This window comes from Uloborus diversus, chromosome 5, assembly GCF_026930045.1.
Source record: "Uloborus diversus isolate 005 chromosome 5, Udiv.v.3.1, whole genome shotgun sequence".
Taxonomy (NCBI): domain Eukaryota; kingdom Metazoa; phylum Arthropoda; class Arachnida; order Araneae; family Uloboridae; genus Uloborus; species Uloborus diversus.
Window position 1 is genome coordinate 80,564,673 of NC_072735.1, and position 72,089 is coordinate 80,636,761.

The 72,089-nt window shown below is 33.4% G+C and overlaps 1 protein-coding gene across 1 annotated transcript; it reads right to left on the reverse strand.

Moving 5' to 3' along the window:
* Positions 1-839: 839 nt before the first annotated feature.
* On the reverse strand, positions 840-24,720 carry LOC129221891 (malignant T-cell-amplified sequence 1-like). Its single transcript, XM_054856263.1, has 6 exons — positions 24,583-24,720; positions 18,150-18,302; positions 11,231-11,331; positions 8,455-8,588; positions 6,689-6,756; positions 840-3,191 (listed from the first exon to the last, which is right to left on the reverse strand). Exons 1-6 carry the CDS (start codon positions 24,591-24,593, stop codon positions 3,110-3,112), a joined length of 549 nt encoding a protein of 182 aa, XP_054712238.1. The 5' UTR covers positions 24,594-24,720; the 3' UTR covers positions 840-3,109.
* Positions 24,721-72,089: the final 47,369 nt, after the last annotated feature.

The window sequence follows — 72,089 nt, forward strand, 5'->3', positions numbered from 1 at the left end:
TAAAATCTACTGAAGTGTTTTAATATTCAACGTTTTATTAAAGTCAAAAAATATAAACTAGAAATCTGAGTTTGTTTAGCAAGGACTGTTTAAATAAGCAAGTATATCTGGTATTTGAGTAGGTACGTATACGTTATTGCATTAAACCTCTATCAAATGTATGTAGGTCATTTTGTTTGATACATATTTAAGTTATATCTTTTTTAAAGCAACATATATACATAAAGGCATTTATTTTCATTTTTGTATGTAAGAAAATAAAATTTTCTTTTTATTTTCAAGTTACATTTAGTTCATTTATTTTAAATTTATGCCAAGTGTCTACACGGTATTTATTTATGTTTTAAAACAAAATATATTATTCACTTTGCAATAAATATACTTCGTAATAACGTATCTACTCCGTATTATGTCGAATCTGTAATTATAGGTCATTCAATAGCATATTATGCAGTTACTACTAACTACCAGTCAAAAGTGGATGAAAATTACTAGTGCGAAGAGCAGGTAAACAGCAGTATCTGCATTAATTAAAATTTTGGTTAAAAAATCAAAATGAAACAGATTACCCAAAAAAATATTTCGATATAAACATATAGAATCACCTAAAATTAAACTTTAATATTTTATTAATGTTTGTGGGAAATCAAAAACGTGTTTCTTCAAATATCTCAAAAACTCATTTTTGTAGATACTGCCGTTTACCTGCACACGGCAGTAATCTCCTTTTTATGTTAGTTTTCCTAGTTATTTTTATTTCTTTCAATTGATTGATGATAAGTAAAGTTGCTACAAAAATTAACTGAGTACACAGCAAAATAAAACAATAGCAAATGAAGTGTTCAGAGCCATAACTTTATTTACAAATATAAATTTTACTTTTTTTTTACATTAAAGAAATGAAAGAAAACCCATAGTTTCATCAATGTAAACAACTACAACATGTTTCATTTAAAAAAAATAGTTCAAGTGAGTTCCAAGATCCTAGCGAAAACATTTTTTTTCCTTTTATCAGAATGGTAGAACTTTGAAGTAGAAAAACAAAAATAGCTTTGCTTTTTGGCTCCTAATATGCTTTGTGCTTTTTTATGAAATCACGAGAAATGTTTAAAACCATAAGCAGGTAAAATATTTCTGAAGAATAGCACACAAGGCAGCAGAAAGGAGATAAAATTAAGTATGCTTTCCTACATGCAAACAGGCCGTGTGCTACAAGCAAAAGTTTTTTTTTTCTTTTCTTTTCAATAAGCAAACATTATCTGGGATAATTTGAACCACACTTATGTGTTTAATATTTTATCCTTGTGTTTATAAATTGAATTTTAATAACAATAAATTTCTAATTCAGCACATTTCAAATTGAAGAAGGGAATTGAGAAATAAGGCCATGTATTCTGGGTCAATATGCATTATACCGTTTACTTTTTAGAAAATAAAAATGTTCTAAAAAGTAGAACTACCATTAATATGGTAGCCCCAAGCGATTGTTAAAAAACAAAAAAAGCTTTTAAGATTTTTTTTCTGAACCTTCTAATAGTTATATCTATTTTATTGAATGAAATTACAACATACTTACCTGAAGTATCAAACAATTAGTTAAACATAACACCATAAATATAAAAATTGCATAATATTATTTCATTTAATTAAACGTTTTCTCGATTTTCTTTTATTTTTTTAATCCACTAGATTGATGTGATAGGAACTGTTTTCACTTCTTTTGCTTTAATAAATGGTCGTTTAAATGGTTCAGTAACTTTTTATGCCCAATATAGTGTCTATATTTCAGAATAAAGTTTATGCTTCTTAATATTTTAATATAAAAAGAACTTTCATTTGTTTAATTCGTAATGAAACTTGATAAACAGTTGCAAAGATAATCTTCTTGTAAAGGATGAAGAAGTGCAAGGAGCATAAGCGTTCTTTCGCTTGCACATGAAAAAGTAAAAAAAGTAGACTCCTATAATTTTACAACGCTGATGTGATTGAGTAGCAAACTTTAAACATCTACTATTGCCTTCCCATATTACTTAATGCTTATAGCAGTATTGACAGAATATAGTGCAAATCTCACAGAGCGAAAGTTCCAAGTTATTATTATTACTTTTTACATATGCAACCGTTTTTCCCCCAATAAAATTACATACTTCCATTCCTAACTACAAAAAAAAAAATAATAATAATAATTGCCGAAATCAACAAATCTAAAGATTTTAGTTCCAGCAGTTCCATTAGTTAGCCAAAAATGCCACCTATGAGCCCTATAAATCAGATATTAAGATTTTTACTTAATTACATGTAACAGGGTCCAATTGTCTCTCCATTTCTTACAAGCAAACCAAGAAATGCATACAAACAATGAGTTATACATAATGCACTTTTAGCACATAAAAACTTAATATGTGGTGCAAATTGCAAAATTAAAATTGAAATAATACTGAATTTCTTGCCTTGAAATATTCAACAAATATAAAACTTCTGTTAAGTGGCACCGAGTTATTGTTTAATTTCATTACTATTATTATTTTCTAATGGTAGCTGAACCTTGAACAATTATTACCGTTTGGCACAAAAAAAAAGCTAAAGAAGTATTAGAATACAGCAATTTTTCACCATTTTTCTTAAGTCAGTACAAAAGATTACACACTAAATTCGCATGTCACACAAACTTTATCATTTATATTTTCAGGGGGAAGAGGTTGGGAGATATGTCAATTTCTCAACAATAACAAGATTTAAAGCTTGAGTATGAACAAATAAAAGGTCTATCAAAATCAATCCACCTCCCCTCCCCCCTTTCAAAAAAAAAAAAAAAACACGCACACACACACAAAGAAGTGTTAAGTTTCCAAAGTTAAAAAAGGTTCTGCTTTTATTTGACTTGACAGCATAAATAAAAGTTGGCATTAATATCACAATTTCAATATTTCAACATAGCAAATGCAAACTTGTAATATCAAGTCCAGACCAGGAAAAAGAAATTTATGTCAGAGTTTTCCACATTTTCTGTTCACAAAAGGAGTTGTGAATAGAAACAAGCTCGCTTATTCAAATTCTTCACTGAAATATCAATTGAGAAATATAAAATGCACACTATTTGCTGTTCTAATTATTTCACAGGTTTCATCTGCCACAAGCCATCATTTAGATAATGAATATTATCAACGCCAATGCCCTTGTTTACTTTAGCTCTGCAATAAAAAAAGATATAAACATCATCATTTTACAACTTGACAACTGTCTGTGCTAGAAGGGCTGTTTGAAAAGTTTCCAACCTAACAAAAAAAGGGGAAAAAAATATATTTTCTTTAGTTCAAACTAACTGTTACTTTTTAATATAGTTTCCTTTGAAGTTCACAAACTTCATTGCGTGATGCTCCCAACTAATAATCCATCCAAATAGGAGGGCAAACCTTTCTCTTCAAAATAGCTTACAAAGTTCATTACCTCAATAAATTTACCCTTTTTTGAAGGACAACTCACAAAAATAGTAGTCAACCAAAAAATGTTGAGCTATTTGTTTTGAGTTATCAAAAGACACCTAAGCAAGTAATCCCACTTTGGTTGATGACTGCTATCTTCATACCACGGTTGGAAACTTTTCAGATAGCTCTCATTAATAAAATTATACATAACAATACAATGGACACACGAAACTGCAGTCATCGGCTGGAATGACCGAGCTGTCAGTGTATTTCATGTATTTCTGCCATAGTCCTGGCTGTAGGGCGATAACTTACTGAAAATACTATGCCTTGCTTTCAATCTTAGAGTTGAAACGAACCATTGCTTCGGTCACTCTTCTGGTCTGTACTAGTTCTGTATTAGCTACCAGTTTGTTTGGCACTCTTGGCTTCCTTAAGAGGTTTTTCACTTACAGCTCAGTCGTTTCCTATGCCGGGCTGATGAGCGTTAATAAGCATGAAACTGCAGTCCCCGGCTGGATTGACCAGCTGTTGGTGAATTTCATGCAATACAATGGATTTTAACTCATTCACTTTGTTTTAAAAGAAATGTTTGCTGAAAATTATTGTTTAATGATCTTACATTTTACCCTCCAGCAGATCTATAAATGCAAAGTAACGGACTTCAACTGGTTTTATTAGACATGAAGTTTACTAAAAACATTTAGTTATGAATTTCAATTTACCAGCTATTTTTTGATGTGAAATTCAGGTGTTTCCATTATCCCCATAAATTTTGTACTTTGTGGTAAGTGGAAACAGCTAAAATTTTTAATTTTCCTATGATAGCTTTATGTCTTTTAAAAGAACGCAGCACATAATCAACTTTTTTTTTTTTTTTTTGTATGGTTTTTCTTTTTAAATGATGTCAGAATGCATTTAGTAAATTCAGTGGGTTGCACAACTCACATGTGATTTGAATTTATAATACAGTATGGGACGCTAAATACAGTCAGGACTGTGACCTTTCCGTATTTTGGATCCCGACTCAAAAAATAGGTGTGCGGCATTTGTCACGTAATGTTGGGACTAAATTTCTTTTATTTTTTGATCAATCTGAATGAAAGTGTACTTCATTATGCTAAAACAAAAGTCAAAGATAATATGCAAGGCGGTACAGTCCGCGGATGTTGGTTTTTATTATTATACAATGTACCAATTGATACAATAAATAATTATCATTAACTGACAGTGGATGTTAAAAGATTGCTGCACAATTGCAGCATAATGACTATTTGCGTATAAGACTATTTACACCTTGTCTAATGGTCAGAGAAGTCTGACTGTGATAGGGAGGTTCTGGATTCAAATCCCGGCTTGGGCGTGGATGTACTTTCTCTCTCCTGTCCTTTCTTTATGTGAATGTCTTATTGTACTGTGAATGGTTGTCCACCCTATAAACGGGTCCTTATGGCATGTGAGTACTATGGAAGTCGGACTTCACAACAAATTACAGTACAATTGGAAAAGTGAAGCACACCTCAAATTGCCAGTCTTGCTGGCACAAGACAATAACAACAACAACGTGGCATCCAAAAAAGTTTGCAAAAAAGCTGAACTGAAAGTACTACGTTTAAAACAAGTAATTGCCGAACATGAACAATTTTGAACTTTTAAAACTGAAAACAAAATTGTACAAAATGTTTTTAAAATATATTTGAGGAAAAAGTTCTGGATTTCAGGAGTTTGAAATTGGGGTCCCTTACTGTATAATCTTAAAAGTAATGGAGAAATAAATTCAAACTGAGAAACAAATTTACAATAGCATTGATTCAAAAGCCATAGAAGATTTTTTTCACCTAAGATGTTCTAGTTCTTTAACCCCAAAAGTGTGTTTCTAATTCTTTTATTTCATATTTTACTAATAAATCATTTTACCTTTACAACAAAGCATCCACAGACAGTTTTCACTTCAAACTAGAAGTAAATTTTATAATTGCAACCAAAAGAAGGGACAGAAGAAAATAATTTTAATTTTAAACTAAACTGAAAGCTTTGTGCTGAATTTAGAGGATGTCAATCCCCCCCTCCTAGCTACAGTGCTATTCACATTTCACTTCAATTTCTTCTCCATTTAATAATTTTAATTATAAAAAATGTTTTTTTACCACTTCAATTCCACCTACAGTAAACCAAGACTGGCTCATTAAGTTTCCTCCAACTAATTCGATAAAATGCCACAATCCGTGAAGGATTAATTTTAAAAAGAACAATAATAAATTTATTATTTAATAACTTGAAACATTGTTACTAGTTGTTTTTTTTTTTTTTTTTTGAGGGGGCCTGATTTACATATAGGCCCATGAAGCCCGGCTTAGGGGCACCCTAGCTCCAGGGGGCCCCCAAAAACAAGACTATATACACATGTATATTAAAATATGGCTCTAATTTGTCTGTTATCATGTTTACATCAACAGTGATTTAAAAAATGCATAGCAGCGTGACTTTTAACATTAAAACAGCTATTTTTTGCCATGTGTACCCTAGCCTGCAGCATATGCAATTAGAAAAAAGGTGTGTATTAGCATCTTTACAGAACTTTTGTCGAATGCACTGCTCAGAGGGGCCCCTGCAGGTGCCCTTGGCTTACTGTCCTAAAATTTCTAAATCAAGCTCAGAATTTTTCACAAAAAAGCAAATAACATCCATATTTTCAAAACACCAATGTTGGATTTTTTTTTCTAGTTAAACTTATACACTATGACAAGAAAGTAATTTCATGTAAGGGAAACTTTTATGCAATTTCAAACTATTTCCTTACAAAAGAGAAAATGGTCTAGTCAAACCGCACCATGCTGTGGACACTTCATGGTGAGATAAATCTACTTTATCTACCAGTTTGTTGGCACGCTCAGCTTCAATGAGATGACATCTGCCTCCAGCTCAGTTATTCATTAATCTAGACTGATGAGTTCTAATAATAAGGAAACTGCAGTCTCTGGATATGATAATCAGGCTGTTTGGAAAATTGCATGTAGATGTGCCTTAGCCCTGGCTTAGGGGTGGTAACTTACTGCTAAAGTAAACTATTATTTGAATATATACCTATAACTTCAATTAGATGTTAAAACAAAACAGAGACTTTCAGAAAATCAAATTTTTAAAATTCCAAATATTTTGCTTCCAATTTCAATATTTCATGATACACTAAACTTTTATTTCTATACATTAAGCTTAATAGCTTAACTTAAATTTCAAAATGAACTAGTTTCTTATATACTAACATCTCATCTGTAGACATGGTGGTCAATCCCACGGCAAGTGCATGTTCTTTTCCTTCAGCCATAATAGCCTGCAACATAGAAAATTTGCATTAAAAATCTTGGAAGAAAATTGAGAAGCTGAAAGTCATTTACCTACTGTCTGACCAACGATTGTATGGAAAGACAAACATCCGTTTTACAGCCGGAAATGGACGAATTTATTATTTTTTACCAATGTCAGCTTTTGCAGAAGCAGAGTCTATGCGCATCAAATTTTTACTTTTCCCCCTTATTCAAATAGATTCATCTTATCTGGATGTTTGAAAATTCCATGCGATCCGTAGTTGGACAGTAAGCGGTGACCCACAAATGGTGCCACGCTTTAAGGGGGAGTGGGTTCATAAGATTGTGAGTTTCTGACAAGTGAGAGGAAGGAAGAAAATACAGAAGACTATTACCTTGCTTACCTTTTGGCAGATGACATTTGCCTCCAGCTCAGTCATTCAGTAATCCAGACTGATGAGTTCTAATCAGGGACGTGCACGGGAGGGGGGGGGGCACACACTTGTTGGCTTGTACACAAGCCTGAAAGGGGTCAATATTTTAAAAACTTGGTTCGAAATATAGGGGTAAACAATATGGGGGGGGGGGAGATCCGGTAAAGTCATTTGTTGATGGGCCCCAAAATGTATGTGCACGCCCCTGGTTATTATGAGAACAAAACTGCAGTATCTGGATGTGATAATCAAGTTGTCTGGTACATTGCATGTACTTCTGGCCTTAGCCCTCTGTCTTAGGGGCGATAACTTACTGAAAAATACCCAAGCTTTGCCTTCAATTCACGAGTCCAACCGCACCATGCTGCGGACACTCACAGGTGAGATAATTTTACTTTATCTACCAATTTGTTGACACTTTCAGCTTTAATGAGATGACATCTGCCTCCAGCTCAATTATTCACTAATCCAAACTGATGAGTTCTAATAAGAACAAAACTGCAGTCTCTGGATGTAATAATGGTATATTTCTTGAGAGACTCCCATCTGGTTAGTCCCCAAGTGAATGAACAGGGGGCCCTAGGGGGTGATGTCTGGTGTATTGCATCTAATCTAAGGACTTTTGACATGTTTTTTGGTAAAAATTGGTTAATATTTGGGAAATATGGTAACCATTTTTCTACACACTGATCAACTAATGGCATGTTTATGCTTACTTTGCTGGATCAGTTGCTGTCATTTTTGCCACAAATGTGATTAACTTGATCGCCATTCTATATTCTCAAGTTTCTAACACTTTTTCTCCCCTCCTCCTAATTTGCTAGAGTAGGTTGCTAATTTTCAGAAAAGAGGACATTTCTGCGTCTTGATGGGACAGGCTGCCTGAAAACTGGCCATATGGTCACCTTAAGCATGAGCTAGATTTTGGTTAATGTAAGTACGCCTAGTATGGAACAGTAAATTCTCATTACCACGAATACCAATATAAGGAAATAAGCATTTCAATGAAACAAATGTGCAGTCTAGTTTTAATTGCCAAAACATTGCTAGAATTGCATTACAATACAATTGCCACTACAATGAACAAAATCTGCGCCCCTTTAAGTTTGTTGTAAGAAGTTTTCACTGTACTTGTATTCTTTATAAAAAGACCCTAAATAACATTAGTTGTACACTACCTTTAAGGACAAACTGTCCTTAAATGATACAGAACTATAGATTAAGACATTTAATGATAAGAATAATGAACACAATTTTAATCCATAAAAGAAAGCAACAATTAGTACTCACCACAACTGTACCTTTTGGAACAGATGTCATTTTAGCTCCAGGGGAAGTAAGACCAGGGCACATGATATTGGCACCACTCAAAACAAAACGGATAGCCCCTCTATCTACTTGCTCCCAAGGGCAGATAAATGGATCTAGAGTCAAAATAATAGAATTTCACATAATAATCATAATGTAATTTGTAACACAAACAGATGATACTAAATTTTATGAAACAGTAATTTACATACACCCGTGATTTTACTATAAAATACTACTTCAAAACACTAGTTGTACTAATTTTTTTAAGAATTGAAAACAGAAAAATATATTGTTAACTTAATGTCAAGGCCAAAATGCTCTTAATTAAGAATGCCTGCATCACGGACTGGAAACCAAGGGAGGAAGATAATACCTTTCACTTCTACAGCAATTTCAACATCCTACATTACAAATGTATGAATAAAATTTTTAAAAAACTGACATCTTCTCTAACGTCTTATTATGTAAAATAAGTCTTTTGATATATTAGATAATCCTTTTTATTTAGTACCTGCACAGCGATGCCTGTGCTAAAAAGTTAATGAAAGTCGGTTGAATAAAAAAATTGACGCCCCCTCCCCCTCTGATGTGAAATGATCATTTTTCTTTGTATAAAATGCGTACACACCTTTTTTAAAAAAAAGAAAATTATTAAAGTTTCTTTAGAATTTAAAACTTTTCCTCAAATCATTAAACTAGATTTACAGTTGCTTTAAAACTCTATTTAGCTAGTGAAGCAGTTTTTACTGCAATTTAAAATATTTTGCCAAATAAACAAAAAAAGACATCAAATAATATCTTTCAAATGTAAAAGTAGTTCCACAACTCTTGTTTTTCACCAAACTCGCCCAGAAACCACGCTATTATAATCCATCCAAAAAAAAAAAAAAACGTCCAGTGAAACATTCAAGAATCATCCTCAGAAAAAAAGAAGAAAATGTCGTACATTTCACTCGGATAAAAACAAATCAAAAGTTTCTTTTCTTTTAAAACAAATCGACAAAACAATGAATTACATTACCGGTTGCCTTAAAACAATAATCCTAGACTGAACTGCTACGCGCCAAGCGACCACACAATCGGAACCCAGCCCTTTTGCAAGTGAAGCGGATGTTTTTTCTTTGGCAATAATAAATGTTTCGCCAAAAAAACAAAAAGTATAAAATCACATTAACAGGAGCTTTCAAATCTTTATATATTAAGAGCTGCATTGCCCGGATTTTCCCAGTCAACTTGAGAATAAAAATTGTGTTAATTGACATATATTCAACAATCAGGCTTAAATAAAAGAAAAAAAAAACACCATGCAAAATTATCCTTCCAAACAATGACGACAGATATTAAAATACTTTTTAGAAATTAAAATGCAAAAAATGGGTTTTAAAAGTGCAACCATGGAAACACGACATAAAATAAGTTTGAGAAATTAAATGCAAAATAAGGAAAGAAACAATGAATTCAAAAAGCGTAACCGTGGAAAGGCAAAAATAAAATGGTTGACAACCTGAATCAAAATGACATTTTTTTCAACTTGAGTTAAAACGCTTTTAACTATTTCTCCTTTAGAATAGAAGCTAAGATTAATAGATAGAAACTAAGTTTTTTGACCATAGGTCGAGAGAGATCTGGAGTAAAAAATGTCGCTTTTTCCAACGGTGTCAAAAAAAAAAAAAAAAAAAAAAAAAACTGTGGGACAATTGCTTCACTTTTTATTGATAGATTTAATGAAGAAAGTAGTACCTAAATTTCAGCTAAGTCTAAGAAAGTTCGAGCTAAAAACGCAAATTACTCCCACCGTAATTAAGTTAGAGCATTGAATTAAATTGTTTTTCAACAATACATAACATTAATATGTACAAGTATTTGTTACTCCCATATTCGGGAATTTATGTGAAATTTGGGCCTAAATTGGAATAAAAAAAGAACTATTTATCGGATTTTTTCGAATTATAGCCTATGTCACTCAGTAAGAAAGCACCTTTCATATAGTGGAGGAATTTTTCAAATAGGTGCAGTGGTTCCGGAGATTTCCTTGAACATATAAACACACAAAAATCTGCCCTCTCTCTTTATAATATTAGTGTAGTTATTGAAATCGTCTGTCACTTTTACATTAATAACATTATAATTCAATTCCAATGCCGTAGTCATGAATTGTCAACTACAGTTCATTTTTTATCAACATACAACAATAACAAATGGCAAAAACCAATCAACAGTGTTCAAGAATCAAATATTTCAAAAAATGCTACAATATTTTTTCTGCTGAAAAAAATCTATGTCATTGATGCTACTAATCCACTTTTTTTTTAATGAAAAATATGTAACACTTTTTTTTTTTATTATTATTGCAAATAGGCTGTGCTGTTACAACTTTAAAATATGTCCTCAGTTATTTTGGAATAGAAGTTAATAATTTTACAATTGAGCATTTGGTGTAAAATAAAAAAGAAAAAAGATCATCATTCTTAAGAGAATTTCAAATATTTGACCCTCATCTTGAAATAAATGAATGCTTTTAATAGTGACTGGTTCCCTTTTGCTTCTCTTTCTTTTTATGACACTTTTTATTTCTTATTAAAATTGTGTGTGCGAGAAATACTTTACTTTCTCTACTAAGAGATAAAACAATGGCGACAAATCAGCTACTTGTACTTGGTGCCAATAATAGAAGCAAATTAATATACAGTTTAAAGAAGCATCCTTACATCAAATAATACACCACTGTTATAAATGGACATTATAGAAATCTTACATTTATGCAGCAATCTAAGTGTTGGAAAATATGGTCCTTCTCGTTGGCGAAAAAACAAGAGTTCACCATTAGCTCCAACAATTATTTCAATGTGATCATGACTAAAATAAAGAAAACACAACAATAATTGCTGTAACAAAAAAAAAATGAACAAAATTTAAAACATTAATTGGTTTAGCATAGCCTAGCAAGATTCTTATACGGGAAAAATTAAAAACATTGAACATATTTTTCGTATGAAAACAAACAACATAAAAGATTTGCTTTGTAATGTTTAATTTTAAGTATGCTTCAGAAATTCATTTTTCATATGAATTTCAAATTAATAGTTAAATAATAAGTCTACAAAACAATATGTCTAAGCATTAATTCATTCATGAACTGTAAAAGTACCAGAAAAGGTGTTAAAACTGGAATTTTTTTTATTTGAAAAAGATTAAAAAGTGCTTTAATCAAAACATTAATTGGTTTAGCATAGCCTAGCAAGATTCTTATACAGGAAAAATTAAAAACATTGAACAGATTTTTCGTATGAAAACAAACAACATAAAAGATTTGCTTTGTAATGTAACTTACACCATTTTACACTTTAATTTCAAGTATGCTTCAGAAATTCATTTTTCACCTTGTGTTTTTTATGAATTTCAAATTAATAGTTAAATAATAAGTCTACAAAACAATATGTCTAAGCATTAATTAATTCATCACTCCCACTTTAAAAGTACCAGACATTAGAGGTGTCAAAACTGGAATTTTTTTTATTTGATAGCCAAAAGATAAAAAGTGCTTTAATCAAAATGCTTCATGACGATAAAAAATATTATTGGTATACATTTCCACCACCTGAAAAGCAGCTTGTAACCAACACAGCACTAATAATAAAAATCGTCTTTAGCTGCAAAAAGGTTAATTTTTTCACATCTTGGTGTCAGGGGCGGCAAATAGGGGGTCAAGAGGGGGCGGTCGCACCCCCAAATTTTTTGAGAGGGATGGTAAAAAGTGAGCAAATTCAATTTACGTAAATCGCCAATCGAAGTTGCAGAAAAACAATCTTGCTGGTTCTCCGTAATGGTTGATGAAACTTGACGATTTCCAGACAAGAGCAATTATTCCGTTTTTTAAATTATTAGAAATTCAACAAGCCTTTACCGGCCTTTTCAGAACAGAAAAAAACTGATAAAGAATCATGGTTAATTTTAACGAAAAACGTAGTTTTCTCATATAGGCTAAATATCTCGTTCTTGTAAAGATGGTTATGAGAGGCCCGTGCAGTGGTGTGGCCCTGCACAAGAAAATGTCGTGGTATTTTACATTCAGTGTTACGCTCATACTTTAAGTGTCTCTATTTAATGAGTGTTCATCACTTTCTTCCGCTAGAAACACATTTGAGTTGCTCAATGCATTGTATGCTCTTATAGATACTTTTTAAAAATACTTACTATTTTTGAAAAACATATCTCGCATCAACAAATATCTTTTCTGAGGGCTCTTTAACTATGCAGTCTTCCCCCCCCCCCCCCATATCATGATTACTTGCTGTTAGCCAACATGTATTTTGTTCCATACTGAGGTAATTCGTATTTAGGAAACTCGATCCCCCCCCCCCCCCCCCAAATGAATGCTGAAATGCCGCCCCTGCTTGGTGCGAACCATAGAGCTGCTCAACTCCCATCAGTGCAAAAATAAAATAATCAGAAAGAGCCAAGTCTGATGAGTAAGCCACATGAGACAGAAGGTTCAATCTGAGTGATTCCAGCATGCCTGGAACCCATTTTGAACCATGTGATGGAGCACTGGGCATGGTGAAAAATAACTTTGTGCAGCTTCTTTCAGCATTTTGACTTTCTCTTAACCAATGAATTGTTCTAATTGGTCAATTGTTGCTTGTAATGTTTAGTATTAACCATTTTCCCAGGTTTTAACAGCCCTCCCCCATATCATAACAGACAATGCCCCTCTTTTTCCACTAAAACACAGAGCATTGCCTTTCTATGAAATTCAGCAGATTTGCAATGCTGAAACCATCCTTCCCACAAATTTTGCGATGGAGCTTGTTCATCATAAGCTTCTTGAAGTAATCGGTATGATTCAGCAAGTTTTGTTCAAATAATACTACTCCCCAATTGTAGTTCATAGGCGCAAACTCAACCTGTTAAAGGCAGTGGTGGATACAAACTACCCTTTTAAGGGGGAGTCATGCTGAAGAATGACGCCCTCCCCCCCCCCCTCTATGATGAACGCGCCACGTTTCTGGGTAAGAAAAATTTCTGAAACTGCTTGGGTGTCGATAAAAGCACCAAATCCAATACAATACCTAATAGAGCATTAACTTGGATAATTAGTTTCATCAAGAATAGCTTTTCGAAACACTTACTTTTAAAAATAATTTATTAATTTAAAAGATGATGGAAAGCATTCATTTTGGAACTGATGTGATATACCCCACCCTTGGCGACTTTTTCCTGTTGGCGCCAAGAAAGCGTTGCCAAGAAAACGATGTATGACGACATATGTCATACATCGTTCTTAGCGATGCTTTTTTAGCGCCAACAGGAAAAAATCAGATAAAAAAACATGATCAAAGCACTTCAGAACACAATATATATAAAAACAACATAAAAGCACAACAAAAAACATCACGAATATATGCTTCGAAAATGTACAGGGCCGAGGTTTTTCGTAAACATATTAAAATACAATGAAATAAATTATTGTATTAATTACAAGTCGAAATTAATGCATTAATTGTTTTTTCATCATTTCTCCGGGATACGAGCCCTCGGTCTCATAGTACTTTCGTAATGAGACCTCGGCTCGCCGGCCCTGCCTCGGTCTCATTACGAAAGTACTATGAGACCTCTGGCTCGCCAGGACCTCGCTCCACTCGGTCCGTTATCCCTCCGACTGTTAATATACATTACAGTCGGAGTATGGTCACAATTATGTATATTTATGTATATTATGCATATTCATATGTATGTACACCCAAGGGTGGCTCCTTCCGTTCAGTGTACAATAATGACACAGTTTTAAGTGTGAAATATGCAACATTATTGTGCAGATTTATTAATAAAATTCAGCATTTTTAAGAGTACAACCGAAAGAACTTTCAATTGTTAACATAAAATTCAGTACCTAAAGGAGGCACGTTAATGTCTAAATAATTTGTGGCATCGATAAGAATTAACTTTTAGAACAAAATAACCGAACTATTTTTGTAAAATTAATTAACATACAGTAAAAATAAAGTTAAAAGCTACAAGAACCCCTCAAGGATTTGTAAAAAACAAAGAATTTCCGAAGTGAGAATTTTTATGTGAATTCTAAAATAAAGAACTTACTTTTTTATGGTATAAATCCTCACACTCAGTCCAAAACAAAACATCATCTGAGCCATTCCATTTCAGATCAGGCAGGGTCTGTCACATGACCATCACCGATTTTTTTGAAAAAATTACAGTAGTTACAACTAAGGGACATATGAAATATCCCAAAAGGATTTTGCAAGAAAATTTTTTTTTCTTCAGTTACAGCCTATTAAAATTCTGCACAAAATCCATCATTTTGGAAAAAACCGGCAAAACACTCCATTTGAAATGGACACTATTTCAAAAGTATTTAACCTATTCGAATAATTCTTTTTTCTAAAAATAAATAAGGACCCATATATCCTCTAGACATTGTTTTTGAAAGTTTAGTTAGATTTTTTGATAAAGAAAAAAATTCATTTTTGCCGCGAAAAAACTGCATTTTTACCGATTTCATGATTTTTTTTCTCCATGAAAAAAAGTTTTTTTTTACTAAACGGAGATGGCAGTCTAAAGCCCTTATATGATAGTTTCATAATATATTTCATTAGAATCCTTGGATGCATACAGCCTCGGAAATAAAATTTAAAATTTTGAAAATTCTGAAAAATTAGCAATTTTTGAAGTGATTTTACTCAAAAAACCCATTTTTTAAAAATCTAAAAATTGGCTCATTTGAACCCCATATAATGCTTAACAAGTGGATAGACACCGCATCCAGTATTTTTTCCCATAAAATGTTTTATGATTTTTTGAAAGTGACCTTATAGCCCATGGCATGCATGTAAAATAAAAATTTCTAATAATTTCAGTCACTGAAAATCTGATCATATTAATGGATTAATGCCTAATAGCTACAGTGATGGTGCACTTAATCAGCAACAAATAAAATTTTACTGACTTTTAATAATATAGCAATATCAAACCGCTTTTGATGACCCAGTCCATTCGTCTTTTTGTAAGACTCTGTGTGTAGCCTTTAGATAGAAGTGCCTTTGGTGATTATATTAATGACTAATTCAGTGGCTCCCAAAAGCGTTCGTACACCTTGAAATTTTGTAAAAAAACCAAAATAACGCAAAACTGAATTCGAATATGAAGTCCAATTTTTTTTCACATTATTCCTATGCCATTCTGAATAAAACCCAGCAGTTTTTTTCAAAATATCTGATGACCCAGTCAATTCGCCTTTTTGTATTTTGTTATATAAATATATTTTTCTGTTGATCAGCGCCTAATTGTTATGGGAGCTGAGCTCCCATACTTCCTTATTTGTTTTACTCGAATTTTTGTATTTTTGACCGAATTCAGGCCACTTAAGCATTAAAACAAGTTCTGAAGACTATAAGGATCCTGCACTTCTTTTGTTAGAAATTGGATCCCTGGCTATAATAGTCACCTTTAGTGAGATCTGTTGGTTACCTCAACTTACAACCATGTTCAATTGATTACTTCTCTCATAAAACAGGTGGGCTTTTTAAATTCTTAAACTACAAGTGAGTTTTACGGTTTGAATTTAGTATAAATATTCTTACGTATAAAAGTAATCATACGAGGTAGGATCCAAAAATTATGTGACAACATATGCCAATGACAACCAAAGCACGAAATTAAAATTAATCGTTTTAAATGCATTGTATTGTTCTTCCCTTTGATGATTTCCCCTGTCGTGTAATTGAGTTGAAGAGAATGACTATTGAAAGAGAAAAAATATGATTTGTTGCTGCATATGAAAGTAACGGTGAATGCATAGCTTTGGAGACGAAATAAACTAATATTTATTTTAAAAAAAAGGAAAGATTTTAACTGTTACTGATAAAGTACATCATTATCATAGCTAGTCATTAATATAATCACCAAAGGCTCTTCTACCTATAAACTACACACAGAGTCTTACAAAAAGACGAATTGACTGGTTCATCAAAAGCAGTTTGTTACTGATATATTATTAAAAGTCAGTAAAATTTTAGTTGTTCCTGATAAAGTGCACCGTTTTTGTAGCTATTAGGCATTAATATAATCAGATTTTCAGTGACTGAAATTATTCGACATTTTTATTTTACATTCATCCATAGGCGATAAGGTCACTTTCAAAAAATCATAAAACATTTTATGGGAAAAAATACCGGATGCGGTGTCTATCCACTAGTTAAGCATTATATGGGGTACAAATGAGCCAATTTTTAGATTTTTAAAAAATGGGTTTTTTGAGTAAAATCACTTTAAAAATCACTAATTTTTGAAAATTTTCAAAATTTCAAATTTTATTTACGAGGCTGTATGCACTCAAGGATTCTAATAAAATATGTTATGAAACTATCATATAGGGGCTTTAGACTGCCATCTCCGTTTAGTAAAAAAAACTTTTTTTTCATGGAGAAAAAAAAATCATAAAATTGCTAAAAATGCAGTTTTTTGGCGGCAAAAATGAATTTTTTTCTTTATCAAAAAACCTAACTAAACTTTCAAAAACGATGTCTAGAGGATATATGGGTCCTTATTTATTTTTAGAAAAAAGAATTATTCGAATAGGTTAAATACTTTTGAAATAGTGTCCATTTCAAATAGAGCGTTTTGACGATTTTTTCCAAAATGGCCGATTTTGTGCAGAATTTTAATAGGATGTAACTGAAGAAAAAAATTTTTTCTTGCAAAATCCTTCTGGGATATTTCATATGTACCTTAGTTGTAACTACTGTATTTTTTTCAAAAAAATCGGTGATGGTTATATGACACTTTTCATACCTGCCTGCCTGATTTGAAATGGAATGACTCATCTGACAATGGCGCGTTACAGATACACACCACTTACAGATACACACCATGTTGGAGTTAACTTTTAATTAACCTTCAAGTTTGAAGAAACTGGCATTTTCTAACGTTTTTACTTCAAAACACAACTACTGAATCTAAACTAACACAAAATAAGCATTCCTGTAAGGTATATTGCACAAAACAACACGTATCTCTTCTGCGTAAAACCAAGTAAACAAGTTCGAACAAGTTTGCCTTCGCGTTGCCAACCACAGGTTAGTTTCACCAGGGATGCCATGCTTAAAAATTTATCGCCTCATTGGCGAGAAAAATATTTCAATTTTGTGCAAAAAATCGGATGTCGCCAAATGGGGGGGGGGGGGGGGTATATCACATCTGTACATTCATTTTATTCATAAAGTATTTAAACACAATGTGAACAGATAATGTTGGGGGAAGTTAAGGGGTAGGGGGTCATGACCCTCCCGCCCCCTCCCTTTGCTTCCACTCATGGTTTTAGTAAACAAAACAATTATTGGTGTATGGAACTTGGATTGTTGTGTGCTGAAAATCTTCGTCAGCTGCCAGAGGAAGATGATTGTGCTGCAGAAGCGGTCTTTCCCTAAACTGATGGTTAGCAACATATATTGGAAAATTTCAGTGCTAGACTTCTACATCTGGTACATCAGATACCTTATAGTTTAGTAAAACAGGCAGGTTTCTAGTTCATTAAAGGGAATGCTTAGTAATATTTTTAGTGGCTACAATTTTTGTTTAGTCATCATGTGTGGAGTGGGTACTGCTAATACCGACCCTCCATTTTGAAGTTGTTGAAAGTAAAGATAAAACAAACTTACCATTTGACAACCCTAAGATTTTCCTTTTTCGGTAGAATTTGATTCATGTAATCTTCTAAGTATGGAAATTGTTCTAGTAGTTTTGTTCGAATCCCTTTTTGAACAGAAGATTTTAATTGTGTGACACCAGACACATGGTCTCTCTCGTCAAATCTGAAAATAATAATAAAACAAATAACACTGAGAAACAAAAACCAAGTCCGAAAAAAAAAATAAACAACAAAAAAAGGAGTTATATATAAAAAAATATTTTTGGATAAGATACTGATTAACAAAGTGAAAAACTGTACATTATGAACCATTTAATAAGATTAATGAACTAGTATTTTGTCTTGCATCAGCTGCAAGTTGAAAAATTTGGGGTTCGCCGGATTTTCAATAACTCTTGTGTAGTCTTTTCTGGCATGCTGGGAAAAATGAGATCATAAAAACACATTTAATATAAAAAATGTAACACAAAAACATAAGGGGAGGTGGGGCACGTTGGTCCGCTTTTTACTTATTTTTTATCTCATCAAAAAATTTAATGAGCAGTTTGATTTTCTACAATAAGTTTCACTAAACACTTCTCAATACCACAGATTTTTTTGGAAATGTTGAATTGATAAACCTTTTTTACATTAATTTTTTGACAGAACCTTGTAAAGTGGACCAATATACCCCAAGGGAGGGGTACCTACTTTGGTCCACCTGGAGGGGCATGTTGATTAGGGTGGGCCGAAAAAACTTTTTTTGGAAATCTGGTTTTGGATAGTGCGGAAAAGTTGTTATATGGGCCCGTTATTACCCATAAAAAATTTCGCTAAATTTTTTTAATATTTAGCCGGCGCTATTTGACCTTGAAAAACTGAAAAAAAGGGCAAAAATGCACTTTTTTCAAAAAAAAAAAAAAAGAGAAAATGGGGGGAGGGGGGTTAAAAATAAAAACTTGAAGCTAGTTTCAGCAAACATTAGAAGTATCTGTCAGTGAATTAGTTGAAATCCTCAAAGACTTTTATACATTTCGTAGAATATTTAGCTACGCTCCTTTAAGACTGACACATGGGAAAAATGAAAAAAAATTTTTTTTTTTTTTTAAAGTAGTTTCAAAATAAGTAAATACTGAAATGTTACGCAATACGTCACTTAGAAAAAACAGTGAAAATTCAATCAATTTTATGCGACATTTGTTCGCCAATTTTAAAAAATGCATACACTTAAATAAAAAATAGTTACATAAGATGCTAATTTTTTAATCTTCGGTTCCAATTGTTTCTCCTGGATAATAAACGGCACTCAACTGCTTCCATTATTGCTAAGATTATGTTATAACTATTTTATATATGTTTGACAAATAGAGCCCTTGAATATTAAAAAAATGTGAATCCTCGGAAGTCTTTTAAACGGGAGCCTGACATTTTGAATGTCATTGCATTATTATCTTTGTTTTGGTATACAACACGACTGTTATGTAGAAACGCGCGAAAAAGAAAGTATTGCGAGCAAGCACAAGTAGTCTTCTATTTGGACCTGGAAGAGATTTGTCTCCTCCCGATGCTTTATTTCTTCCAACATATGAGGACATTATCAGATGTTATCAAATCACTAAGATGCAAATAAAGGGAGAAGGAAGTAAGCAACCATCTTCAGCAAGTGTGGCCGCTGTAGTTGCAAAAAAAGTTATTGATATTTGGGGGCGTGCTTCCCTTCCCCTTGTTTCGATAAGAAGAGTGATTGCCATGATTTTATCTTATTATTCTAAATATAATAGCGCAACAAAAAATGCTAAAAATATAAAGACGCAACTTTTACAATCAAAGCTAGGCAAATTTAAAGCAGAGGAAACGACTTTGTTTGACATTTGTGCCTGCAAATGCGCAGATTTATATTCGTGTAATTGCAGAAAAAAAGCAAAAGTCCCTGATAGAGAAAAACAATTTCTAATTGATCAAAGGACAGATGGCTATTGGAAAAGTGGATAAGGTAACAAATAATGCATATTTTGCTCATCCTGAACAGCTACTGTTGACAATGTTGTTTGACTCAAGAAAATGCATTCGGGAATTAGCTGTTAGGTGCATTTTGAACTCTAGAAATAAGAAGACGAAGAGCTCGGATGGTTACGATTTTTTAAGCGTCCTAAACTCAATTTTGAAGTCATTGATTATGCTGATTTAGTCCATTGGGCAAACTGTGTTGCAGCAGAGCCACCTCTTACAATGCATCTAAAAGACCAACAATTGAAAGAAATGTACAAAGAACAGCCTACAGCTGTTTCGAGAAATTTCCCTGTCACACGGAAGCTGTGAAACGTTGTGTGAAACTAATAAACGAAGCTGCAATATAAGTTCGTGGTGAAACTGCACAAGATGGATACATTCCTGCCAAACTTCAAGCTAGGAAAGAGCTTCCATCATTTGATAACAAGAGACAATATTATTCCAAAAAATAATATTCATTATGCATGAGGTATTATAAATCAAATTTGGATATTTCTTTTTCAAAATTTTACTATCTTTATATGTAATTCTAGGAAATGTATGATATTATTGCGTGATAATAATTACTATGATTAATAGTGCTATTTAATTAATTAGTCTATGATTTAATTTTGAAAAATAATTTTCACAATGGTTTTTAAAAAAATTCAATATTTTTTCATTTTTCTCATATTTTTTGATGTCCGAAAGGTGCGGTTAAATGCTCATTAAAATTAATGAAACATTTTATGGGCTCGAACTGGCTCATTATATAACATTTTCGGTGCATTCCATCAAAATATTTGGAATTTAGTTTTTTAAAAAAAATTTCGACAAAAATGCATTTTTCTCATTTTTTTTCGGTTTTTTAGTGTCGAATAGCGCCGGCTAGATATTTTTTAATATCCAAGAAATTTTTTGTGAGTGCTAACTAGCTCATCACGCAACTTTTGCGCACTATCCAAAAATTGATTTCGAAAAAAAAAAAATTTCGGCTTATTTCGGCCCACCCTAATGTTGATCCACATAACTCAAACAACATTTTTTATAATTTCAGTGATAAATACTATCAAACTTTGTAACTACCTTATTCTCTTTTGTGTGTAGAGTGAAAAATATGGAGCTCAAAGATCAATATACCATATTAAATTGATTTTAATTAATAAATCATCTTTATTTAAAAACAGCAAAGTATTTACCATTAGTACACAATTATTTTTTAATTCATAAGAAAAATCAATTATTGACTATTCATGAGACAATTAATGCAGGTTAAAGTTAACTAAAGATGCGTTAAATGATATCTGGAAATGTAAAAGTGCTACTTCTTGAGCTTTGGAAGTAGCACTTTTATTGGACTGGGTTTTCTAATCTTAAGTATATATTTTTGTATTCCTTTAATCAATTATTTGCTTTATTTTAGAGACGTACCGAGTACTCGGTAACTACTCGGTACTCGGCCAATATGCCGAGTACTCGGTACTCGGCCAAATTTTGATCAGATACTCGGCCAATACCGAGTAGTTGCAAAAAATTGAATACATTAAAATTTACAAAAAAGCTCAAGCATATATAATTTTCTGCAACCATTTACAATTCAAATTTAAACTTTGAGAATAATGAAGTTTGAAATACTTCAATGAAATAAATCTTGGTTCGAATGTCTCGAAAGTTAATAAAAATTTTTTGTTGAAAATTGTGCAAATATGGAATTTTTGCTACAAATTAAAATTAGTTATAAGATATATAAAAATACCTTAGTTTTAAAAATAAAAGGAAATAAAACAACGTTAGAAGCACAGTGCAGGATCACTGCAGACACATGTTTTGGCGTTACGAGGAATTTCTTTTTCAATGCACAAAATGTGAGCTTGTTGATTTAAAGGCATCCAGCAAAAGTCGAATTTTTTGTCGTATGCCTTTACAGTCTTTAGTTCACATGTTATGCACTGAAAAGACGATCCTTGTAACACAGAAAAACGTGTCTGCAGTGTTCCTGCACATTGGTTTTTTTGCTTTTAAAAATTATTTATGTTTAGCGAACTAGACCTATAATGAATAAATTTGTATAATTTGTTTTAATTCCAACTTGATAAGTCATACCTTTTATTTATTCATTTTTAATTTAAACAATATTATTTTTGCAAAATTTCGTAGTTAAATTTCAGCAGGAATTTAGTTTAAAAACTATTATATGGACAAGGAGGTCTATACTACTATTTCAATAAGTTCAAAATTCATGGGTGTATGTCGGTGGTCCTTCTTTCAACATAATTGGTACTGGGAAACTCGACCGAGTAGTGAAAGGCCGAGTTACTCGGTAACTCGGTACTCGGCCGAGTAGTAAAAGGCCGAGTACTCGGTACTCGGCTACTCGGCCAAAGTGCTACTCGGTACGTCTCTACTTTATTTTGTTTGCATGTAGAATGCTTGTTAAGATAAAAATTTGTTTAATATAGGAACTTTATTATAGCATGTATTGCATATTTTACTTAGAAAACAATTGTCCGCAAAAATTTAAACGTATATTTGAAAATATAAATGGGAAAACAGGTGAAATACTCTTAGTAACAATTTAGAATAACTTTTGTTAAATAATTATAAAATATATCTTTGCTTTTCTTGAACTAAGTTTCTATTATTATCATTTTGAAACATGTATAACATGAAATGAAATTAATGTACAATATACATACAGTGAGAATATTGTTATAATTATAGAGATTTAAGAAAAAAAAAGTTTTAAAATTATGTGGGGTAGGATGGTCCAGTCCAATGTCGCCCAAAAAGAGTGGACCAAACCTACCCATTTTCTTGGTCTGAAAAAGTGCTGTTATAATTTTTTTCTTTTTGCTAAAAAATGAAAACATTGCTGATTATTATGAACTAAAAGAATACTTTCAGAATTAGTTCAATTTTTATTTTGCAATCTTGATGAAAACCATCGAAAAAAATAAAGTTAGCTACTGTTTCCAAAAATTACTCATGCCTACTGAAATAACTTTCTGGAATAAAATTCGTTCAATATAACTGTAACATGTGATCTCATTATAGGATTTGTATGACCATAGGTGCTATTTGGTAGTCATAAAATAAAATAAAAAATATCAATAGTATTAAAATAATCAAGACCGGTCCAACGTACCCCACCTCATCCTATGTTTAACTTTGAAAATGTTCTTTTAAATGTATGTTCTATGTATTATCTTGTTAAATTTCATTAAACTATTAATTATCAATGCTATTTTTATTAATCTTACAAAAATCAAATCAATTATGATTAATTTTATATAAAATTAAATTAAAACAATGCAATCATTTATAGTCTGATTGCTTATGAATCAATTACTTTCTCAGCATAAACCCCAATCGATAATGAATGGCCTACATAAATAACTAACACATACCAACTTCATCTCCCTTCTTGTTTAAATGTTTTTGTAATCCTGACAAAACAAACTATTTTTTCCATCTTCTTTTTGTTACAAAATAAATGCTGGATCATTTTAATTACCCAGTATGCTGGACAACCTCACTTATTTCCTGCATGCCAGTTGATGCACGGTAGTATAATAACGCTTCATTTTTACTGAAAGAAAATTATTCCGGACAGGAAATTTTCCATGCTTAAATGTATCATAACAAGAATGGCTTGATAGTAAAACCAGTTGTCATTAGGAATATCTGCAGCAGTCAGACCTTGATACTTCAAAAAAAACCTTCTTCAATTGTGATGTATTTGAATAAATCACCATCAGCATCACATCTGAAAAGCTTATACAGTAACTTGGAAGAAAAATGATTTTATTTTTTTCAAGAAAAATACAACGAGGAAGGGGAGGGGGTGAGACAACCAAATTTAGTAAAAACAAACCAATTAATGTGGGTAGACGTACCAAATTTTTCAGAAAAAAGATGACCTAAGTGGGTTTTCAGTATGAAATAACGATCCTTCAAGAAAGTCTTTTGCTGTAGAATTATGAAGTTTGATTGAAAATAGTATGCATAATTTTACTTGAAACTTTTTTTCTTTTTTTTTTTTGTATGCATAGCTTTCTAAATAAAACTATACTAATTTTACCTTCGAAATATCGTTGAATTTTCGAATAAGTTTCCAATTCACTAGTAATTAACAAGGATGAGCATATAATTATAAAACACATAACTTCACAAAATGATTAATAATTTATGCAAATAATCCTTTTCTTTAAGTAAAAAATTATTTCAAAGATAAGTATGAACGATAATTTGTGCAAATAATCTGAAGAAAAATAAACAAAAAATTTGCTTTGCGAACACCCCTCTTTTCTTCCGCAAACAAATATATACATATTTCTTTTTCACGCCGGTGTCCGCTCAAGGGGGGTTTTACATGTTGCATATGCAAAATACCTAAAATTCGTAGCAGGAAAAAAAGCTACACATGCGAGACAAAAACAGTTCAAAGATACTTATTTTCCAAAACAAATGCTTACTTTTTAAACATTCTTGATTCAAAACAAGAAAAACTAAACAGGGATTAAAATCCTAAATAAATTAAATAACTACAGACACGTTAGTCCATGCAGGCAGAAGCAATCTGGATTTATGGTTACCATATTGATGACTTTATGCACTTCTTGGCAACTTCGCGGCTCCCTTGGATTACAGTAATACTGAACATAGATAGAGTGCCGCCAATTTTTCGAGCATGATAACATTTCGCACCAAAAGTAGGGGCTGCCAATTCTTTCATAGAGCTAGCTGGAGTCTAGATTACAACTCGGTGTAGTGCTACTCCAATGTAAATTGCTCTCTCGTAATAATAGGTTGCGTTCGACGAACCTCACCGGTCTACCGGTAAGTAACCGGTAAACCGCAGCGTTCTATCATCTATCGGTTACCTCACCGGTTACCATTTTTAGCTGTTGATTGGTTGATTGGAGCACGTGATCATTAGTTGTCCACGTGATTAGTTAACCGGTTGCTCGTGGTCGTTCTCGTCGAATGCAACCATAATAAATCAAACAATCAAATCTTTTTTTTTTAAGTTTCTGTTTACGTTCTTTCTTGTCAGTTGACATGTGGGAACTTACATAGAAAATTTCCTACTTAGATTTTAAACCGTATAAATGTAAGGTAAGTTTATCTTTTATCTGGAGTTGAGGAAAGTTACTTCGAAGGGGAGGTTTTGCATACAGTTTAAATTAAAATATTTCGACTAAATCACACGTTAAACAAAAATATGAATACTTAATTTCAAGTTACACTAAATGTTTTTTAAAATGCACCTTGTTGACGTGATTTTTTTAAAAACTTTCTTCAACTAGTAGGTTTTTATAAACGTTTTCTTCATTTAAAACTGCTTGGACAAAAGAAAAGGACAGGTATAAAATTGAAACGTGTGACACTTAGCTATAAGAAATATTCTTGAGTGATTTATGCTAACTTTTGTTGAAGTTGTCAAACAATGAAGTTTGGTCTTGTGCTAAAAAAATGAATGGGGATATTTTGACAATTGGGAATCTGGCGATCTTTCTTCATTGGAGATAAATCTTTGGAGAAGTGAAGCTCTTTGTTTTCTTATGTTTCCACTTCAGTTGAAAAGTCTCCCCCAAAACGCTCTTGACATTTCTAAGTTTTGAGCGATAGAAAAGGTTGTGATTTAAATCTAGTAGATTTTTTTTTTTTTAATTCTGTTTCAGATTCCCTATTCACATAGGGTTACATTTAATCAGCAAGGTTACCAAAATGAAATTATTTACGCAAAAAATGAGACGACCACACCAGATTCCCAATTATCGAAATATCCCCTTGCTCTAACTTGGATTCTTGGTATCCAAGTGCTGTGATCGGCTTTGTCCTTGAGGTGGCAAATTTAACTTCTGCCCTTACTTTTCTTTATTTTGTCAATATTTTCATGTGTTATCTTGTTATCTATAATTGTGATTGTTTTTTGTATACTTGGAATGAAATTAAAAATAACTAGCAAAACCTAGTGCTCCCAGTCCTCTGCTCTGAAACTGGATGTTTTCATTAACCCACCATATTTTGTGCCATGAGACTCACTCATGACACCAATACTTACACCAATAAAAAACAAAGCAGGTACATTGTATTTTACTTTGTAGGTGAAGAAGCTGCTCTTTCTTGCTTTCTTGTATAATCTTATGAACTTGAGATGTTTTGCAATCAATAGAGTTTATTCGACTGCCACCGGAAACAATTTGCTAGTCAGAATAGTGTGATAGTTTCTCACTAGAGTGGCTCCCAAAAGTCTTCGTACACCTGCGACGTTTAACGAAATATGCCCCAATCCATTGGTTAGAATTAATATTTCGGAATAGGTATTTCATTATAAGATCTATGATCCATTCTTAACAAAACTACGTGAAACGTTTTTAAAAAATATTAAAACTTAATTTTTTAAAAATCAAAAACCAAAAAGTGCTGAAAATTTTATCTCGCAAAAGTCTTTGTACACTTTATAAAATGTCTATATATAATTGAATACGTGAAATACACCGCCAGTTCAGTCATTTCCAGCCGAGGACTGCAGTTTCGTGCTTATTAGCACTCATCAGCCCGGCATAGGAAAGTGACTGAGCTGGAGATGGAAAATTTCTAAAGGAAGCCAAGAGTGCGAAACAAACTGGTGGCTAATACAGAATTAGCAGACCAGACGAGTGACCGCCGCAATGGTTCGGTTCAACTCTAAGATTGAACGCAAGGCAAGGTATATTCAGTAAATTACCGCCCATTAGCCAGGGCTAAAGCAGAAATACGTGAAATACAACGCCAGCTCAGTCATTTCCAGCCGAGGACTGCAGTTTCGTGCTTATTAGCACTCATCAGCCCGGCATAGGAAAGTGACTGAGCTGGAGATGGAAAATTTCTAAAGGAAGCCAAGAGTGCGAAACAAACTGGTGGCTAATACAGAATTAGCAGACCAGACGAGTGACCGCCGCAATGGTTCGGTTCAACTCTAAGATTGAACGCAAGGCAAGGCATATTCAGTAAATTACCGCCCATTAGCCAGGGCTAAAGCAGAAATACGTGAAATACAACGCCAGCTCAGTCATTTCCAGCCGAGGAATGCAGTTTCGTGCTTATTAGCACTCATCAGCCCGGCATAGGAAAGTGACTGAGCTGGAGATGGAAAACCTCTAAAGGAAGCCAAGAGTGCGAAACAAACTGGTGGCTAATACAGAATTAGCAGACCAGTCGAGTGACCGCCGCAATGGTTCGGTTCAACTCGAAGATTGAACGCAAGGCAAGGTATATTCAGTAAATTACTGCCCATTAGCCAGGGCTAGAGCAGAAATAGGTGAAATACAACGCCAGCTCAGTCATTTCCAGCCGAGGACTGCAGTTTCGTGCTTATTAGCACTCATCAGCCCGGCATAGGAAAGTGACTGAGCTGGAGATGGAAAACCTCTAAAGGAAGCCAAGAGTGCGAAACAAACACGTTTGTTTCTAGTTTGTGTGCTAATAAGCACGAAACTGCAGTCCTCGACTGGAAATGACTGAGCTGGCGTTGTATTTCACGTATTTCTGCTTTAGCCCTGGCTAATGGGCGGTAATTTACTGAATATATAATTGAATAATCTAACTTTTGATTAAGTTATTAATTAGTAGAATATCATACAGTATTCATAGCACCTTTTAAACGTCTGGGAATAGATTTCTTCTTTTTTTTTTTCTTTTTTTTGCGTAATTTCTGAGTAAGTGTTCAACCACACTTGGAGTCTTACTGTTTCTAGCTCTATTTTCATTTTAAAGCCCTATTTTCATAGTCTAGACTCCAGATATCTCTAAATACGTTACATTAAGTTCAAATCTGGAGATTGAGGGATTGTTTTCTAAACTTTAGGACACTTTTCGAGGCACTAGATGCAAACTTTGAAAACCGTGTGCTTCTTGTCGTTATCTTGATAAAAAAACAAAGTTGTTTCCAATAACCAAATTTTTGGCTAAGAGTTCAAAATTGGTTTTTAAAATATTTAAAGGAACAGCATGATTCATTATTTCATCAAAAAATTACAAACTATCAAGTCCTGATGCTGATATGCACCTTCACACTAGAACACCTCCACCGTCCTGATTAACTGGATCCAAATAACTTCTTAAAATTAAGTTCCTAATTTTTTCTTCTACTTACATTTACACAACAATTTAACCAAAAATGTTGAATTAATTTTTATCTGTAAGTAATGCAACATTCACACTGCGTCCGCACATCCGTCACCGAGGTATACTTTTCTCCCTAAAACCAGTTTTCGTCCGGCGTTGCCATGACAGCAAGCCGTATTGTGCAGGACCCGTCAACGTGCCTAGAAGCCAGATATCTGACGGCTCTGACGTCTGTAGGTTTGTTAGTCGCATTTCATTGGTCTCCACGAGAAGAGCGCTTTCTTGCTATTGGATGAGAGTATCGCCGTGTGCTTTACGCGCGTTCGAATGTATGAATGCTTCCCCCTGTTCGGAAAACGTGAGAGTGTCCGCTTGATGTGGCGAACGTGATGTGCGGACGCTGTTTGAATGTTGCATAAGACGTGATTCTAAAACGTTTTTAGCTTATTTATCATTGATTTTGTGAAGAAAAGCGTAAGCTTTCTGTTTTTTGCACGACCAAGAAAATTTCTGCGGGAAGAGGTCCCATTTAATCCAGCTAATCAGAGAACTTGGTGAACAATTTTAGGTGAAAATTAAATGTAAAATGTTTCATTTAACTGTGCAGAAACTTTTACAGCACTCAAATGTGTATTTTTCATAAATTTTTTAACTTTAAATCTCCGATCACGCTTTGTCAACTTTGCCGGTTGGCCTTTTCTTTCCTTGTTTTCGGTCCAATTCCTTTCTTTAAAGCATTTTATCAAGCACTTTACTATACAAACAAATAAATTAACTAATTTAGAGACATTTCAAACCAATTTACCACTACTGTGGGGGAAAAAAATCAAATTTTGAATGGTGTTTGCGGTTTTTTACGAATACCAGCCATTTTACAGTAATAAGCACAATATTAAGGAATAAATAAACAAAAAATTAAAGCCAAATGATTTATAAGGGTCAACACAATGCAAAAATATTAATAAAACGGCATATGATAATTTTAATCATGAATTTATTCGAAAATATTTGTGTGTACGATGACTTTTGTGGCGTGTTATTTCTTTGTCTCTTCGTTTTCTGACCCATTTCAAAAAGAAGATCCGTCAATATTTTGAAACAACCAATGGGTTGTATTTAGAATGACATAGAAATGACGTGAAAAAATATTGGACCTCATATTCGAATTCAGTTTCGAGTTATTTTGATTATACTAAAAAATTTCAAAGTGTACGAACACTTTTGGGAGCCACTGTATGTACCTTCTGGTGGAATGTTTTTTTTTTTGAAAGTGAGTTCGTTTTTTATTAAGTGTGCTTAGGGGATTTTTCAGAATATGTTTTTATATTTTGTTCTATCAAATAATAAGCCAGATATGTTCCTTAATGGACTAAAATAAATCATAAGTTTCAATTTTTTCTTTTTTTTTTTTGTCTCATTATTGTGAAGAAGAACAGTTTATTTAGTTGGGTACAGGATTTAATTTGAGTTCAAAAGTTATTTAGCTAAAAACTAAAATGGAGAAAAAAAAGCTTTAGCAAAATGCTAAAATTTATAATGTTAATGAATATGTTCAATATCTCCTTTGATGCCTTAATGTGTTTCATCTTCAGTTGAAAATTGAATTTCAAATTCAGCATAACGCCTTTTCATAAATATAGCCCTTAATAATAAGAAGTTTTAAATAATAATAACATGTATCATTGAAAGAGTACAGCGTTGATTTTTAAAATAGTACAAGTCCCATCCCCATATATTATTGGAGCATAATGCCCATTCAGACCAAGTGTTGTTAAACTTCATTCTAAAAAATCTTAGCTATAATTAATATTCATTTTCAGAGCATAAATTTTATGGAATTTTGTTTTATGAGAAAAAAACGGTTATCGTGTAATCTGCGATGTCATACAGTGTTTATCCAAAAAGTTTTTTTTAAAAATTAATCACTGTGCAAAAAAATGTGTGATGCATTTACCATCAAACTTATGCAAATACCAGCATAGTTAAAAAAAAAAAAGTTCAGCAGAATACTGCATGCTGAACTTTTTTTTTCCAGCCTTTTTTTTTAAGTTTTACCTTTAAGTAATTTAAAGTTAAATATGTCTCAATTAAATAAACATACCTGTTGTATCATTTGAAAGAATATTCAAGTCTTTTTGTTGGTGTTGGTGTACTGATAGTTTTATACATATTTTTTATTGTTTATTTTATGTCGTGATGAATTGTTAATTTTTCACTTATTGAGCAAATATTTATTCATTGGGACATCAATGCAACTTGAAGCCAAACTAGTTACAAAGGAAAAACCAAGTAGCAAAATAATACAAAATACCGCTGTGTGTGCATGTGAAATCGAAATGACGCAATCACAGCCTTCTCCAGAGAAAGCTCCAAGTTCAACCAATCAAATGCTTTCTTGAAACCTATCCTCCCTGCACACTAGTGATGTTCCAGATATCCGTATCCTTAACCGCGGACATCCGAGGGAAAATAATGATCTGTACCCGTATTCGTATCCGTTACTTTTTTGACTTTTCTATTCTCAAAATTCTTAAATATTTGAATAAAAGACTCTTTAATTACGTTTAAATTAGGTTTTATTCCCGATTTAAATAAAAAGGTATTTCAGAAGCCAATTCGTACCCTGCATCGCAAAATGGAAGGGGTAATAAGTTTTAGTGTTTCTTGGTGTCTTTTTGTGGCATTGAAGCTCCTAAACAGATGAACCGATTTTGATAGCACTTTTTTCGTTCAAAAGGTGCCTGGATCGAAAGTGTTTTTAGCTTGGCCTCGTTTTTGCAGAACTTTAACTATCGGAGATATTAACTAAAAACCGGCTAGACATTTTTCAGAATTATGGCAGTAAAAACTTACCCATACGTTAAAAATATTGGCCCTAATTGAAAGAACGAAATTTTCTGTGTTTGATATTTGTTTGGAACTTTTGAGCTATATATACAGTAGGAGCTGTAATCTTGTTAAGTAAACTTTAAATGTAGTTCTAAGTCTTTGTACGCATGATTGGTAGCGACTTCATAGTCGGAAGACAAATAGAAAAAGCTCAATGATTTAAAATTTCTATCTGTTGTCAGTTCATATTTGTTAACAATGTGTTCTGACCCGCGAAATTCATCTTTATGAGATCTTCCTTCTGGGACATGTCTTTTTTTTTTTTTAATTTTTAATTTAATATTAGTTTTTGTTATTGATTTGGGATTTTAAATTCTCTATTTATTGTTTGTAAAGTGGTTCCCGCCTCTGTTATTTTGTTGGTCAGAGTAAGTTGAGGGAATGGGTCAGTGCTGCATTTATGCTGAAATAAAATGAGAAAAATTATTTCTAACCTGTCTAGTAGCAGCTTCGCACTCTTTCTCCTGTATCCTGTATGTTATATTCATATTCTAAGCATCAATGCAGAACTGACCCATTCCTTCCAACTCTCCCTCAATTTTAGCAGATATGTCTTTAAAGAGTAAATCATAGTCCTGATTATATTTTCACCGTAGATGACATTTTTTGATGAAACAGTGCCATTACCCTGACAAGAATACCTTTCGTAACAAATTTTACACTTGGATAGATGAATCAGGTCTAAAAATTTTGAGATCCGTATCCGTGGATCTTGACGCTAATGATCCGTCTCCACAGATCTATTTTTTTAACGATCCGGCACATCACTACTGCACACACAGACAGACTGCTCACCCCCCACCCCCAAGGCGCATTGGAGAACTCACTTAATTTGTTTCTGCCCTTCCCCCTTTTCATTCTTCCCTTCCAGGAAGAAGAGAGAGAAAAAAAAGAGCTTTTGGTTTATATTTGCTCTGTTTGTATCCCTTCCCTCCCATCCATCCTGGCATTGTTAAATATCTTCACTGCAACTTTTTTTTTTCTTTCTCTCTCTCTCTCTCTTTTTATGGGTGTGTATGACATTTAGCAAAATGCTTGATCAAAAAAGGCCTTGCTTGATTTTCGCAATTGGGGAAAGTCTTTTCGCATTTTGAGAAAAATCCGAGAGCTGCCAGCTACCGATCATATCTTTTCTGGTTTTGAAAAAAAAGTTTGCATAATAGATTTTTTATTTTTTATTTTTTTTTTAAATTTGTTTCATTTTGTGCCCTACAATTAAAAAGCACCTTGAGTTGCTTCTAGGGATAAGAATTGTTGAAAGAAGAAAAAAGTGGAATCTTTGGAGAAATTTTTTTTTTTTTTTTTTTTTTTTTTTTTAAGATTTTATTTTCACTGGGGAAAAATTGAAAGTTTTGTAATTTCTTGCAAAAAATTATGTATTTAGAAATTTATAATGCTTAGTATATTCCATTTTTTTTTTTTAATATTTTTATGTTCAATACAGTCATAGGTTTGGATTTAAAAAATAAGCCTTTTGGGCTGGTAAAACTGAGGTTGCTGTTGCCTGTGAATCCAGAGCAGTCCTCTAGTGTTATTACTTATGTTGTCAGAGTGAATTTTATGAGCAAGTTGGTAATTTACAAGGCAGTTTGGTGGAAGGTTATGAACAGCTACCATGAGGTCAGCTGGTGTTTCATGTTCATTTGAATTTAATAAATCTTTAGTTCTAAAAATAAAGAACTTTTGCAAATTTTGAAGAAAAAAATGAAATTTTTGTCTATTAGTCAACCTTTCTTCATCCTGTCTGTTGCTGGGTATTATCAGATTTTTCGGTGTCTGTTACTGGGGGGACTTGGACCTTTTTTCGAAATTGATCAAATAAAAATCTTATTAAATAATTCCTAAATAGTTCAAAAAATGATTAATTAACTGATTCAGAGGATCCAGAAGCAGCCAAAGGTTAGATGAGATGTTGTTGTGTTAGAGAAAAATAGTTTTCAAAGTTCATTAAAAGGCTCAGAAAATTGTGAGCAATGTCTTAAGCATGTCTGACTGGTGTTGTTTTAATATATTTTTATGCATTACTGTGAAATAACTAAAAAATATATTACTTAACTGTTATTTTGGATAAGGTTATTGCAAATGAAAAATAAAATTATTGATAGAACTTTTGTTATTTGAAGAAAAAGCTTTAACTTTTTTTTTTTTTTTAAAGGGGAAACTTTTTTAAAAAATTGTTTTAACCAGATGAAATTTTGAAAAAATAAACCTCTTTTACATTCAAAAAAAGAGTTAACTAATATTAACAAGCATTTTGTAAAGTAACACATGCTGAGAAAAGTTACTTTTTAATAATTCATGTTTTCATAAAGAAGTTCAACCTCCCAAGGCAATGAGACCAAGCCTTCCATAATGTACAACAGTGTGGGAAATAAGTGTTTTGTTTTGAGGAGCAGAACAACTTCTCACATTCTGATAGTTATTGGGGAGCAGTTCTGTAAAATTGACAAGCAGCTTTAGGATTATTAGCTAAACTACATTTTTGTCAAGAAAACAAGCAAGTTTTAAGAAACGTAATATTTAATGTGTGTGCATATGAAAAGTTTTAAACAAAGACTTTGATTACAAACTTTTATCACTTTTCTTTTAAATAGAAAAACTGGTGCAATGGGTAGTTCGACAAATGTAAGAATATTTTGGGTGGGAAATTTTCAAAAAGCAGCCACAGTGTGACTAAATTTAAAAAAAAAGAGGTCATCTGTCAATCTTTTCTCAGCAGCCACCTTAGAAAATAAATTGATGAATGAGAAAAATATATGTTTCTTACCAAAATATAGATGCAGTCTTAGAGAACTAATTTATTAAAAATATATTACTCGTATTAATGTATTTCAGATTTTTTATTTTATCAAAGTAAAAAAAGGCTACTTATGAAACTTACTGCCAACTTCTGGCAATTAAAGAATTTCTCCAGTTTTACCCTGTTGCTAATGCCGCCGGAGCCGACAATCTAAAAAAAAAAGCTGACAGGGTGATGTGGTTAGACGCTGGTTTCTTACACCCAGAGCCACAGGTTTGGTCCTGACTCCAGTTGGTGGATTTTCAAGATGCAGAAAGAGACAGCATCCATGTCATATGATTAAGCAGCATGTAATAGATCCCTTGAGTACTCATTTGGCATAAAGTATCTCTTGGCAAAATTTAATTCCTAGTGTTGTTTCGGATTGAATAGTGCCCAGGTGCCTCCATCTAGTGGGGAAACTGGGCACAAAAATTCTCGAGGCAATAGCATCCCACCGATAGTGTGGCCACGTGAAAGAGTGGTTGCTATGCCCGGGGATCAATCTAGGCCTGCAAAAGAAAGTACGTCTATCGCAGCCCCATTAGGGGGGGGGGACCTGTTGCTATAACTTAGTTATAATTATGCTGTGCAACCATGGTCTAATAATATTTTTTTTTTTTTTTGTATTTCTCATTACAGAATGACTGAAAACCAAGTTGAGTTTGAATTTCTGTGGTTACCTTACCCGGATGACATTCCAGATGTGAGAGATCATCTAGATTTGCCTGTAGAGGAAATTTTGAAAGATTGTGGCCCGTTAAAAAGATTAAAATCATATGTGAATAAAACGCTTGGTTCTCCCGTATTCATTCACAGTGTTAAGTCAAAAATTGGATTTGATGTAAAGGAAAATGACAAAAAGAAGGACAAAAATGAAAATAATCTTTTTTACACTGAATTTTTCTTTAGCATCAGCTGTAGTATTCAGCTTAAAAGAGATATTCAAGAAAATTATGAAAGTTTAATAAATTTGTTTTGCTGCCTCCGTTGTGATAAATCTTGTCAAGAGCTTTGGCTCAAGTTCAACTACAGCCATATTGTTGAGAGTAAACTCATTACAAGAGATGAGCTCATCAGTTTGAAAAATTTCGCTTTTGGAAATTTTTGTGGATTGAATACTTTTGTGGAACATTTTTCTGGTACAAGTTCTCTTGATCAGCATAACTATAAAATAACTCAAGTAAAAGTAAAATTCTTGCATGACTACCATCGCATTGAATTATATTTTGTGGTTGGACAAAACATTTCTGTGAAAAAGAGAAACGCTGAATCGCACTGCTTGCACAAGCTAGTAATTCCTTACACTGCCTTACACACCATATTATTATGCAAAACAAAAAAGGAATTGACAGTATATTTCAGGTTGTTATTTCCTCCTTTGTTGTATTCTGTTTATCAAAATACTGAGGACGATGAGGACATTGTTAAAAACTACATATCTTACCAAGAACTTAATTCACAAACCAGTTGGTTGAGAACTGTTGATCTTTTCAAGCGCAGTCCCGAAAGCCTCAGAAGGGAGTTTAGCATGAACAGTGTGCTCAAGTTGGAATTTGCGTCTGATAATTATGATCAGGTGATGCAAATTATGTACCACTATCGAAATGTTCATGTATATTTTTCTCCAATGTCTGTTTTGTCAATTCCTAATCAGGAATTAAAAGTCCCGATGGACAATTTTGATTGTTACTATGCACTACAGTGCTTTTTAACTCTCAGTTTTGAGTTAACAGACCAACTCCAAGCAAAGCAAGAAGTTGAGAGTTTCCTAAAATTTTTCAAACAAGAGAGAAATAAAAATCCAAGTATATTATGTGAAGCATTCTATTTAGTTTATTCTGCTGTGTCCCAAGGAGTTACTCTTTGGATTCAATACTCAGTCAGACATTTATTTAATAAGTTTTTGGAGAAAAATTCAAGAACTTCTGCAGATGAATATTCTGAAAAAAATAGCATCCTTCCTAGGAACATCATTCTCATCAAAAGAGGAATTTTTACTCCCACTCATCTGCGCTTGCTACCGCCAAACCCTCAACTCAAAAGTCGAGCCCTGAGGTGCTGTGATCCAGATTTTTTTTTCCGCATATCAATTCGCGATGTCAACTTAAAGCAAATCAATTTTACTTTGACTCAAGGAGGCTTCAAAAATAAATCACAGGTGTGCCAAGCTTTCTTTGTTTCCTTCTTCAAAGTGCCTTTGTTGGCGGGTCTGAAAATAGGAGAAAGAAGTTACAAATATGTGGGAAGCTCCACCAGTCAGTTGAAGGCTCATGGCTTATGGTTCTATGCAAAAGATAAGGCTGGCATGACGGCTTTGGAGCTGAAAGCAAAACTAGGTGACATTAATCAAATTCACGAGGTTGCAAAATACATGGCTCGAAAGGGTCAAACATTTTCACAGGCCATGGGAAATATCCGAGTCCCCCAAGAGTACACTAATGTCAGTTGTCCCGAGGAAGATGTCAAAGGAGGAATCAAAAAATATCTCTCTCTGGAAGACAACTACAAACGCAAAAAGTATTTGACTGAACTTTTTGTTTTTGATGCTGCTGAAGCAGAAACTCCTGAACCTTATGTTTTCTCTGATGGCATTGGTAGGCTTTCCCCTGAAATAGCTAAAGAGGTAAGATATATTATGTACACAGCTAGATAACATCTATGTTACAATTACTCTGATATTATTTTTTGTGGTATTAATGTTTGCTGAACGATGTATGGATATGCTTCAAAAAGCTCTCTGATGTGCATTTGCTATTTAAATGCATTTTTTAAATGATTCACCAAACATCCTATGACATGGGCGGATCCAGGGAGGGGGCCATGGCACCCTCTGAGAAAATTTCAAGAATAGTCAAAATCCCCTCTTCTGAGCAAAAATGCAAAAAAATTCCCTTATAATACATACGAAATCTAACAATAAGGAAAACAATGAGAAGGGGCCATGGCCACCCTGATAAAGTTTTAAAAATAGTTAAAAACTTTTTTTTTGAGCTAAATATCAAAAAAGTCTTTTATTCCTCGAAGTCTAACAAGAATATAAGAACAATGCCAGGGAGCCATAAAACCACACTAAGGAAGTTTCAAATATAGTTTTTTTAAACCCTCTTTTCCTTGCTTAAATTGAAAAAAAAGAAAAAAACTTCATTGTAATTCATCTGAAGTCTAACAAGAATGGAAACAGTGCCAGAGGTAGAGCATGGCCACCTCACGGAAATTTCAAAAATATCAAGTGTATACCAAATATTTGGGTTCATTTAGCATAATGGGCTCGTCTTGTTAGATGTGTTTACTTCCCCCATTGAAGAAAGAAAAGGGATATGTGTTAGTATGTGGCCGATAAAAAGTTATACATTTAATGATTGTGCATTAAGTTAAAGTTAGACTTAAGTTTTAACCAGACTTTATGCAGTGCCATGTAATTATTCTTCATTCCCTTTTCAATATGGGACTCTCCAAACCACTCCTCTCGTTAATATTACCAAAGATCGTCTACAAACCATGTTTTTAAAAAATAACTTGTAAAAGTTTCCAGGGGAGAGTCTCCCACCTCTCATTTTTGTAAACATCGTTCAAGATCGGCCTACATTTTGTTTTAGCGCTTAAGTTTCAAAATGCTTCCAGGGGAGAACTCCTCTCTCCCTAACATCATTGAAAGTCTTCAAGAATTATGTTTCTGGAGCTTCAATTTCGAAAAACTGCTGGTCCTCAAAAAGTTACTCATGAATCATAGATTGACTACATTTGCAATTTTAAAGAGTTCAATTTTGAAGAAATTTCGGGAGTGGACCTCGGAATCTCTTCAACCCCTAACCTTACCTAAGATATTCTAGAATGCGTTTTTAAGTCTAGAAATTAGTAAAATTTCCTGGGATGGGCTTTTTGATCTCTCCTCCCCTTAACACCACCAAAAAATCGTCTAAAACAGCCTTTTTAGAGCTACAATTTCGGGGGGGGGGGAATACTCCATACTCAGAACTGGATTTAGGGGAGGGCAGGCGGGGCTACTGCCCCGGGGCCTCCACAACAAAGGGGCCCCCACAGTAAAATTTTTACAAAATATCTTAACTTTCACGGGTTGAAAATATCGGATATATACATATATATCAAAATATTCGGATATATATCAAAGTATCGGATATGTTCGAAAATATGATGATCTTTTTGAACCGTGATTAGGGGCCTCCATTCCTACGTTGCCCCGAAGCCTCCACACTTCCAATACCGGCCCTGTCCATACCTCTTCTCCCCTACCATTACCAAAGATAATTAGAATGCATCTTTAAGACTGCAAATTCGAAAAAAATTCTTGGTGTGGGCCCTCGAATTCCTCCTCCACATATCATCACGAAAAGATCGTATTAAACTGCCTTTTTGTCTCTACAATGGAAAAAAAAAAAAATCCGCCGGAGAAACCCTGACCTGAACCTCTTTCTCTTCTTAACATTATTGGAGATAATGTTTGTGTTTTTAAGATTTCAATTTCGAATAATATGCGGGGAGGGGGGGGGTCGCACCCGAGCCCTTAATGTTGCCCGAGACAGTTAAAATGCATTTCTAAGATTACAAATCAGAAAAATTTCCTTAGATGGGCCCCCAAATTTCTTCTCCCTCTAACGTCATCAAAGATCGTTTAAAACTGCATTATTAGAGCTACTATTTCGAAAACGAAACCAAAAGAAACGTTAGAGAGAGTAGGTAAAACATTTAAATATTTATGAGAATGAATTTTTGCTCTACCTTATTTGTAGAGCAAAATAGTTTTGATGAAATTTATCAAAATTCTTAATTGAAATTTTCATTCTAGGTTTATAAAGCATTAGATGTGGAAGATGTGCAACCTTCTGCAATGCAAATTCGATATGCAGGTTGCAAAGGCATGCTTGTCATAGATCCAAGAATGACTGGCAAGAAAATTGTTTTTCGTGAAAGCATGAAAAAGTTTCCGTCAGATGATGATTCCTTGGAGATTCTGAAGTTTAGTGAAAAGCGTATGTTTGATTGTTGGTATCTTTTCTTTTATATAGAAATGCAGATATTCATTTTTTTTTCTAGGGATAGCTCTAATTTTTGCTCAGCTAGTAAATCTTGCAAATTTACGAGCTACTTTATCAACTAATGCCTGTTGTTTAAAGTGATTATCTAATTTTATTTTATTCTTCAAGTTTTTCTGCACTTCCATAACGTTTTTCTTTTTTAAAGAAATAAGCTGCAGAAATGTCACATTGGTTTATCTCTAGCTATTAAAATTTAGGTCTTAAGTTTACATTGACTTTGATGCTAGAAGATGTTTGAAAAATAAAAACTTAATTGAGCTTGCTTGATAAATTGGCCTATATCATAATATGTCAATGGCAAGTCAAGAAACTCAACATATTCTCAGATTTGCAATAAAAATTGTATTTCAATGACTACCTTAATGTATAACTCTTGTAACCTGCTTATCACTGCCTGTGCCCCCTTCCTTTTAAAATCCTCTTTTGGATATTTTTATGCAAGTTGCTAAAATATTATATTTTATTTTTTAAGGTTGTGCATTTTTGAACCGGCCTTTTATCACCATTCTTGAACAACTGGGTGTCCCAAAAGAAAATTTTGTTGTGCTTCAAAAGAAAATGCTTCAGCATCTAGTCCAGAGCATGTATTATAATGAAGACGCTTGTGAGTTACTGAATCGAAACTCCCTTGCTCGCTTTAATTTTTTGAACATGTTTAATGCTGGAGTACGTTTCATAGAAGACCCCATGTTTAAGAATATGATTTACTCCCTGATACAAAGCCAGTTGGGTAAGTGTTAAATATCTTTGTTTGTTTTTTAAGACAGGCTTATGTTATTATTGACAAATATTGTGTTTAAGTTTAATATAAATTATTCAAAATCATTGCACAAGTTCATGTGCTTCTCATACATCAACAGTTTGCAACAAGTGTAGCAGAAGATAAGATTGGCTATGTCTACCTTTTCTGAGCAAGCAGATAACTTCAAATACAAATCCAGTACTATAACTTACCTATAGACAATATTATTATGCTTATTAAATCATGGTCTGCCCTATGCAACAAAATATTTTACTGTCATTTTTAGTTATGTAGCCTTTGCTTGATCAAAACTTTTCACTATTCCTTTTATTTTTAAAATTCATGCACATTGCGCACTGAGTTTCATCATTTTTTTTCTGCTCACATTGTTATTAAATTGATTATTAAAGCAAAAATGGCAAAACTAGATTTAACAGGTATTTTTCTTTGTATCAACAGAATTGTTTAAAAATCATCTAAACTAGTTTTGGTTGTGGGGAGGGGGATTAAAACAAGTAACTGCATTAAAATATTGTACAAGACTTTTGTGTGTGTGTGTGTGTATTCCTAGTGTTCTTGCTAGGCCGTTTTTGAAGGGCGCAGCGCCCTGCCCTTTTCCATATCAGCAGAATGCGCCCTGCCCTTCTTTTAGATCGTGAAATGCGCCCCGCCCTTTTCAAAAATAAGAAATTGCACCCTATGTTTTTAAAAAGATGCCTCAACCATCGTTTCGACCTGCGGCAATATCGGGGCAATTTTATTTGTCCAGCGATCGTCTTCAAAAACGCCCCATGTCTTATCCTTGTTCCCAGAATTTCACCCTGAAAACAGCCCCATAAACAGAAGGGGAAGCAAATACCTAAGCAAAGAGGGCATGAGATTCTCAGAATTCAAACAGGCTTATCAGTAGGAAACAAAGGCATGTTCTTTTTTCTACTGAGGGTGGGTTTTTGAAAGGTTGTGGGAAGGAGTAGGGTCCTGTGGGAAGGGAGAGATCTTTGTTTCATTCCTTATATAAAGAGACTTGAAGGAATGTTTGCTATTTGGGAGTGTTTGTTAAGGAAGGTTTTACATTTTTTTTGGGGGGGGGGGGTCATGCAATAAATATACTTTTTGATTTAGGCTTCAGTCATGTTTTTATTACTATCGCTAAATTTTTGGTAACCTTTGATGAATCTCATTTTGTCCCTCTCCTGATGTGGGAAAATTTGACCCCCTCTTTTGTGAGGTGTAACATAGTTATAGTGAGTTCCTTTTTTTCTCTTAAGTTCCAAACAAAGAGTGTTTTTTTTTTCTTTAAGTATTTTTATTTTCAAAAAAATTTTGATTGGAAAATGTCAGGTTTTTGGAGAATCACCAATTTACATTTAAACTAATGTAACTTTCTACCTTAATCCAGCATGCATATCCTCCCCACGGTGTTCCTGCCTTGACGGGGTGGTTAGGCTTGTATTCACCAATGATCCAGAGGGCTAAGCTCGTGGTAGCTTGCTACCGGTAAGTTCTCTCAAGCCAGACAGACTGATGAGCGGGTGCCAGATGGAAAAAAAAACACCAACCCGAGCCAAACCGACTTCTTCCTAATATGGCACTCAGATCCCTGAATAACAGAGCCGCATCTCACCTCCTCCTCATGACAATATTTACCCAGATCCTTCATGATGCATCGTCCATTGCACAGACTAATCAGGGATGCGCTTGTAGTTTAATCAGAGGGCCACAAGTGTTAAGTAAATTACGGTCCACATTCCTCACAATCATTGGAAATCCTACAGTGCAAAACTAACGGCTTGACTATCTTCGCAATAAAACTTGATCAACTACTTGACATTGCTATTAAAAGAGGGGCCCAAGTGATAGCTGTTCAGGAAACCAAACTAAAGAAAGTAACTTCATTAAATGTGAAGGGTTTCAACATCAATAGAGCTGATCGTATGTCCAAAGGTGGAGGAGGTCCAGCCTTCTTCATCAGAGATGTCAATTACCAAATGTTGACTTTCCTTCGGATCCAACCTCTGACCTAGAAATCCAGGGTATAAGATTTCTTTGGAGAGACAAATCGCTCAACATAATTAATGTTTATCACCCACCAAATCAAAAACAGCTTCCTGCAAGTCTCTCTAATGTCTTAGACAGAAATACCATTATCTTAGGGGATTTGAACGGCAAACACTCCGCTTGGGGATGTTCCAGTAATAATCTCAGAGGAGTGGAATTACTTCAGTTGATAAATGATACCAAGACGATGATTCTAAATGATGGTTCTCACACCTACAATTCCTATAGCTACGACACCTCCAAAGCACTGGATATTACAATCACGAGCTCAGAAATATTCCCTCAATGTCTGTGGAGTGTTTTGGACACCATTGGAAGTGATCATTTATTGGTACTTATCAAACTCAAACAAAGATAGAAAGTACGTATTATACGTGAAAAGTTCTGGAATTTTGAAAACGCAGACTGGACCTCATTCAAAGACGCAGTAGATAACCATATGGCCTCATCCCTTTACTCAATTGATCTGAACGATAACTGTAAAGACTTCAAGAGCGTCATTCTGGCCAATGCCAGAGCCTTTAATCCTAGAGGCAATTTTAAGCACCACGTTCCCTTCTTCATCCATTACGCTCCAAGCCTAAAACCTCTCTTTGAGAAAACTTCTTTAAAAGTCTTTAGACGACGGCAATAATGGCTCTAGAGCTGAAATTAATAATATAAATGCAGAAATAAAGAAAATATACGCTCAACTGAAGAGAGGTAGATGGAGAGAAATGTGTAGCAATCTTGATTCAAGAACAAGTAATTCTAAACTATGGAAAATCGTTAAGAACATCAATCGAGAACAAGAACAATTTGAGGAAATTAACTCTATTACTAACAATAATGGTCAGGTTTATCCTGACGACAGAGCTGCAGCAAACAGCCTTGCAGCATACTACCACAGAACCAGCAAGCTGGATTTCACAAGAGAAAATAAACCTCTATTTTAAGAAAAGCTAAAAACTTCATTCATGGCTGTAGCAGCTCTGATTTAGGCAATAGTATTTCAACAAAAAACTTCTCAATGCAGGATATTGCTTTTGGCAACGGCCTTTCTAGACTTAACTAAATCTCTTGGCCCAGACGGAATCTTTGGCCAAATGCTGGAAAACCTCGGCCACCAAGGGAAACAAAGACTATTAGACACCATCAATCTCTCCAGGGGCGCCGACTTGGAAAAACTATTGGGGGTCCCGGATGTCACCGGGGTCTAGGGAGTATGTTAAAGCACGGAGCCTCCCCCCTCCCCCCAAAAAAATTCAGATTTTTGTGCCTTGAAAATGCCAACTTACATATTTTCTGGTGTGTATAATTTATACAAAGAAACATTATGTGACATGGCGTTTTCAAAGTAAAACAATTTAAAAATTGGTACACAAATTTTCTGCTTCAATTAGATCATGTCACTTGCCTCAAGTGAGGGACAATTTTACAGTTCCATTTTGTGGGGAGCCGTGCAGTGCCATTGCTAATCTACGGCACTATACAAGGTAGTGCACTTGACTTGCATGGAAAGGCACTCCCAGTGGCACCGATTTATAACAACTATTGGGGGGAGGGTGCCATAACAGGGGCCTTGCCATGGGAAATTTTCTAAATTCAAGATAAAAAATAGTGAGTTTTAAAGTTTTTTAAGCATTTTAGAGTCGTGTGATTAACATTAGAACCCCAAAATCTCGACTCTCGGTAAATCGATACTCTGAAAAACTCGACAAGCCGACACATTTTTTGGCTTTGAAAAAAAAAAGCATGGTATTTTTGTAAAAAGCTAATTTAATTCACAGTAATAATTATGCTTTTAGTCGATTACAGAGCAGTGAATATGTAGCTCTGAAAAGATAGAAATGATATTTAAATAAATCTAAACTATCATTAAAAGAATAAAACATAAAAGATTGCTGTCGCACTTTGATTACTATAAGTGAAATAACTAATTTAAGCTTGCTTTGAATAAGGCTCAGAGTTCATTAAATAAAAATAATGTCTCAAAATTAATGCTTTAATAGGGTTTAAAAAGTTAATACAAATTACTTTATTAACTCTAATAATTGAAGAAAACTATCACGCCTTCCATTTGATGTACAAATCAAACCCTGATATATTTTTTCCAGATCAGCAACACTTAGATGAGAGCGCCGCCGGGGACAGACTTCATCCGAAGGTTCGCGCACTTGAACAAATTCTATGAGTGCTCTCAGCACCGTAACACTATCATTATTCACACCACTCGTTTTCAATTAACCTGCTTACTACCGCAATAGTTATTTGTTTTAATTCATTACTGAATGTATTTTACAATGTCACTATCTTCAAACTAGGAAAGTATAAAGTACCAACATAATTTTGTGATTTTAAGAACAATAATATGACAAATAATGTTCTTAAATTATTGAGGGGGCTCTTCCCCCCAAAATAAACTTTATATAAATAAAGCCCCTCAAGCCCTATGGAGTCGGCCCCACTGAATCTCCCTTTGAAAATTGTACGCCTTCCACTTGATTGGAAAATGGCTACGGTGATCCCCATGAAAAAACCTGGCAAAAAGTCTGGATGCCTGGGGATGTTCGACCTATTGAACTTACTAGCACAGTTTGCAAAATCATGGAGAAAATTGTCTTACATAGAATTCAATACTTTCTAGACAGAACTTAATGCTGTGTGAACAATATGGCTACAGGAGAGGACACAGTACCATCGATCAAGTCCTGTTTTTCTACCAGTATGTCAGAGACGCTCAAAACATAAAACCTACCCATCACACAACTGCGATGCTCTTAGATCTTACGAAAGCATTTGATAGTGTGGAAACATAAATTGATAATCAAGTTGCATGACACCTTCAACATTCGTTGCAACACCTTGACTTGGATCTCAGATTTCCTACAGCACAGGACCATAAAAATAAAATCCAACAGGACCTTTTCTGACTGAGTTAGGCTTAGTCTGGGAGTTCCCCAAGGCACAGTACTCAGCTCAATGCTTTTCTCTCTGTTTTTGGCTGGCATAGAGAAATTACCACCCACAGGGATAGGAGTCGGTATGTTTGCTGACGACATAGTTCTCTGGTGTTCTGAAACCAACTTAATAGATAGAGGGAGAAACCTTAACAACACTCTTCATATTGTCAAACTTTGCTTCAGATTTTAAACTCTGCTTCAATCCAGCGAAATCCATTGTTACATTTTTTACTTCCAACAAAAAATTTTAAAACTACCAACCAAAATTAATAATGAACAATCAAGATTTAGCCTGCAAGAAACATCCTAAGTATTTGGGATATATTTTGGATCCTGAATGGACAAGCAACAAACATATAGAACATATTGTCTCAAAGAGCAGAAAAAGGTTAATTATCCTTAAATTTATAGCTGGTAAGGACTGGGGAGTCGATGCTAACACTCTAAGAGATACGTACATGACATTAGTTAGGCCCCTATTGCAGTAGGGATTCCCTATCTATGGTTGTGCCTCTGCCACCAACTTAGATAAACTAGAAAGGGTACAACTCAGTGCGACACGAATCATTACTGAACTTAAACTCAGCTGCCCTAGAGAGGTGGTTCTTTTTGAGGCTGACTTGCAACCACTCCAAACTAGAAGAAAGGCGAACCTTACCAAGTACTTCAATAAACTTTGTAGCTACGGTGAGCGTGAGCATAATAGAACATTTGCATACTTACATAACTGGAACTACAATCAACGACTAAAGAAGAATAGTCCCTTCAGCCAAGCTAAACTTCTACAGCTGCCTCATAAACAAGTTGAACACTACTCCTTCAAGTACTGTCTCAATCCCTCAAAAGACCTTCCCAGTGTCAAATTTCAATTCAACCTAGCTATTCCAGTCATCAAGAGGGACTTCATTCCTGATCATCTCAGACAGTTGGCCTTAGAGATCATAAATGGGATCCCCAACAATGCTATAAGAATTTACGCGGACGGCAGTAAACTAGATGACCAAGCTGGCAGTGACATTTTCATAGAGAAACCCAGGGGGGGGGGTGCTGTCTTTCAGCCTTTGTAACCCTAACTCATTATCGGTCTTCAAAAGTGAATTAATTGCGATTGAGGGAGGTCTTGAAGCTGTTCTTGATGACGATGACTTTGGAAATCTCTGGATCCTTTTGGACAGTAAGAGCTCACTTCAGCACCTATGCAACTGGATTACAATAGGAGATCTAACCAGTATTTCTATCATTCAGAAACTCAAGCTCATTTCCGAGTCCCATGAAACTTATTTTCAATGGACTCCTCCTCATGTAGACATTTTTGGCATTTTGAGAGAGGGGACAAACTGGCCAAGGAGGGCTGCAACCAGGACACATATAAGCTACCTTTAGTCCTGTTCGAGCATAGGAAAATTTCGGGCCCTCTCATTGGCTTATTCGAGTGTCAATCAAAGCTTCAAAGCTGTGACGCCACTGCAATGTTGATGGTCATCTTTCGCAGTGTTTCTTGTTTGTAATCCGCTAAATACAAATAAGCATTTGCAAATGAGATCTTTAATTGAATGTTGCTGACAAAAACAGCATTATTATTTCCAATTAGTTTTATCCTTTGCAAAACAAATGAAAGCTGCCTTTGAGAAACTATGCTTCGAAATAAAAATAGGCGGCGCCATCTTTGTAGCAAAAAATGCATGTTTTACGACATCGTTTTAATTTAAATTTCAGTTACTTTTAAAATAATTCTCCTGGTAAATTATTTTGTTGATGGAAAAGCGAATTCTATGATTTTTCATATTCTTAATTATATTTATTGCAATTTAAACAGCTCTTCTTAAAAAAAGATTACCATTTAAGTTAATAATAAATACTTCTAGTGAATAATTTAATGCATAATAATTTCTAATATAGTTTTCTCTTGTGCCAGTTCATTTCTAACTAATTTCTATTGAATATGAGTTAGCATCCGAGAATAAGACTTCCAATTGAATATTGAGTGAGTCTGGCAAACATATCCTTCTTGTCACATACTAATTTCATTTCTTATAAAGTACAATAATGCTCTGCTTTAAAAAAAATGTAAAATATATAATTAAATGAATAAATAGCAAAAAATGGCGCTTTTGAAGAAGGTACTATTGGAGTTCAATTAAACTCATTTGTCAACTAATTCTCAATGTAAGTTTTTTAATTAAACAGCAAATTATTTATTTTATAATAACCTTCATAGTATTTAAAGTTATGTAGGAATAAGTAATTTAAACCCTTGAGTGAAATAATTGAAAATAACATTAAAAAGCAATGTTTCTTAATGTAAAATTATGTATATGTTATTTCAAGTCAAACTTTCAGAAATCGCACCCTTTGACACCTTAAATTCATTTATTATTTTGAAAAGAAAAATATCACACACAGTTGATGAGGCAATTCAAGAGAATTTCGTGCAGCTTCATTTACTATTTAACATAAACACATTTGGGGAAAAAAAAGTTTCACAAAACTCTAAAACTTGAAAATTCAACAATTTTTGAGACAATTTTGAAAATTTTGAAATCAATCTATGACTTTTAATGTATTGTAATAAATGCAGCTAAATTTTTTAGACTGGGCCCATGAAGAGATCATTAGCTGCTAAATATTTTCAGCAAAAGTAGCAAAAACCTTCCATCTTCTATCGTCGAAACAAGACCTTTGTGTTTTCATGAATAGTTCTGAAACCATTTGAATGTAATCATTCAAATACACTAAATTATAAAATTGAAATTTATTGAAAAAATTTAAAGTATTAAAAAAAATTTGAATTTAACATCTTGTGAAAATATTTCTTTTTTTGTATCAAACTTAAGTTGTCTTTAAAAAAAGCTGTTTTTACAACTCTGTGTTTCTTGTAGAACTTGAGAAGTTGAAAATTAGGGTGAAAACACTTTCATAATTTGCATTTTTTCCCTTGATGTACATATTTTATCAATAAAAGTGTGTGTGTGTGTGTGTAAGTGTTAGAAACTTCTTTGGTTCTGAATCGTTTCGCAACTGTTTTATGAAAATGTAATTTCTCTTCATATGATGTGGAAGAATTATTTTAATAATACTATGTGTTAACGCCTCTGCGTGGGTCCCCGAGCGATAAGGAGCAACGCTTGGGGTCTTGGCTTTGCCAAGCAACCCTAAAGCCCCCATTGTGAGAGGAGCGTGGAAAACCACCCCTCGGAGAAGCACTTCCAACGTTGTAGCGGATGCAGCCATAGGGCTCTCGCTCCCAATCCTTTGCAAGGATACATGCGTATCCTAGTCTTACTTTAATATTATGCTCATACTCTAATTGTAAATAAATTTAATTGTTTGTTGTTTTAACCACGACTCATCAATGCAGTCAAAAATCCCAATCCATTATACAGTCCACTGCTGGAAAATTAGTTTTTCCCCCTGAAGCCAGGCGGCTTCACTATGGCTTTCTAGTCCAGTCACATGTATTTGAAAACCAACAGAGAACTAATCGTAATTTATTCATATTAAACTCATGTAAAAATAAAGTAAATATTGTAAAACAGATGTACATAATATATCAGCCAGATACAATATGAAACAATAGATACAGCAACAAGAAAGAAAAGTTATACGATAAACAATTTATTTACTTGCACAAGAGCAAATTATATTAGAAATTAGCATGTATAAAATTATTCACAATACGTATTTGTTATTAACTTAAATGGTAATAATTTCTTTACAAACAGCTGTTTAAATTGCCTTAAATTACATTAAGGATATGAAAAATTGCAAAATTCGCTTTTTAATTAACAAAATAATTTACCGTGGGAATTATGTAAAAATAATTTCAATTCAAATTAAAACATTGTCGTAAAACATGCATTTTTTGGCTTAAAGATGACGCCACCTATTTTTATTTCGAAGCATAGTTCAAAGGCAGCTTTCATTTGTTTTGCAAAGGATGAAATTGATTGGAAATAAGAATTTTGTTTTTGTCAGCAACATTCAATTAAAGATCTCATTTGCAAATGCTTATTTGTATTTAGCTGATTGCAAACAAGAAACACGCTGCGAAAGAGGACCATCAACATTGCAGTGGCATCACAGCTTTGAAACTTTGATTGACACTCGAATAAGCCAATGAGAGGGCCTGAAATTTTCCTGTGCCAAAACAGGAGTAAAGGTAGCTTATATGCAACCAGGACTATCCTTCCTCTTCATCACTCACTTATCTTGAACATCAGTCCACAATAAATAATGAAATCTCAAATGCATAGAGCATTTCTCCCTGCATCACTGGTACGCAAGTGAAAAAACATGCTCTTTCTTGACCACTAATTGTGACAGAGCTTCTAGAACTACAATCTCAAGACTACCAAGCGGCCACTTAAAGGTTATGTGGCCGCTTGCTAGTAGTAAAATGAAAAGGGCATTTTTCAAGGGCAATAAAATCTACGAGGTCTGCACTAAGTGTAAAACTGAGCAAACCTCTCCTAAACATATCCTCGACTGTTTGGGACTTTCTAGAGAGGGCATTTATTTATCTCCCCTTCTTCTTCTGGTTCTCAACTTCCTCAGGGTCAATGGTCTGATGGACCTCGTCTGACATCGTCAGACTACTGGAACAACAACAACAACGCATAGGGTGTGGTGGGGGAAAGTGGTCAATGGAGTAAAGTGGTCATTCGTGAAATAAATGGCTATAGCTTGGAAATAAATGTTTGACTGAATGTGAAAATTTTATTATAGAGTAGGGAAGTTAGAAACTACATTTTGAATACAAAATTTTATATCTGGCAAAGTTTTAGGTGGTGAAAAAAAAATATTTTGTGTGAATATGAAAAGTTTTAAAATCTAAATACCTCTTTTAACTTCCTTGGGAAATTTTGTTTGTTAGAATTATAAACAGATTGACTGCATAGGAAGCTTCCTACATGTCTCAAGAACTCTTACTCGTTAGCAGTTAGCTGAATCTCTTTTAGATAATTTTTTAGAACAATTTTAAGTAAGATGGGGTAAAGTGGTCATAATACTAGGCTTAACAAATATTGTTCTTCTAATGCCACTTAATCGTTAAGTATAAGGAAGATATAAATTAAAATAGTAATTTCACTTAATATGTATTGTTTTTACAGTAAACGAGGTTAAATGTACGAGTATATGCATATGCATACGCATATACTCGTGTAGGGACGTATATAGACGTATTCACATAAATGCACCAATAAATACGTATATGAGTATCTGCAAGTATTTTTAATCTATACAGATATACATTCAACTATACACGTACATACTCGCTTATACTCGTATATGTATAAATACTTATATACTCATGTAGACACGAATATACGCGTACGTACTCGAGTATACACTTACATACAAGCATATGATATACAAGTAAACAGGTGAGTTTAAACTTATAGGCAAATTATTAAAATGTGTTAGAGGGGAAGATAAGAAGCAAGAATCATAAGGAACATGTGGTCACAAACACAATGCTGACGCACTACATGCACGCAAAGCCAGAAACTAATGGATGCAAAACAGGTCACAAATTTATATATTACACAAAGCCAATTTAACACAACATTGTAGGCCTCAAAAAAGTTTTATAGCGATTGATGAAATTCGCGGCCTGCTGCTGGAATACATTTGCGTCGCAATCACAAAGCACTCTCTTGCAATAACGAGACTTTTGAAAAAGTTTCATCTGTCGCTGCGTTTTTTTTGTGATGCTTGTATTAGAGTTACTACAGGCCGTAACTTTTACCAACTGCTCTAAATATTTCTTAAAAACTAAAATGTTGGTTAAAATCATCTTTATGTAACAAAATTGCGATTTGTTTGCATCCATCAGTTTCTGGCTTTGTGTGCATGTAGCGCGTCAACAAACATAAGTTCCTTATAATTCTTTGCTTCTTATCCTCCCCTTTCACACTCCTTAGATTTTTGCCCCAACAGTTTTTGCTCATTCTGCAGGCACACATGTATATAAGCTTATATACTTGTGTATACATACATGTACTGGTGTATACACGTAAATGTACTTATATACGTCTATATACAACATAATCGTGTTTGCACGTACATACGTATATATTCGTGCTTCACAATATATATATATGTGAGTAGACACGCACTAGATGTAGCCACGAATTAACTCGTTTATACCCGATATGTGCGTATATACACTTATATATGTGTGTATACGTCTACTGTGCACGTATATACTCAGGTATGCACGTATGTACTCGATATACAAGAGCATACCGTCATATGATATTCGTTTACACGCGTATATACCCGTACGTACACGTGACACGTATATACACGTGATACGTATATACCCGTGTAGACACGTACACACTGCTGTAGGTAATCACGTATGCATGCTTATATATTCGTGTATACACGTATATACTTGAGTAGGCACGTGCATGCATGTATCTGATGCACACATGTATCTACTCATATATGAACGTGTTTACTAATGTTTACACGACACGTATATACTCGTGTATACACACATATGCTTGTTCATATACTTGTAACTTTAAAAATAACCGAAGTATACAAATATTAGGGTTGTTTATAATGGTTTTGCATCTATTTTTAACTATGACCACTTTACCCTATGCTATGACCACTTTCCCCCACCCCATGGGGTAAAGTGGTCATAAATACAAAGGGAAAAGAAAGTGTTATAAAACTACTTAAATCAATATTTATTTTCCTAAAACTCAATGTACTGTGTTCTTTAATAATGCAATGTAAAATAAAAACAAAAAAAGTTTAAATGTTTAAAGAATTTATTGTATCTATTATTCACATAAGTTAAAAACCTATGATTTTATCACCACTTTACCCCACCAGACCCTAGCCTTTGCTATACTTCCAAGATTCAAAGTTGTTTTAAAAGCATGTGTTTAATATAAATGACTTGTATTTTACGTTGTGTATTATTTTTTCTGATTTTTCCAGTATTGCTAAAGGATAAAGCAAACATCGAATTACCAGTAAATGAAGCTCGTTCCATGTTTGGTGTACTGGATGAAACTTTCACTTTGGAATATGGTCAAATCTTTGTACAATATACGGACTGGGACTCAAATGAAAAGAAGATTCTACAGGGTTTGTCTTTTTTTTTTCGTGTAACTATTTTTCAAATGTTCTCAAATTTAAATTATATCCCATTGGATACTTTTATACACTTCTCAACCAGAACCTAATTTCAACCAAAATATGTGCAGGAGCCCCTATAGTCCCCACAACTTATTTTTAGGCTTTAATAGCCTGAGTTTTGTCTGAAATGTTAAAATTTGTTTGAAATCAAAAGGAATTGCAAGAGCTGAGTTCATGTGACTTCCTATGCAAACTAAGTCCCGTTTTGAACTGTGCATCTTTTATTGTAGAATAGTTTCAATTTATTTCTATTTATTTTGATGTTTAAATTTTTCACTCAGTTGCAGTGGTAGAAGTGACTGAATAAATTGTGGGGGAATGCCTAAGTCTTTAGTGAGAAGTAAAAAATTTTACAATTTGATGAAATAGAGGTCATTTATCACTAATTTTTTTTATCTTAATGTAAAAATGATGTTGATTTGGTTTTGAAGAATTTATTTTACTGACTACTAAGGATTAAACAAGAGTATGACATTTGTTGATATGCTGATGATTATTTTAATGAAATATTTGCATAGTTTTTGCTTGGAACTAAAAAAGGGCTTGTACTTTCAAGGAAACCTTATTGTTAGGAAATTCATTTTGTGCTCAAAAAATGAGGGAAAAGTCAGGGAATTTGGCAAGTTTGACCTAAAACGTGGGAAACAGAAGAAATGACCTGGAAAATTGTACACAGAGATATTTCTGTCCTAATCGGCGCATGAAAATCGGAAAAGCTATAAGGAGCCAAAATGAAAAACTTCTCCATGTATCCCTCCCTGAGACCTGAGGTTCAATTTAGAAATGGTGGATGAAAAATTCAGTCCATAGTGGTTTGAATGGATTAAACCTGTTGCTAGTGATCCACACAGAACCTGCTGTAGTCTTGTAATCTTTGTCAAAGAGCATTTTGCCTAGGCAACATGGGAGGACGAGCCATGCTATGAGTAAAAAACATTGGACTATCATTGATAGCAGAAATAAGCAACTTTCTATGCAGATATTGTTTGATTCCAAATCGAACAAAAGTACCAGTGTTTCTTCTGAAGTGTCTGATACACAACAAGACAGCTACAAAAGCCCTTGCGTAAGGAAGATGTGCTTACTGCAAAAGTTTTACAGGCATTAAAGATAATGTCTCATTTTTCATATAACAGCTTTAAAAATACTGCAAGTATATTTCATAACATGTTCCCAGACAGCAATATAGCCAAAAGTATTAGTTTGAAAAGCTCAAAATACGCTTATAATTTTGTGTGTGGATTAGCTCCATATTTTTGCTCCCATATGTCCGCTCCATCAAAGCAGACTCATGAACTAACTGCTATAGGATGAGCCTATATCATTAAAATAAAGTTTCTGGTTCTTCAATGTAAAACTAATTCTTTTAATTTCAATTTGACTAGGAACTGTTGTTGTTACAAAAAACCCCTGCATGCATCCAGGTGATGTTCGAAAATTTGAAGCTATTGATGTGGAAAACTTACATCACATTTATGATTGTATTGTTTTTCCTGCTAAAGGACCTCGACCACATCCAGATGAAATGGCAGGTATTCCTTCTCATAGTATTTATTCTTTGCTTGTTTTCTGCTATCAATCTTTGTTTGAAACATAGATCAAGTGTAGATGTCAGCAATGTTCCCCCTCCCTCTCAAAAAAATACGTAAATAATACGGTCGAACCTCGCTAAAACAAACTCAAAAGGACCTTTATAATTAAATCTTATCTAAAAAACAATGAATCACATAATGTGTAATTACAATAGGACATGGATCCCAAATATAGTTTGTCCTAGCAGTAATTCGTTTAACTCATTCAAATCTATATATATAAAACGCTTATGCGTGGTGCAAAACGAGCCTTTATTTCTTTCTCTCCGTTGGCGACAACCCGCTTTGTTTACGTACGATCTTTGTTTACGTTCTGCAGACTCGCTTCTAGCGTTAGATGTCTAGCATTAGAATTTTGATTTTAGAATGAGTGTTTTTAATCACTTGAATATAATTTTCAAAGAAAAGAGCAGCGAACTTGGGAGTCTTTAGATGAAAGATTTAAACGCAGATCGGTCAGAAATGCTGCCGATAGGATTGATAGGATTAGGCGCGCAAACGCACGCCGTGAACCGTGAATTGCAAACCGAGTGAGTTCTGTAAGTGTTTCCAAGGGCCGATCTAGTTAATGAAATTAGACTAATAATTAAATCTACTTATATAAAAGTGTGTCTTTCCATTTCTCTCTCTTTATCTGTAACTAAAGCTGGGGCAAACTTAACCTGGCAGCATTGTAATGTGATTAGGATCTGTGTAGCCCTCACAAGCTGTCAGATTAGGTTTGCCCCAACTATATGTATGTATGTGATGTATAACTGAATGGGTTGTAATTAGTTACAAATTTTGATGCTAAGATTGTCTGAAAAGGGGGACTTTTAGCACCTCAAAAGCGGAATTTTTATATGTGTTCTAGTTTTATGTTTCAATGAAAATTAACAGTAGACTGTAGTTGTAGTCCTGAAATCAAATTCACTATTAAGTAGACCACAAAAAAAAATTTAATCTCCAAAACACAACATTTTTGTGTACTGTTGTAAAACTCCTCTGATCTGTTTTCTCTCTCTCTCTCTTCTTAGTACAAGTAATTAAGAAAATAAAACATCTTACAAAAAAAAGTGTCACTTGATTTCACACAAATTTATGAATCTCGTTTTTCATTCGTTGATGAGTCCCAACAAGACAGGATTCTTCAAATGTACAGAAATTCTGGCGGATCTGCACATTTGCAGATTGCTCAGTTTTGTTGGACGATGTCAAAATGTAGCAGGAAGAGATGAGGAATTATTCCCAACGTTGCCTGGCCTAGATTTTTTCTTCTGAAATCTGAAGTCAAGGCATTTTGATGACATACGAGTCTCCATTCGTATAACCTGCACCTTTGCTTCATGAACATTGAAGTGTCCCACAGGGATGAGTGGAAAAAAAATTTCTCCATTTTAAGCAAACGTTTAATTGTAACCAGAGCTACAGATCAGGATAATGTTCTGGAGAACAAAACCTACTGGATTTTATATAGTCAACACTTAACTGTGAAAAGGAATATGTATCTGGTTTTATGAAAGGTTAACAAGTCCCAAAAATGGTTTTCTCTTGCTCCAAACACCAAGTCTAATGAAAATCAAGTGTTTTATGCCAACATATTATTTTATGAGAAATTTTTTGAAACAGGATTTGTCCCATTAAAAGAATTGTTAACAGCAAAGTAGATGTTCATTAAATAACAGTCTCAATACATATTTACTTTAAAGTTATCTTTCAATAAATTGTTTTAAAACTTCGTTTTTTTTTATACACCAAAGTAAAACTATCTTTCAAATAAATTTTGCCTAAATAAACTAACTGAGTATCCATCGATACCTTAGAATGCATTTAACACTTAATTAAAATAACCCTATATCTCTACCTAATTGAACTGTGAGATTCCCTTTAGTAATGTTTATTTCCTCATCTAGGATCTGATTTGGATGGCGATGAATATCATGTGATTTGGATGAAGGATTTGATTTTTTCAAATGAAAATAAAGACGCCATGCACTTTGCAATAAAGAAAGGAGAAAAAGAAGATAGAGGGCGACCAATCACGGTTCTTATACTTTTGATATTTTATGTAAAATTTTGTTTTGACGTCAAACTACATGAAATAAACTTGAATGACTTGAAAGTGATCCCAACTCATTCATTTAAACAAGTATTTTTGAAATAAAGAAAGAGAAGTACCAGGTCATTCCATATAAAATCCACAAATGAACTATACATAGCCATTTTTGATTTCAATGAAGTTTGGTTGGTAATACACTGTATGACCAAAAATATCGAAACTTGTCAAAAATTTACATTTTTATGGATTTCTCGAGAAATAAAAGACCAATTCCTCTGTAATTTTTTTCACATAGAAGGTATACTCCAGCTGCCATTTTCCATCAAAAATTAAGTCTACTATTCATTTAGTGGACAAACAACAAATTGAAGAAACAAAAAAAGGTTTTTGATCATTTTTCATTGTAAATAGCTGGGAATAAGCTATACGTTTCAGAAATAAGTATGTCTGAGATCAGTTCGTATTTTTCAGTTTCAGAGTTTTGCGAATCTGATTGGTATAAGTTTTACTCCTACTAGTACTACTACAAGACTTACAGCAGTCAGATTTGTTTGAAACCTTGTTTTTTTTTTTTTTTTTTTTTTTTTTTTTTTTTTTTTTTTTTTGAAATTTTATTTAAAAGTAATTTTTATAAATCACTACAAGCTACTTTTTTTTTTGTTTGTTTTGAACTACTTGCTTCTCTACTTTTTTTCAAAAGTAGTGCGCTACACTACAAACTACTAAAAATGTAGCTACTTGTAGCTCGCTACTTCCAACCACTGGTCTACCCTATGAGAAGTATCCCCCCTCCCCCTGCAATTGTAAGTGACAATGCTGCTGTAATTTTTTGCTAAAATCTTTTTGTATCTGCATCAGAATTGTGAAATGATTTGATGTAAAAGTCTCCGTTTCAAAACTATGAGTCCCCACATGATTAAAAAAACCTTCAGTTCTGATTTAGAAATGTTGTTTTTATCGAGGTAAAAGCCAATAGTCAGAAACAAAATCCTTATTTTTACTATGCAAAGCTGATTGATACAAAAATGGATTTTTGCTTTTCCATCCCTGCATTTCTTGTAGTAAAGCATACTTACTAGTTGGTAATGCAAATAACGCCTTTATTGTCCAAGGGCCACACCTCAGATAAAGATAATTCTTGCAGGCCCAAACTCATGTAAAGTTTATTAAATAGTCGGCTATTTCCTGGATTTTATTTTCCCATCTAAAACGTGGAAAAAGAAAGGAAATTACAAACTAAGAATTGTTGTTTATCAATATCTGATGCGTATATTATTAATGTGACACTTGCATGTTTTCAGAAACTAAGTTCTAAACATTTAGTTCTAATTTTATTAACATTGTGACTAATTTTAGTTTTTGTTTTGTAACATTCAGGGCCGATCCTAGGGTGTCGGCCGCCCGTGTGCAAAGACCTAATGTGCCGCCACTGGCACCTCAAGTGTAATTTGCATATTTTGACTAATCTTTAACGTCTATATAAATCTTTCTTTAAATTTCTATGCCAAGTTCGAATTTAAAAAGGGGACAGGGGGGGGGGAAGAAGAATGATCTTATAAAAAAGAAGAATTCTTTTATAATAAGAAACTTCTTAGGTACAATTTATATCTTTGAAAAAAGTAATAGATACCAAAATTTCCTAGTCGTAAAAACGCATTTTATGGTCTTTCTTCGGTGACATCAGAGAAGGGATGGGGAAGGGGAAGCGTGAAAGGAGGTGTCAGGGGTTCAGGGGAGGAGGATTGCTCCAAGAAAATTGTCGAAATTGGCTTATGAAAAATATTTTTAGTTAATCTCTAGTTGTGTTCGGTTGCAAGGACAAAAGAGTCAAGTATATTCAAGGTGCATGGAGAAGTTTTCGAAATTGACGTCAAATATCGCAATTTTAGGAACTTTTTCGAGACTTTAGGTGAAAGTATTGTTGCAGTTCTTTCCTAAAATTCTTTCAAAATTGAAATCAATTTGAAGCTATTTTTCAAGACCGTAGCTTAGGAAGGATCGGCGTTCTTCCTGAAAAATCTCCGAAACTGAAATTTTAAACCCGCAATTTTGGGTTACCTTTGTTGACGTTGCAAGAGGGAGGGAGATTCAATCGTCTCCCATCGAAAGATTTTGAAATATAAGTTTAAAACGCAAATTTAGGCCGTCTTTGGTAACGGTAGGGGATCTGGCGGCTATCCTCTGGTAATTTCTCGACACTATTTTTTCAAAAACTAGCTTTTGGCTATATTTGAAAACAATAGGGGAAACGAGAAATTATTCCGAACCAAAATATTTTTCGGAACTGAAATCCATTATAGGCTATTTTTGGGAAGGAAGGGTTTTGGAGCTCTTAAGCGGATATTTCTAAAATCGCAATTTTATATTATCTTTGGTGACGTTAACAAAACTGTGAAGCTTCTACGGATCTTTCGGACATTTTTCAACATTAATATCTGAAATATATAACTATAGACTTTTGTCCACCTCACCTCAATGATTGATGGATATGCCCTAGCTCCGTAAAAAATTAAATAAGCCTGGCAGTTCTCCTCCTGAATTCTTTAGAAAAATAAGTCCCAAAATCGTATTTTAAGCATTTTTTGATAACGATGCGACGAAGAGCGGGCGAGGGTTCAGTGTACCCTCGCGAACTGTGTTTTTGATACTGAAGTCAATTTCAAGCTAGTTTAGGCAGGAAGCTGTAGCTCCACGGAACCGTCTAAAAACGAAATTTTCATGTATAGTGATTGCGTTGGAGAAAAGGGGGATTCGGAATCTTTCCCCAAAAGTTCTTGAAACTGATGTTTGAAAAACGCAATTTTAGTTTGTTTTTTCAATACGTTAAGTGAGAGGGGGTGGAATTAGGGGTTTCTCTAAAGACGCTAATTGAGACTGTCTTTGGTAGTAATGTTTGCGAATGGATTTCGGGTCCTCCAACGCAAAAATTTTGAAAAGTGCCAAAGCAATTTATATGACTTTTGATGATAGGAAGGGCTGTCGTCTGAAAACACGCTTTGGATTTTGGAGCCAACATTTTTAGGCTATGTTTGATTAAGTTAAGGTGGAAGAATTGAATCAGAGATTTTATTGGGTTTTTAAGATTGATGGTTCAACCAGCGAAATTTTCTGAAAGTAAAGTCCTAGAAACGCAATTTTAAGACTCCTTTAGTTTCGTCGAGGAGGTCATGGCATTCTTTTGAATCTTCGTTTTGGAGCTACATTTAAATTTGCTTCCCGGAGCAAGGGCCCTGTCCTCCTACCTGATCTGAAACCGGGCAGTTCATTCAAGATTCTAATCAGAAAAATTGTCTTAAAGGGGGGAAGTACAACATTTTAGTTCGTCATTCATATATGTTACTCTCAAGGCAGTCGCAATTTTCCACTTTCTCTCCAACGCATCCTCGATTGTTAAACACAGAGTTCGTTACATAGTTTGTTGTTTGAAATGCTTGCGAGAGTATCTAATCATATAGCTTTTTTTAAAAATAATTTAAATAAAATATGTCTTCATTGTTTAGGTCTATAAAAGCTTGGAGGGTAAACATTAGTGGCCGCCCTCGGTGCTCCTTTTAGACGGCACCATTTCATGCTTCAGAAGGGGGCCTTTCCCCTCCCCTGTATCCATGCCTGATTACCGGTTCTGTCACAAACTTTGCAACCAAATGAAGCATGTTGTTAAAAGTAGATATTAATGGACAATGAACCAACACAATGTTCCCTAACATTCTATTTTTCTTAAACTATGCTATGCTGTCGTGAAATCGACACATACTTTGACAGTTGAACATTTAAAAATCAGCATATTTTTTCTACTTATTATAAGTTATCTTGTGAGAAATTCATGATTAATTTTGCTTGATTATAAGAACTAGATGATGCGGCCTGCGGCCGCCCCTTGCTTTGCCCGCCCTTGTGCGGCGCACACTCTGCACACCTGCTAGGATCGGCCCTGGTAACATTGAATCAAGAAAAAAATCAATGGGCCACCTGGGCCAGCTTTACAAGCCGCATATAGCTCATGGGCGGTAGGTTGATCACCACTGTATTTAGATGATGCTTAATTTCTTTTACAGCATCATTTTAAGGTGCACAAATTTGTGTTATAAGCCTGATTAAATGCAGCTAGCAAATGCAGATGTTATGAAGTTGCATGGATAAGAACTTGAACAGAATAAAACTGGGGTAAAAAGAACAAATTTAGAGTATCAAAATGTTCTTTTCAAAACTTACAATTCGGCATCCCATGTTTTTGGGTTTGATTGAAACCACTCCGTTTCCAAGGTTGAGTTTCAAGTATAGCTTTTAATTATATTGTCACCTTCAGAGCAACACTAAGACACCTAATCCTAGAAATAACACTAAGATATCCTGCTGTTGCTCTGAGGCGACGATATTTTGAGCTTCAAAAAATGCTTTGTGTTGCACATTTATTAAACTTTTTTTTTAAATATTTTTTAATGCAATCTATTTAACATAAATTTTAGGCAAAAATATGTTAACTTTTTCTTTTTTTAAGGCTTCTGATGAAATGGATCATTTATGCGACTATATCTTGAACGACAATGTTGGACTCATTGGAAGTGCTCATCTTGCGTATGCTGACAGTGAGAAAGAAGGAATATTCAGTGATGTTTGCCTGCGTCTTGCAAAAAATTATGCAATTGCATTGGATTTTGCTAAATCTGGGGAAAATGTTCACCACAGAGATATTGTTTACAAGTATCCAGACTTTATGCAAAAGATTGGCGAAAAATCTCAAACTTATTTGTCGACTAAAGCTTTGGGTGTTCTGTATCGAAATTGCAGGCATTTGCAAATCGGCCTGCTGACAGAAAATTTTGATTGTGAATACAAAATCGATTCAGACTTAATTCACGGGTTGTGGGAAAACTACAAAAAATCAGCTTTAAAAAGTTTGAAAAAGTATTCAGCTAAGATAGAATATTTAATGAGGACATACAATTTTGAAAGTGAAGGTCATTTGCTGGCAGGTGCTATTATAAATCCTCCTGCTGTCTATGAGCAGAGGCATGATTTGGATAACATGAAAGCGCTTTTAGAATATGAAGTTCAGTGGATTTTTCGGGAATTTGAGCGTCAGTTTTTTGTTGAATTTGGTGGCAAACCCGAAAGCAATATATATACCGATGCTATGCACCAAAAGGCCAGTGCATGGTACATGGTGACTTACAACAAAGTTTCAGAAATGAGCTGCAAATACTTTGGATTGCCCTGGTCTGTAACAGATATTTTAATTCATTTGAAACATAAAAAGATGGAACATAATAAGGCTCAATGTTTTACTAACTCTAAAAGTGTACTTCTAGATATTATTGACAACAGTATTAAAGTTCCTTTGATGACTTTTGACACGGATGTAAAAACTATTTTCCAAAATCGAATCGAAACTCTAGATATTGCTCTCATGGTGCTAAAGACGTGGTTTGAGTCTCAGAGTGAGCATTTATATGAAGTAGATAAAAGAAAACTCAAAAAGTATATTGCTGATGAACTAGATAAAGTAGCTTTTCAGTTCATATCCTGCAGTCAAAAATACATTGAACAATTGAAGCAAAAGGGTAAACTTGTCCAAGCCATATCTCCTGGTTATTATGTCATTGAAACACTTTTGAGAGTTTCCAACACTGGCATGGTTTCTGATGATTACCTATCCCTCAACAAGCATTATCTGGGACTGCTTGCTTGGCTGACCTTAATCAAGTTAGCATGCTCATACAAGCCAAAATATCTCGGCATTGACAATGAGGAAAAAGAGAAAGGAAACTATGTCTCACACACCCCGCAAGATGACTTAATCGATACGATACAACTTCTCCTTTTTGATGATAAAGACATGGACAATCAGAACTTTAGTTTTGAACTTATCCAGAATGAGGAGAAAATAATTGCTTACCTCATTGAACAGACAAAGCTGAAAAGAATATCTTATCGAAGTGATAAACTAAGAGATAATCGTTATCATGCAAAGTTTACTCTTGAAGGAACACGGTTTGCTATCGAAAAATGCAAAGATATTGTTGTTTCAACCAAATTTTTCTTTCATGCTTCCCAGTATAAACCTTTTCATTAGAAATATTAATCCTTGCTCAAGGAAAGTTTGTTATATACTCGGGAAAGAGGTACACACTAGTACAGGTATATAAATACATGGAATAAAATGTACTTGTTCATTTTTTTTTTCAGGAGTACAGTAAACTCCCTATTAACCAGCCTCTATTTAACCTAGAACTCCTTGAAAAGGACAGGCCGACTTATCCGACATTTTGGTTCCAAGACAGCTTGAGATCTAAGCTTGTTTTTAGTACTTATGAATATGTTATAATATTCGATGGTTGCTATATCATAAACAGGGCCAGATTAGGGCATGGGCACAGGGCACCAATATTCGGGGGACACCAAATCTGTAGATAAAATTTTGATTGTTGAACTCATTCCGTATCGCACTATAGCAAGATGTAAATATTAAATCTAGAAAGAAAAAAAACTGTAAAAATTTTATCTCTTTTGCAAATCCCAAAACAACTCCAAGTTTGTTCTATATTTACAACACTTTTTAAAGTTATACCATAAATATTTTTGATAGTAATGGCTTTTTCCAACAGGCAAAATTTGACGACATCTTACATTATCGTGTTTAGTTATCATAATACTATACTTCTATTTTTTGTAATATAAGGTGCAACCAAATTTAGTACAGATACTTTAATATGCAAGTACAGTAAAACCTGTAAAGTTGACCACCTTTCTAAGTTGACGACCTGTCTAAGTTGACCGCTTTTGTCAGGAATGGAATTAGTCCTATCTTATATAATGAAAGAAAACCTCTGTAACTTGACCACCTGTCTATCTTGACCACTAATATACACCAGCTTTGGTTTGGAGTAGTGTAAAAAACCCTTTGTAAGTTGACCACTATGCAAAAGCATTAGATTGTACTAAACGTTTCATCATTTATGCCTCAAATAAGTTACCAAACCCATTTTAGAAAAACATATGAACATTTATGCTTCCATCGAAAAACATTGGACTAATGTTAAGTCGCAGAAAATGAGCCGAACTTCAATAAAGAGTTATTTTGTTGAAAAGTAGATTACCATGGTTACAAATGTACAAGAAAAAATCAAATGAAGAATTTGAGTCACTTTTGACTTGTTATGAATTTTTAGGAATTGTTAATATCGAGTAAGTTAAGTACTTTTCATAAGCAATGAGGCAATTTTTTTTTTTTTTTGATCGATTCACAAAAATTTTAAATTTTTATGATACTTTATGCGTCATTTCGGTAAATAATCTCTAAAACTATTTAAACAACATTTTTTCTTATTGTTTTAAAGTAATGTTAAACAATGAAAGTAAGTTTAAAGTATTCCAATTAGTTGAAAAAATTGCATGGGACAAGAAATGACAAAAAAAAAAGCTTTCATTACTACCCTCTATAAGTTGACCACCTGTCTAAGTTGACCACCAAAGTACTGACGCAAGTGGTCAACTTACACAGGTTTCACTGTATCAAGATATTTTACTGCTTCTGCATATAAAATAAACTCAGGGGTTGGGGGGGGTGTACCACATAAATTTCGTGCCCAGTGTTTTCAAAAGCTTTAGTCGGGGCCCTGATTGTAAAACAATTGATGAGTTGAGCAAAATGTAACCTAAGGTAAATCTAGAAAGATAACTTAGTTCACAAATTCAACCAAAATGTTTTCGGGTTAACTGTATTGAACCTCAATTTCACACCTTGTTTGTTTTTAATTTCTGTTTATTAAATCTTCTTCATTTGCAGAACAAAATAATCAAACATCAATCAGCACCTCATCTAAATCTTGGACACCATTCTTCTGCAATGTGACTTTTGTACAAATACTAATTTTGTCCCTTCCTACAAATTTCGAACCAAAATGTCGGATGAGTCAGATTCCCTTATATAGTAACCTCAGTTTAACCAGATCTCCGCTGTAACCGGGCATGATTAATTTAAGTATGAAAATCAAAAAGCAATTTGTAAAAAATTTAAAAGTTCATATTTATATAAATGATATAGTTTTGTATGAAAAGATAAATTTAAAAAAGAAAAGAGAAGTACATTGCTAGTGCACTAAACAGTATCAAACTTTTCGCAATTCAAAAATAATAAGAGGGATGCCAGTGATGTTATTTTCCTAAACGTATTTTTTTGTTCGTTTTCAAAAATCCACACTATTCGAAAAACAGAACAACCTATAAGCTCAATTAGTTCAGATTTATGAAGATCTACTATATATTTTTTCATCATTCTCTTTTTTAACCAAGATTTTGCATAACCAGATTAACCCTGCTCCCAGTTGAACTAGTTAATCGAGAGTTGATTGTTGTTTTTGAAATTGTACAATATATCCTTCTCAGTCCCAGTGTCGCTGTAGAGGACACTAAACAACACTTGCAAAAAGTGCTGCCAAGCTTAATAAAATGACAATGCTGCACAGTATTAGATAGCTTTTATGTTAATAGATGACAGCACTGAGAAAAAAGGTATTTAATTGACAGTTTTTTCTTCATAGCTTGTTTAGAGTCAAATGAAAATTGCATTTTTTTTTTTTTTTTAAAGAAGAAAGTTACATGGGTGTGCCTAGGGAAGTGTCACTATTAATAATAATGATTTTCTTAATAAAAAAAGTATTAAACATGCTGCTTAATTCCTTAAATGTGTTTTCATGAAAGATGTAGTTTCCCACTTAAATCTTTCTACTTCTGATTTAGAACACTATTAATTTATTGTCATTCTTGCAGGACACACTAATTTTCTCAAAAATAAAATTAAGATGTTTAGAACCAATTAATGCAAATTGTTTTAAAATGTATCGTTCACAGTTGATCTTTGTGTCTGAGAAGGATTATGCTGTACTAGCAAGAAAATTTTCATTCTTAGTGAAAAGTTATCTCTTAAATATAATGTTATTGATTTCTATTTAATAAGTTGACAAAAATGAACACTTATTTGCTTTGTGTAGAACAGTGGTTCCCAACCTTTTTTGGCTCATCGCCCCTTTCGGAAGTTAAATTACACCTATCGCCCCCCCCCCCCCACGTTCTTCCCTTAAAAACACAAATTAGATGGCGCTGATTTTAGTGAAGGTTAATGTTATTGAACGCCTAATTTTAGTTTAAAGCTCCAAAAAGTGCATGATAAACCAATAATTAGCTTTAAAACTGAATTTTTTATTCTTAACCCCCTTCCCCTCCCCCCCCCCCAAAAAAAAAAAGAAAAACCGTAATTTGAAGTGCTTTAATTAACCAACGTCATTTATATACTTAGCAAAAATAAGAATACTACATTTTTCAGTAACATGCTTTTTTTTTAAAAAATTGAAATCCGGAAAAAATTGAAATTTTAAACTGTTAAGATCTGTTTTTTTTTTTTACTTTTTTAATGGCTGCCTTGTGCTTGATGGAACCCCGTTAAAGCTTTGATGCCTGGCTTTATATTAGTGAGATTTAATCTGAGGTCCCCTTTGAGGCAGATGTCCAACTTATTTCTTTGCTTAGTGAGAAGCTGCACTACAGAGCTAAATCCTCTTTCAACTAAATATGTTGAGGGAGATGTGATGAGGAGCTGTTCAACTTTTTTCCAAAGTTGTGGGTAAGTACCCATAAGCTTCACCCAGGCTTGTTCGTAGCCGTATTGCTTGAAAGTAATTTTTGATTCACAATCAAATTTCAAATCCATAAACTCTGTCTGCAAAGAGTTCCACACCTTCAAAACTAAATGGGTCTAAAATCCAGTCAGAAATTTGTAAGTTGATCAAATCTGCAAACCTTGATTCATTGTTCTTTAACTGATCAAGGTGATCAATAAAAATTAAATTTTTTTCTTCAGGAAATTCATCATCCACGATTAAACTTTTTTTAGAGTAGGAAACAGGATAAATTCTTTACGGCCAAAAATGCCCAATTAAACAGAAATTCACTAAATTAAATCAAACAATAGAAACTACGTATGGAGGTTTATGGGCTGATTGCAAGATTCTGAATGACAACTGATAAGTAAATGCAAAAATTCATTCCTACACACATCCATCCACTTTTCAGGCGTTAAATATATGCTGGCGCCAATGGTCAGACCAGGGGCGGATCTAGAGGGGGGGCCATAGCCCCTCCCAAAGCCTTGTGATTATAGGAATTTTTTTAAGAAAAAAAAGAAATAAATATGAGAAGATAGCAAAATTTAACACATGTGTTTTATTGAAAAAGAAGTATAAGCCTGGGGGATAAATTATATCCCTATCCTCAAAACAAAACTTTTATTTCCAAAATTTTTCTCCATCTTTTACATCATTTCTTGATTCCAACTACAGACGCTTGGACGATCTCTAAATGCTGCTGTTCTCAGAGCCTATTGTGAACAAGATCAAAGAGAGCCTAAATTTTCGTTTTTATGGCTTTAATTTCGAAACTAGGGGGGGGGAGGACCCCTTTTCTCATGCCCTGATATGTAGCATCAAATGCCTTGATATGTAGCAAAAAATTGCATTTTAAGTCTTTTATTTGGAAAAAATGTCCACGGAAACTAGCTTATCCAGCCCTTATCACTTAACTTGCTTAAAAGCAACTTAAATGATTTTTTTTTGGGGGGGGGGGGGACTTCAATTACAAATGAGTTTTGATAAGACTCCCTCCCTCCCTAGTTTATATTGTGATGATATTTTTAAAAGGGGTTTTTGGAGGAGCTCACGAATCTTCCATCCCGTTCTAAATTATGCATAAATATAGTTAAAAATCTAATTTTTAGAGCCTCAAAGGCGAAATATTTCCTGGAAGGAAAGATTCTAAGCACCTTCACACTTCCTTTACTGCAAGCAAACATTACCTAAAGATGCAGTTTTAGGCTAGACAGCTAAAGAGCACCACACCTCTTCTAAGTTCTCAATGTATAATGACGGAATATTTTGGTTTCAAAGCTTTATTTTCAAAAAGTATTTTGGGGCCAGCGCCCAAAACTTGATTTTTCTCCGCACATCTTCAAAAATAGACAAAATGCATTTTTAGTTTCCTAATTTTCAAAAATTACTCGGAAATTTAAATCTTGAAATATTCGAGGGAGATTCCTAAATCCACCCCCTCACCTAATGTCTCGATACCCCCGAAAATTGAGTTTGAAAACTTCATTTTAATAAAATTTCTAGGTAGTTCGGAGTTTGTTCAAAAATTTCGGATGGCCCCTCCCAAAGCAATCGACTGGATCCGCCACTGGGTCAGACAGTGCTTATAGGATTTTTTTTTTTCTTCCTCGTGAAAACGGCAATAAAATAAAAGATATTATTTTTCGCTTTTGGTTTTTTTTTTATCCAAACAGATTTGATTGAGCTGTAAATCATACGGGCCTTTTTTTCTGGGAACGACTTTTTTTTATTTAACGTGCCATATGCTTGGTTCAGTATTACACAACATAGGTATTCTGAAAGATATTTCTGAATTGTGCACCTATTTGTTTTAATAAATATAGTTTTTGAAAGGTCAAGAATTTTCCATTACCAGGTATCCGAATACCGGTCGCCCCCCCCAGAAATTTATCGCCCCCTAGAAGAGTTCGATCGCCCCCAGGTTGGGAATCACTGGTGTAGAACTTAAAAGTCATCATGTACCATATTATAAATCAATTAGTTATTCACTTCCTTATAGCTCTCTCACATAATTAATGCAAACACGAGATCTATTTGCTATTGTTAGTTAAGAAAATTGGATTGTTCACTTAGTTAAAAACTTTAAAATTATTTCAAGTGATTTTCTATGCAATCACTTTCATGCAGGTCAGTTACTAGTCAGCTTTGCTTTTCCACTTAAGTTTTGATTCCACTTGAATCAAAAAGAGAAAGGTAGGGTGTTGTTTTTTTATTTACTTAGTTTATCTGTTTTTGAATTGCCTGAATATTTTGAACAAAGCAAAAAAGTGCCAAATGTGAGATTTTATGTAATTTTTAAAATGTTTATTTTTGTTGTTATTATTGTACTTTGTTTAAACATTTTTTTGTTATTTGTTTGTTTCTTGAAATGTAAAGTATTTAATTGATTTTTTCTCCAGAACTTGTGTGAATAAAATTACTGAAAGCTTCAAAAAGGTTTAGAATATTTATATTTAATGATCAAAGTTATTTCCGAGTTTGCCGCTGCAGTTTTCTATCTGAGACTCCTGCTATTCTGCTTTGTGAATTATTTTCTCTTTTCTTTATTCTTAATTTGTTTCTCAAAGTTTAGCTTAATGCTTTCATCCAATAGCAAATTAAAAGCAAAAAAAAAAAAAACTATTAATGCAATGGAAATCAGTTTTTAATGACTTAAACTTGTGTTTTGCGGAAAAATTAATTCTTTTCCCAATATTTTTCACCCAACAAAATTTGGCTCAATTTGAAGATTAGAAAAATTTTCATGAAGTTTCAAAGAAGTTCTATAGTACTTTATTTTAAGTTTCTTAAATTCCTCCAATTATAGGTAAAAATTGATGCACTAAGTACACCAACATCTGAAATTATGTTGTGCTTGAAATTTTAATCCTTTTACATTCTGCAAATAATCCCATTATATTTAAAAAGTTGGCTGACATTTTGAGGTAAAGGACTAATTTTAATTTTTTGCATTAATGTATTTTTTTCTTCTAACTCGGTTTAAGATATTATTAAAATGCTATTATCGTTACTTATTTTTTCCCTTGCAAAATACTAAATTTTAAGAATAATTATGTAATCTTTTTTATTTGTTTTCAAATCAAATATTTTCATGAATTTGAAAGATTTCGTCTTTTGTATTTTAAATTGATCCTAACGTCTGCTAGAATTCAAAGAGACGAATTTATCGATTATTTAAAATAATGAAAAAAGCAGAATAGAAAAGAAAAGAGACTCCTTGCAGCTCAAAAATGAATAACATTAGGATTTTGTCAACAATCTGCAAGCGTAAACTTCAACCTACATTTAAAAATATAAGTAAATAAAAGTGAAGCACCTAGAAGCAAAGGGGTGAAAGTGACGAAATTTAGAATTAAAAGATAGCTAGAGCAAATGGTAGAAGAATCTCATTGTTTTGGGGGAAAGAGTTGGTAATAGTAGATTTGGTAGGTGCCATTACACAGCATGATTTTTTTTTAAAAAATCAATGAAAGCCTACCTGTTATTTAAACTTTGAACACATTTTACTCAAAACTTTAAAGAGCCCACTTACATCCCTTTGCTCCCTACTGCATAAACTCTGATGCCGCTACACATAAGTGTACTGCAAAAAATGTTCTTTGTTTTGTTTTTTTCTTATTATGTTTTTTTCTGACTGTAGTCCCTTGTATTATTTTTTTAATTGGTATAAACTGTATTATTGTTAACGCACATTGTTATAATGTAAATAAATTATTTTTTCATTGACTTTACTTTTATGTCTACAATATCATCCAGGTTAGTAGGTAACTAATTTTAGAGTATATCAAAAGCATTTTGTATAATGCCTTAATTACTTTGGGAAACCGAAGAAATGCAATGTTTTTTTTTAAATGATTCATCTAAATAAGGTTAACCTAACTAAGGTTTGCCCAAATAAGATAATACAGTAAAATCCCGTTGCAACCGGCTTTAAGGGACTACAAATTTTATTTGTCAGGAGAATTTCTTCGTAATAGAATTCGAACGATGTAATGACAATTAAATCAACTTTGAAAATTTATTTTGATGAAATGGATGTTTCATTGGATTGATATTCATTGTAACGAGATTTTACTGTATCCACTAAGTTTTTTTTTTATTTTTTTTTATTTTCAATGTTTCAGTTCAGTACTTACTCTATCTACATCCCTGCTTTGTATTTGAAAAAGTTGAAAAATGGTACTTTGCTCAAAAAAAAATATCTCTTGATTTTTCACTTAGTGAAATTAGAAACTCTGTCTTAGTTTAAACTTATTTACTGTATGTTGGCTTATGTCAAAACTCTTATTGTTATACATAAACTTCTTGAGATGATTTAACACTAAAAAATATGCTAGGGGTGTTTCTTCTACAAAATTTAAAATATTTGGTTAAGTTCTTATGGTAATGAAAATTGTTTTTAGTTATAATTTCTTTTTTCAGAATGATTTCTAATATTGTCTAGTTTTAAAATTTTGTATGAATAACAAATCCGCTCAAATCTGCATTGAAAACTTGATTTCTTAAAAGAAATTTGTACAAACATAGTGTTGCACCTTTCTAGTCAGACCACAATTGAATGATTCCTAATTTATTTGTTTTTCTTTTTTAATTACTTAATTGTAGTCTGTATGCCAATCATTCTATGACTTTTTTTCTTAGTAGAGCTCAATTAAATGATATTTGATCCCTTAATTTTAAAAATTTAGCTTTACCAATGTTATTTATGTGTTTGTAACAAGCGCTTTAGTAAATGTAAATGTATGGTATTGAATGTTTACTTTAATAATGTTATTACAGGGTTGCCAACTGCTCCGCATTTTGCGGAGTAGCTCCTCAAAAATAGCAAAACTTATTTTGCTCTGCATTTCCCGGCCGAGCGTTTTCAAGCATGACAAACTGTTTAAAGCTGTTTTTTATTTTTCTGCTATTGCTTAAAATTTTTATCAAAGCGTAAAAATAATTTTAGAGAAGTGATTTTAGTTGTTTCATTGAATTTTATCTAAAATACCGAGCTGCTCCGCAAAATTTCAAAATGCTCCTCAAAATTACCACAGATGCTCCTAAAACTGTTTCTCCTAGGTTGGCAACCCTGGTTATTATATATGTTTATAACACTGATAAATATAATTTCTACTTTTCTATCTAGTTTTTGTGCAATAACCATGTTGCTACTTAATATGTTTTCAAATAATAATTTTTGAAAACTTGATATTTTTAAAAATATTTTCAAGTTAATAGTTGCTGAGATTCTTCAGTTTTCATAATGAGCTGCTATGTGTTATTTTTTATGCTTTTTTTTTTCTATTAATTTGAAACGTTTTTAAGGGCTTCTTTATGTTAATGATAAACAGGATAATTTTTTTAATGTGATAATGTATATAAATTTGTAATTTGTACACAATAATTATAATTTCTTTTGTGCCTTCATTTTTACAAAATGTGCAACTAAACATTTGAAAATAAAAATATATATATTTTTTATTGTATTGAAATTATTTTTGATGAAATTCATTGTAAGAAAAAATCACACAATGTTTATTCTGTCAATACATACTTCATTATTTGTATTTAAACTTAACTTTTAAATACAAATTGTAACCGCACAGTTGATGAGAAAAAAATGCAAGTCTGAAAAAATCAAGAAAATTATTAAAACTTATACTGAAGCTCATTGAAAAGTCACAAGCTGCTTATACAAACCTCTTAGATTTATATTTTAATACATTTTCAGCATAGAAGTTTTATTTCTTTATATGCACAATAATCTGTAGGGAAAATATCTTTATCAATTAAAAGATATTAAAAAATACTGACTATTACATAGAAAATAGTTATATTTTGGCAATATGAATGGCAAGTTTATAAAAAGTATTAATAGGCAATTCCATTTTTATAGATTTGTCATTTATTGCACAAATATTTTTTCAGCTAGTCCAAAAATCTTAGAATCTTGTTTCATTACATGAACTTTGTACAGAACGAAGAATCTACTTCCATAAAATGCAATTAAGTTTTGAAGATTACTTAAATTATAATTTTTGGCTTAGTGATGTTTGTTTTTTTTTTTTTTTTGAGATATGTCCGTTATTGAGCCATTACTTAATTACTTTCTTAGCCAAAACTTAAGTATTGTTTACGGAAATCTTCAAAGTATAATTGCATTATGTAAAAATAGATTCCATGTTCTTCATAAATTTCATGCAATGAAATAAGAATGAAACATTATATGACTCTTTGTAAGGGGTTTTGTGCAGCAAATGATACGCTTGTACAGTGAAATTGCCCTAATATGCAGTTCAAAAAGCAATACAGTCAGTACTTGCTTTATGTGTCAAAAATTATTTTTACATTTTAGAACACGCTGAATCTAGCCCGGATCTGTAAGTTTTGGGCTGTTTGCAAAATATCAGCAGGGTCTTTAACCGTCCATTAAATATCCCCCCTCCTCCCCCCCCCCCCAAAAAAAAGAATTTTTTTTAACAAGTGATTTTTAACTGCTTCAATTCAACTTTCATTTTGTAACATATTCATTTGTTATTTTTTATTATTATTGTTTTAAGGTTTTTAGTTTACTTTTTTAAACGCTTCTGGGTAGCTGTGTGGGTTTTTTTAATCCTGATTTTTAGAAATTCATTTCATTTATGAGTTTATGTCAGAAAGATGACAAGCTGTCCATGACTTCACACTGCCCCTGCCTTTGTTTATGTGCTTTAGTGATATGTATTGAGTATCAATTTTTCCTCACACTTTTACCAAAACGTCACAAAATATAAACAACTGTTAAAGCTTGAGTATTGTTTCTCAAGGAATTATTTATACCAATTACTTTAACACTTTTGTTGTGCTTCTCATATTGAACAGTTCAACATGAGAAGCAATAAGTTCAATGCTATTGCTTGTGTGTCAAGAATTACGCTTATATTTTCAGGAGTGCCCCCCCCCCTCCCCACCACCACCACCAAAAAAAGAAA

Coding starts and splice junctions, on each gene's coding strand:
- LOC129221891 (XM_054856263.1), bottom strand. Junction 11,332..18,149: donor AATCTTAGGGTTGTCAAATG/GTAAGTTTGTTT, acceptor TCTTTATTTTAG/TCATGATCACATTGAAATAA. Junction 6,757..8,454: donor TTCCAAAAGGTACAGTTGTG/GTGAGTACTAAT, acceptor TCTATGTTGCAG/GCTATTATGGCTGAAGGAAA.